Genomic DNA, 72,089 nt, shown 5'->3' with positions numbered 1-72,089 from the left:
TTGTCAGCTTTCAGTTGAGTCAAACTTGACCCTCTTTTCAAAACCATCCATCTTCAAGTTTAATAGAACACAGTTTATCATTTCAAATACCCACCAACAAAGCCACTAGGAGTGAAGACTATTGAACACCCTCCTTTTGTTACCTTATACCCCTGTCAACATAACAGAAAGTGGAAAGTTCTACAAAAAGTTGTCTGAAGTAAAAGTACACCTGATGGCAATTAGTCACGGTCACCACCATCAGTCCCTCTTGATGTAGTCACACCCCTGTGTAGTTTTCTGCTGCATTGTGACTGTTGGTTTTTAGCAGTGCTCTTACCCCAAAGGAAAAGTCACAACACACGACAGAATCCACTAACAAGAGTTTTATCAAGACAAAGAGAAAGGGATAGATGTGATCAGGCCTGTGATAGGACAAATGAGAGAGAGAGAGAGAGAGAGAGAGAGAGACAGAGACAGAGAGACAGAGAGACAGAGAGACAGACAGAGAGAGACAGAGAGAGACAGAGAGAGACCAGGGGAACATGGCGTCGCCTTATAAAGGCCAGGATGCACCTGTGCACACAGGCCCATGTACAGAGATCACGAGGTCATGTCTGCATGACTACATGACCGAGTAACCATGGGGCATGGGGCATGCAGGACATATGACCCAGAAATGACTAGGCGTAGATGACTAAGTGTCCCGCCAGGCATGTGCGACCATGGGGCATGGTTGGAATTCCTACCAGTGACAAATTTGAACTTTGTTACCAAAAGACTATGACACAAGAGAGAATATGTACTTTTAAGATTAAGTTGTAAAAATTGTTGCTGCTACTACATTGGTCCCCCCCCCTCCCAGGGAGCTAGTTGCTGTGATGTGTGAGCAACCTTTGGAGCAGTCTACGTGATAGAAAAACTGAAGCCTCCAGCCAACAGCAAGCTTGGAACTGTGGCCTGCCAGCATCCATATGAGTGGACTTACAAGTAGACAAGGAGGCTTGACTGGCACACTCAACACAATACGTCCAAGCTTCAGTCACCTATTCTGACAGCAAGGCTCTGTGACCTCGCAGACGAGGAAAGGCTGTGCGTGCTTGAAACTCCGAAGTCACACGCTGAAGAAATAAATAGTGATCTCCCCTCTTCAACAAATACACAAACCAGTGCTCTCGAAGCTGTGAGAGGGGCAGAGGGCAAACAAAATTATCAATGACTTTGCTCTGTTTCAGCCTTAAACTCATCTTGTCTTAATCCACAAAAAGGAACCACAAGTCCAAGCCCCACATCTCTGAGGTATATTTAAATAACATTGAATTCCTGCAGCCAAATTCTGTACATTTGACTTCACATTTGCTGCTCATGGAAAGACCATTGCTGTTAGGTCAATTAGTACTTTCTCAGAAATTGTTAGCTTATGCAATATGTCAAGTCAGAAAAGCATTTTTTAACTTACCAAGGGAATAGAATATGAAATATTCAATTTTTAAAGTTCCCAAGATAGAGGTCAATAGTGGTTAATCCACTGATATTTCAGCCAATCCTTCAAGCACAAAACTATGGAGAGAGCAGAAACTATGGCTATGAATATTTTAAGATGCCCTTTTCTTTTTCTTCCTTTCTTTTGCTTTGCCAAACGGGCCTTTCATTTATGACTTTTCTGGTATGATATTCCGGGGGAAGAGACCAGAGATGGTTTATTTTCGAATCACCCTCTGAGAGCTTGTCACAATGCAGGTGCACAGCAGACATGACAAACGATTCGATTTTACCCAAGCCCTCTCTTCTCAGGCAGACCCTAATGAGATTCCGTGAGAGAGAGTACCACCAGTGAAATAATGCTGCTAACATTTAAGAACGCAAGCGGAGTCATATCCAGGCACACTGGCACGTTGTAATATCCTCCTAATGAAATCTTGCTTGACTCAAAGACGAAATGTGCCCAGTGTGTTGCACCAGAACCAGAGCTGGTATGCAGCCCAGCCAGATTTAGATGCAAAACAACGTGTACATGTTTTCATTCGGCTAATCTGCTAGAACAAAGTAGATTTTTCTCTTTTTATGATTCCACACATATTTCCAATCTTTGTACATTTTAAACAAGTAAGACAAAGAAAAGCTTTGTGTGTGATGTTGGGTAATGGTGAGCAATCATTCCTGTGTTATATTCCCGTTGAAATGCTTTTCCATGAAGAATTCATCGTTACCCAAGAATCCTGGAATTTGTCTCATTAAAACACATGGAAACCTACTCCGTCTTCCAGGAGTTAGTATGTGGAATGCATTTCCATTCCAGGCAACCAGGAAGTACAGCTTTCTTTGCAAAGTTAAAATAAGAGCTGTGATAAATAATTACTGCCAGAAAGCTAAAAATAAACTTTACTCATAATTACTACAAAAATAATACAGGGAAATGTTGGGACTTTCCTTTTCAAGCACTTCCTGGCTATGCAAATGTCAAAGTGTGGTTCGACAACAGTTGGACAAACAACCGAGTTTTGTGTCAGCCAAGACAAAGCAACTGACCATCTCTGAAATGCTGTCTGTGAAGGGGGGGTGGAAGAGTGAGGGATAGGGGTGGACCCCAACACCTTTGTAAACAAGATCAATGTCAGCACCCTGTCCCCACCTTTCATTTTTATTTATTTATTCATTTATTTGTTTGTTTATTATTTTTGCTTTTTTATAAAGACTCACTTGTCAATTTTCCATGACACTGAACTAAAAGGAAGTATTCTCACGGACTGAGTACACACCCAGCCTGAACACAAAACAACTGTGTCCGCGAATCAACACCTTTCCAAAACTGAGTTTGACCGATGAAGCAAGCAGTCTAGAAGATCTTTGATGTTCAACAACATCTGTCACCAAGCGAGACGGTTCCAGCTGCTCTGAAGTTCCTATTGGCCAAATGGATCCCATGTCACTCATAAGTCCAGGCTGACTTTACCAAAACGAGACTTTTCTAGAGGAGCAAACCCCAAGTACATGTCTCCCAGCAGAATGGACTGCCTGCGTTTGAATCACCTTGCAGCCCATTCCAGCCTGCATCCCAGGGCGAACAACATAAGGTAATTTCAATGATGGTTTTAAAAGAGAGAGAGAACAATAAAATTTGCCTCCTAAGGTGGCTCAGGGGACTGAAAGAGATGAGGATGCAGAAGGGATGTACAGTAAGCACAGGCTCCATCTCCCTGGTCATTGCTCTCCTGCTTCTTCCCTTGTTAATATTATGAGTGTTTGGGAGCTATGAAATCATGCAGTTACGTGAAAAAATTACTGTTTATACATTTAAAATGGGATAATATCATAAGGCATGTTTATTAAGTCAATCCACAGGTCTGGGTCTTTGATATGTACAAGATATACAGAGCATGGGTTTGAAACACGGAATCCACTACCAGGACTCACCTGTCTCCTTCCCTGTATTCCACACAATCATTATTTCATATTTACTTTTTGTTTGTTTCCTTGTTTTCTTGTTTTGAGACAGGGTCTCTCTGTGTACCCCTGGCTGACCTGAAACATTCGCCGCGTAGACCAGGCTGGCCTCAAACTCACAGAGATCTGTCTGGCTCTGCCTCCTGGGTACAGAGACTAGAGGTGAACACCATCTCACCCGGCTCACGTCTGCTGTTAGAACATTTTTCAATGTCCTCATGAGCCCAGATTCTTCTACCCTCCGTAGGAATTCTCAACTTTCCTCGTGACCAAATTCTCAGCATAAATATGTTGAAAAGAATTTTGAGAAATCTAGCTCCACTCTAAAGAACAAAACCCATAGCTAACAGGGATGCTATAATACAGTCATGTCCTTATAAGAATTAAGATACAGAGACACCAATAAGGGAAGCCCAGAAAGCTTTAGGCTAAATAACTTTCACAAGAAAAAGAAAAAGGTGAATGGGGAGCAGGGGAGGGGAGCTCTAAAATGAAGTCTTGTTCATAAAAGCAAAATTTCTGCAGGGCAAGTCAGTGGATAGGTTTTTAATGGAGTGCAAAGCTAATTCAGTTACAAACTGAATCACACCCAAATCAAATCAAGATCCCTCCAGCTGACTGAAAGTGTCTGAGAGGAGGCCATCATTGTGGCTTTCGTAAAGACCTTCCTCTCACATGGTTCGGTCCACTCAAGAGAATAAACACATTGTTAATGGTCAACTCTTTGAGCTGGTATTTGCATTTATCTCTCTCAGACAAAAATCCTCCCCTCTTCCCAAGGTCAGAGAATAATTGAGACAGCATACTTTGAAGGAGGAAGGTTGTCAGTAATGGCTTAGCAAAATGAAGCAAATAGTTGATGTGTCTGTAGTCCTTACAGAGCAGAAGGACTTACATTGGTGAGGAGAACTCATGTGATCATGGCCAAAAAAGGAGGAAGGGCCTGTCTTCATAGAGGGCTGTTGTGTGTTGAGCAGGAGTGATTTATAACAGTTGTCATTTAATCCTTATAACAATCCAATGGTGACAGCATTGCTGTCCTTATCTTAGGATTAATAAAGGAACGTTTGTCTAAAAAATCTAAACAGACTTACACAGTCTTATAGTCACTAGAGATCAGCCATCAGTCCAGCCATCAGTATTGTGACCTCTACAATTAACCAACAAACAGGCAAAGGCATTCACATGTGTATGTACACACACACACACACACACACACACACACACTACATTTAAACAAGTTTGAAAAATTAGATGTTAGCAGCTCACAATCAATTCTGATACAGAAATGATATTATAAATGGCAGTCTTGCAGATCAGTTTGCAAGCGAATAATGAAAAGAGAATTTCACTGTAGTGTTTGATTACTGTTGCATAGCTATTGGTTATTTGGGTTTTTCTTTATTTTCATAGATTTAGGGGAGCATCGGGGAAAGAACAGGAAAAAAATCACAATTTGTGACTACAGATTCTTGGCAAGAACTCTGGCTGCAAGGAACAAAAGTCACTTAAATTAATTGAAGAAAAAAGGAGGAATAGAGAGATGCAAACCCCAACAGGAAGCTGGCAAGGGCTGATATTTCCCTCCATTTCAGGATTTACACACTGCCTTTTTCTTCTGTTCTCTAAGTTACTTCTTTCTTCTCTCTCTGAAGATAGTTTTCTCTGACTCTCCTCACTCAAGGTAGAAAATTCCTTGCTTTGCCTTGTGTCCCAGCTCAAACACATTCCAAAGGTCTATCTGGATGTGTTTGGGGATATGCTATACTCATGGATCAGTGCCTTATTCCGGCATCATCAGAGAAACTTCCTCCTGCAGCAGACAGGAATAGATGCAAAGATCCACAGCCAGACATTACGCACAGAGAGAGCCCTTGGAACACACAGCTCTAAATGAGATGTCTCCATCAAATCCCTCCACTCAGAGTTTAGGGAACCTCTGAGGAAGAGGAGGCAGAAAACTCGTAAGAGCCAGAAGGGATGGAGGACACCAGGAGAACAAGGCCCTCTGAATCAACTTAACAAAGCTCATAGGAACTCACAGAGACTGAAGCAGCAATCTCAGGGCAGACATGGGTCTGCACCAGGTCCCCTGCATATATATTATAGCTCTGGGCTTAGTATTATTATGGGACTCTTGAGTCTGTGAATGAGTGCGTCTCTGATTCTCGTGCCTGCTCTTGGGGCTCTCTATGTTCTGTTGGGTTGCCTTGTCTAGCCTTGATGTGATGTTTTTTTATTTATCTTATTGTATTTTATTTTGTCATGTTTGGTTGTTATCTCTCAGAAGCCTATTCTATTCTAAGGAGAGCCACAAAGGGATCCAGAGGGGAGAAGAGAGGAGGAGGAACTGGGTAGAATAGAGAAAGGGAAAACTGTGATCAGGACATATTGTGTAAGAGCCTACTTTCAATAAAAGGAAAAAACCAGGGCTGGGGGTTGTATATGAGCCCTTCACCATCAGTACTGTTTCAGGAAGTCATTTGTTCATTCTTCCTTTCAATTATTGCTCAGCAACCACTTCTGATAACCATGGAGAAAAGTACAAGACGTGGCCAGCCCTCCAGGAAACCTAAGCCCACCTGGAGAGGGAAAGCTGATCATCATGAAAATCAGGCACTCCTATGGCCACCAGAGTGGGCTGACAGCACCTTTAAATTTCAGAGAAGAGGGGGGAAATAGGAGTGATGCTATTGGTGAAGCTCTTCTGTATGGCTGAGAAAGCTGAGTTCTTTCCATGGAAGCTTCACTCAGCTGTGTAGAGAACCCAAGTTGCAGAGTCAAGATATGTACAAAAGAAATTCAGGGTTTGGGAGGGATGGATTCATTGGCCCATGTCACTCATTGAGCTGTAATTCGTGTTTTTGTATTAGAAACGGGAATCGGGGGCTGGAAAGATGGCTGTGCGGTTAAGATCACATTCTGCTCTTACAGAAGACTCAAGCCCAATTCCCAGCTCCCACGTGAGTAGCTTCCAACAATCTACCTCCAGCTCCAGGGGATCCTACAACTTCTTCTGGCCTCTTAAGGAAATTGCAATCACATGCACACCCCTCCCCCCACACACACACTCACGCACGTATGCATGCATGCACTCATGCACATATAAATACACCTGATTCAAATTTTTAAAAAAGTCTTTTAAAAAAACAAAGAAGAAGAAGTGGGAAGGGATATGGCAAAGAGGATACCGGAGTCAGGTATCTATCATTCATTAAGCGTAACCCTATCTGCAACAAGGATGATTCATTGACGTCCCAGACCAGCTGGCAGAGATTCACAGGGACTGGCTTGTCATTTCATCAGCATCCATCATGAGCATCATCCCCACACCATGGAGCAGCAGAAACCTGGGTCTTCCAGGTCTGACTTGGTCTCTCCCTGTTGTCAAGCTGTGGCCTGGATCTAAGTCTGAACAGCTCACACAGAAGGCTAAGGTGAGACTGCTCCAAGGTTAATAGCAAGGAGGCATAAAAGCAACTTCAAGATTCTCACCGGCAAGAAAATACACTGGAACTCTAACCAAAGACAGGCTCTGCTTTTCCTTCCGAATATGTCAAGCCCTGGTTTTCCCTCCATTTCCACATTGCCGGTTTGAGTCCTTCAGAGCTAGATTCCCACAGGACCAAGCTTTTGCTCCCTGCTTTTCAATTCCACTTCCAGCACATCCTTAGAGTATCTTCTGTCCAATTTCGTTACATCATTCTCTTCTCAGAAACCTGTTTTCATCTACATCAAATGCATAGGCTACTGTTCAAAGCTTCCTGTTACCCATTCCTGCCAAACTGGTCACCCTCCCACCTGTGGTGTGCTCATCCTGTCTCTCTGCCATACTCCTCTGCTTGGAGGCATGGCATCACCAAGTCCTTGAATCACTCAGTCCTTCAAGGTCAGTGAAGTTTCAGTCTCTTCCTGAACACTCACTGGGACCGACCAGCCACTTTGACCTCTCATTCTGATGAATGCCTCTAATCCTGGTTGCTGTAGTTTGTATCTTAAGTGTCCCTAAAGGCCCATGTGCTGAGGGTTTGGTCCCCAAGCAAGACACCACTGGGTCGGGATAGAACTTTGATACATAAAACCTAATGGGAGGTCTTCAGGTCATTGAAGACATCCTCTGAAGCACATAGTGGGGACTCAGGCTCTCTTTCACCTCTGGACCATGAGGTCAGCAAGTCTACTCTACCACATACTTTGATCTGATAGACAAGAGGCTCCCAGGACAAACACATTATGCACTAACACCTCCAAGCTGTGACCCTAAATCACCTCTTTCATTTTATAAGTTGGTCACTTTGGGGGGTATTTGTTACAGAAAGCTAAATAATACAATGGATCGAATGATACTGTAAATAATAATGCATTTCGATGTATTTTAATTGTGTCTCCCTGGTTAGCACCTGGCACCAAACCTGTCAAACAGGTTTGATACTTTTTTTTATAAATGAAAGAATGAATCATGGACCAGCCATGGCATCCGTGGTCTTTATCTCCCATATAACAGCTTACTCAAGCCAGTGTCAATATTTTATCCAAAAGTGTGTATTAAGTAGTTTCCAAGTGTGACACGTGGGTGACTTGTCATGACAACACTATGGGTAAACTCCCTCCTCCACGAAGAGGACAACACATGAGAAGAAGGATATTTCCAAAGTATAAATGGTAATTGAAATTTCTGAATCAGTTAAAGCTAAGGCAGTCGTTCTGTGAAGGCCAAATATTTACCACATAGCAAATGTATTTCAGGGCAGAGAGCTGGCAGGCAGAGCAAGAAACATTCCTGCATTAGTGATATCTTCCTACATAAACTCTTCCATCCCAGCTTGGGCAAGGCAGGGGTACAGGCCAGTCATAGAGGAAATGGGCTCAAATGTACGGACAACCAGGTGTCCATGTAGGTGGTCTGTTCTCCAAAATATAAACACACGCCTGTCAGAGATGGAGGTGGAAGGAGGGGTTTATATACTCAGTTGTTGACTGTAACTCCAAGGTTCTGAGTCGACGGTATCTAGTCATTGATTCCAGGTGTTGTGTGTGGGTTCCATTGGTGATTCATTTGTTCATTGGCTGTTTTATGAGATGCCCTCGGTTAGATTCCTCACTAGTTCAAGCATGCAAGTCACTGGGCAACCCTTCAGATTAAAAACAGGACAGATGTAAAGGACAGAACCTGACACCGGAAGAGAAGAGATCAAGACCCCAGTGGATGGGATGGTCACCCTGTGAGAGCCCACAGAAAACATACGATTCTGCAGGCAACTCACACTGTGGAAATGGTTTCCAACTAGATGTAGAATGCTAAACTCTATTTAAGTATAAGGCAGGCACTTTGCATTTTATTATTTTTCTGGCACTGATGTAGTAACTAAACATTTCAACAGTGCTTTCCATGTGAAAGGATGTACTCTGGGTGCTCTGAAGATTACTTGCTTCATCTTGACATCAGCACTATGAAGTAGATATGGCCATTGGCTTCATTCGATAGAGCAGGAAACTGAGGCATTGAGAAGGAAGTCACTTGTCCAGGGAAACAGAACTTAGCAGTGTTCAAAATAGCGTCCTGGACTCCAGAATCCATGAATCCATGAGCATCCATGGTGATGTGTGTGTGTGTGTATATGTGTGTGTGTGTGTGTGTGTGTGTGTGTGTGTGTGTGTATGATATATCTATCTATCTATCTATCTATCTATCTATCTATCTATCTATCATCTACCTATCTATCTATCATCTATCATACGTGTATGACGGACATACTTAAATGCATTGTAGTTGCTCATAGATAGATGATAGAATGATGGATAGATAGATAGATAGATAGATAGATAGATAGATAGATGCTCATGGAGATAGATAGATAGATATGATAGATATAATAGGTAGATATGATAGAGATAAAGATAGATGAGATATGATAGATGATAAATAGATAGATAGATGATAGATAGATAGATAGATAGATAGATAGATAGATAGATATGATAGATAGATGGTAGATGGAGAGAGAGAGAGAGAGAATATATCTACCTCCATCAAAAAATTAGTAAACCAAAGGTACATTGTGTCCAGGAGCCTTAATAATCAAAGAATTCTGGATTTGATACAGTATATCAAATTAGGGTGAGAATTCAATTTGATTTAGCAAATATTTATTTAGCTGCAGAGGATTAAGAGATGAATAAGATCTAGTCACTTTCCTTAAGGAAGCCAATGCATAGTGTGAAACGGAGACAAGTAAACAGCTCATTACAGTACACTGCGGTAAGTGCCGCAGTACTGCTTCCATTGTGTCAACAAAGCCTGTGGGCTGCAAAAGACAAAGGGATTAATTCTGCCTGCCAGGTTTAAAGAGACTTGCCAGAGGTGCTAGAGATGGAGCCAAGCCTTGACAGCAGATGGGCTTTACTCCGGAGAGGTGCGTTATGAATGGGCAGGAGGATTTTTGCAGGAGGGATGGTCACACACACGCAGCAGTACGCGTTGAGCAGTACATGTTGACAATAGACTTGTACAATAACAGCACCTGACTTCTGCATGAATGGGTGCTTTGCTCAAAATAGGCAAAGCAAGCAAGCCAATAATTTCTTCTCAGCTTCCTATCCCCTACCGGGTAGCATACACTCTGACAAGCTGGGTTACACCCATCTAGGAGACTACCTTTATCCAAGTTTAGTAGGTTGAAATCTCTCAAAATTCTCACAGTGTAGGATTCCTCTAGCACTGCCCAACCCCAAACTAATGTGTGCTTCTCCATTCTGACTGAGGCCAAGTTAAACTCAAGCCTAGTACCAGAGTAGAAAGAGCAGTTGGAAAGCCAGACCATAAGGCCTTGGGGAGGATCGGTGTGACAGCGTGAGAAACGTAGGCCAGGCTTCCACACAGAAAGACTCCACCTCAGGCATACACTTTGGAGCCTTCAACCCAGGAGTAGAGGAGAAACACAGGAAGAAGTCAGAGAGATAATTTTGCGGGCCTCATTTCTACCACTGCCTATGGTATCTCTGGAAGCATTCACAATATGTGCATTTAGGTTTTCACTTATTTGTTTTGAGACAAGATCTCACTATGTGTTCCTGGTTGGCCTGTGACTCCCTATTAAAGCAGACTGGCCTTGGACTCACAGATATCCACCTACTTCTGCCTCTTTTATTTATTTATTTATTTATTTATTTATTTATTTATTTATTTGAGAAACAGCTATAAGTGTAGTTCTCACCCCTCATCAGGGAAGCATCCCTTTGCAACTCTGAAAGAATCACAGGAAACCACAACCCATCAAAATACAGAGTTGTGGAGCCCAGTCCGAAATGATACATCCACAATACAACTCTTGTCCCTAAGACTCTGGAGTCATTTCAGAAGAGGGGAGGAAAGATGATCAAGAGCCAGAGGAGCAGGAAGTTTTCTGTCTCCTAATAAAATGGCTCACTAACATGGCTGCCTGAATGTGACCTGAACAAGCACGTGCTAATGTGGAAGGGGGAAAAGCTCAGGAGGCCACAGTTCTAGACAACCAACCACAGGCAGCTAAGGAATGCTGAGAGCAAGAGCAATAGCCTTCCCCTAACACAAACTGGCTCCCCAGTACCAAACGGTAGCCCTGAAAAATATATACACACATATAACAACGTAACAGGATACAGACTACTGAGTTGGTTGTATTTATATAATTTAGGAGTGTGTGTGTGTGTGTGTGTGTGTGTGTGTGTGTGTGTGTGTAAAACAATACGAAAGAGGCCATGAATTTGAAAGAGAGTAGGGGGACAGGGTATGGTGCATGGGAGGGCAGGAGGGAGGAAAGGAAAGGGAGAAATGATGTAATTATATAATTTCCAAAAAAAACCAAATCATAATACTAATGAAAACTAAAATCTTGGGAAGTTCTTGTAAGAGATGCTTCCAAGGGAACCAACCAGGTCCTCTCTGATATGACAGAAGAGAGTTAAGCTTTTACTTCCGAGGTCTGTGGCCTTCTTACCGCTCCTGTTACAGAGAGGACCTCAAATGATGGAGACGCTCATCTCCTAGAGCCATGTATATCAAGTGCCATGCATCAGATTGGGTGCATGGAAGTCACTCCCTCCTGAGAAAGCCTTGAATCCGACAGTCCTTACCCTCAGTCAATGGGACCTCACACCATTCATGTCGTTTGCTGGCTGCTCAGTGGAGGAAGCAGAGCCCACTTTAGGTAGCTGGGACAAAGTGAATTGAATGCAGGCATTAAGGGGCTTGCAAAAGTGCTGCAAAAGGTGAGCTAAGCCTCTTGAACTAGCTCCCTGAACAGAGACCGGACCAAGATACAGCCATGTGCCCAGGCAACTGTGGGAGACTGGCAACCCAAGCAGGAAAACCACATTCTTGCTGGCCCATGAAGACAAGTGGAAATCCAGAAGCCCAAGCTTGGTTTCTGAATCGTTCATGAGAAAACATGGAGAATGTGGTTTTTCTGGTCAATAACTGTGTGCCAAGCACAAACTCTATTCTTGCAACAGAAGAGAACAGAAGCCTATGAACAACAAAATGTCTATCCCTTTTGAGATCAGATTGGAGGGGGTCAGAAAGATAAATCAGCAGTTAAACATGCCTACTGCTCTTGCAGAAGGCTCAGGTTCTGTTCCCAGCACCCACACAACCATTCAAAACTGCTTGTAACTCTAGATCCAGGGGCTCCAATGTCCCCTTCCTGGCTTCTTGGGGCTCCTACATACGTGTGGTACACATAAAGTCCCCGTGCAGAGATGCATACATAGATATGAAATATAATTATTAAGATCAGATTGGAGGAAGCATTTTAAGGCAGGAAGCAGTGTCAACAAAGACCAGAAGAAGGAAAGAAGTGTCCTCCAGAAGTCTGTGCAGGCACCTTAAGCAAGCCCCGGGGAGGGATGGCTGGACACCAGCTGCCTGACACTCTGCTCCAGCTCAAGCCTGACCATCCAGACTGTCTGCCTTTAGAACAACTCAAACTTGGGAATCCTTCCTTGGATCTGGGAGCCCACAAATCCTGTTTAAAGTCCCATTAACTTGTCACTACTATCCACAGTGTCATTAAATGGGTCTGGAAAGTACCAGAAGTTCCTTCCTCAAAGGCCAGCTCTACCTGGAACTGATCTCCCCAAAGCCAAGTTGTACTAATCTACTTAGGTTAAGTTAACCTATGAAAAAGTTGCTAATAGTTACCTGTCACAGGGGTTTACCTGAGCTTTTCTTTTGAAATGTTTTCATCATCATCATCGTCATCATCATCACTATTGAAGATGTGCTCTTTGAGCCAAGTATTTTCTTAGAGTTGAGTATTTCATGGAAGGAAAAAGGATGAGAGAGGGTGAGGATTCCTTAACAGTGATGTTCTAGAATGTCTCCAAGCACAGCCCCTGACAGCTGAAGTCTTTATCTTGTTATTAGTACCCAGGATACAGGGAAGAGCTCTACTGTTCACTGATGAAAATGGAGTGGTGGACATGCAGTAGCAGACAGTGGGTGCTTTCATTGTACACTAATGCCCCTAGACAGCCACACACATTTCTCAAGGCTCTTATTGTCCTGGTTTCCTGTTATAAAATCACACTAGTGATGGCAGACCCACACAGTCCCATTAGGATACTGAAGGCAGTGTATTATAGTACCAGGCAGGAGAGGGGAGCCACACAATAAGTGGAACAACAAGGCATAAATTCTCAAAGAAATAACAAGCTCCAAGTCGTCATCACTGAGGAGCAGGGCCAAGCAAGAGGAGGACATAGTCTCAGTTATACTTCGCAAGCCAAGCAGTAGAGGCTGAGGAGAAACAGGGAACAAAGGAGTTGAAGACATCTCTGTCAATGAAGACATGGCTACCAAAGACGAGCTCAGTTTGGCCACTGAAAGAGCAGTTCTGAAGAAAGCTGTTTCAACACGGAATGGTAGCTCTATCCAACAGATATGTACCATTGGAGTCTTTGATGTTTCCTTGAGCATGCTTCTCCGCATATTACCAACCACAATATCTAATGATAGTCTTTCTTTGCCTAGGCAGGAGTGGGCAAGAAGAGAATGTGCTTCAAGAACAGAAGATTGAACTTCAGGGTCAGCCCTTAGGGGCTTATGGCCAGATTGTACGCTTCAATGAATCTAGAGAATAGCAGGCAGGCCGGAGAAAGATCAGCAGGCAGATAAATTCACCAGGACAAAGATGAGTGATTCCTAAGTCGGGCCTTGAATATGTACCAGCAGCAGAAGTATTCTGGAATATGTCCAACTCATTATAGAGTGTGTTTCTAAAGATGTAGATACGCATCCATAGATTCATAGCCCCTGCCCATGTTCAACCTTGTACCTGATAAGACAAGCCATCACTCCCAAAGAGAGATTGATTTGAAATTCTTTATAAAGGCATTTATTCCACGAAAAAGAAAATTTTCTCTTCCCCACATTCTCCTGCCTGGAACAAACTGTCAAATCTTTTGGAAGGAGAGGATTTGTTTCTATTATCTGATGGATACAAGCTTCTCAAAATTTATCAGCCAAAATATTTTCAACAGAGAAGATGGATTTGTTATATATACCCAACGAAAGTCAAGGGGGTGTAAACTGCAAGAGAATCCATAGCAAACAAATACCTTCGCCTTAAGTCTCATGAATACAATCATATTGCTGAAGAAATGTAAAAGAAGACGTGGGGCATTGCTAGACCGGAAGACAGTTCTGTGAAAACTGACAATTCTTTCCAAATTAAGATGCTAACCTTCTTGGTATGTTTAGCCATGTCACCATGACCTAGGCCCAAGCCTGGAAAGTGATTCTTTTTTTAAATATAGCTAGCCCTTGCAAGAAATTATAAAACTAGATTACTAATCAATTTTTAAAAGCTAACTAAAGATTATCATAAAAGTAGTAGAGTTAGAAATACAACCTTTCTGGGTTGTGGTGGCGGCAGTGTACACCTTTAATCCAGCACTGGGCGGATCTCTGTGAGTTCAAGGCCAGTCTGGTCTACAGAGCGAGATCCAGGACAGGTAACAAAACTACACAGAGAAACTCTGTCTCAAAAAAACCCAATATATATATGTGTATATATATATACATACATACATATGTGTGTGTGTGTATATATATATATATATATATATACACACACACACACACACACGCACATAACCTAGGCTGAGAGCAACTTTCAGGCCAGTTTGGGCTACATAGCAAGAGCCAGTCTGAGAACAAGGAACAGAGAGAAAGAGGAAATCTAGAAGCAAACAGGAAACAGACTGATAAATATGCCTGGGAAGAACAAGCTGGATTGTCATAAAATACTATGAAGAAAATGATAAAATGTGGACCAGGTAACAGAAACATTTATGTAATAGCCACAATATATAGACATCCTAAATAGTCAATAAGAAAGAGGGCTAAACTTAGCCAGAAGTTTGAAGGCAGCCACATGGGAAGTTATAAAGATGGAGTTTCAAGACTCTTCTCTCCCATTCATACCACGCCTCTTATTCACCATCCTCTTATTTAACTCCATCTTCTCCGCTCTGATTTATGTTACCATCTTCGCCTTCCCTCCTGGGCAGCCTCCCTCTGCATCTTGTCAGCCTGCCTCCTCAATCCCAGTTGAGTTTAAGGAAACACATACTCCCTCCATGATTATTCAAGTCCACCAGGAGGGTCTGTAAGGCTCCCGTGGCTTCCTACTCACACCAGACTTGTCTTTCACTGTGACGAACATCCCTAGATGATGTGAGCCTTCCTCACTTTTATTTAATGTGTGCATGCTCCTTCTTCACAAGACTTTGACCTTAGCAGTGTTCTCCAACCACGAAGCTTAGCTGCTCTGGATCATTCCTGTCTGTCCCCTCGCTTTCTGGCTCCAGATGCTGGGTGTCCTCTAACATTGCCTTAGAATCTGAACTCAGTGTCCTAACTTGCCTCAGGGAAATCACCAAGTAAGTCACTTTCCCTTAGTTTAAGGCCTTGCACTACGTGTCTCTCCTTAGCAGTGGTCACAAGTATAGTATCACACTGTTAATGATGTGTCTATTCAGCGTTTCTATCTGTAGATTGGTAAGCACAGGGTGGGAAAAACCTCTGCTTTCCATCACCACAAAGACCTGTTGTACCATGACAGTAGATGCTCCACAAGGAATGTTGAGCAGATGGAATTTGATTTTAAAAGCATTTAAATATATTTATGTCTGATATGTATGCCTACCTGCCATACAGAAAGTGTTACATAATAGGAAACTGTAGCAGTTTTTCACTGGGGATTTTCACTTCCAAATTTTCAGGTTTTTTGTTGGGACAGGGTCTCATATGTAAACCAGGCTAGTCTTGAACTCATTATCCTCCCAAATGCTCAGATTACAGGGAAGAGTACCACTCCCAGCTCTTTCTTTAAATTTCTTTCTTTTTTTAAGATTCATTTATTTATGTGTATGAGTGTTCTATGTACATGTAAGATTTTGTGCCAATGAGGGCATCAGATCCCACTATAGATGGTTGTGAGCCACCATGTGGTTGCTGAGAATTGAACTCAGGACCTCAGGAAGAGCAGCCAGTGCTCTTAACCTCTGAGCCATCTCTCCAGCCCCTTCTTTAAATTTCTCGCATCGGCAAGCAAATAAATAAGAATGTTAATAAGTAAGTATAGTCATTTCTATAACTATGTGGCAGCTAGAAAATTTAAAACTTTATCAGACTTGGAGGAATGATTCCATATTCTTGTTTTTTAATATCAGGCTATAGAAATTAAAAAAGCTTATGTTGCTTGAACAACTAAATTATCTGGATAGTTTCCTATGTTTTAGGTGACCTTGAGGTTTACCAATTTGTATTAATTTCTCAGTCTCGTCTGATTTTTATTCTCATGTTTTGTTGTTGTTTTATTACTGTTATTATTAGCCCTTTAACAAAAAAAAAAAAAAAGGTTGATAAAGTACATTTGGAAATATCACCCAGCCAAAGTGACCTTCCTCATCCAGTTGGACAAACTCGGCTTTCCACACACTGGAAGAGACTGCGGAAAACAGAATGAAGAGAAATCCCTCCAAACAGGTCGGGTAGGAGTGTGTGTGTGTGTGTGTGTGGGGGGGGGGACAGCCAAGCTAGTCCTGATTTCTGAGTGGTTGTGGAACTTCTCAAAGGTGACACTTCTCCAATGATTGTCATAGTGGAGCCAGGGGAAGTGTTGATTGGCATGCGTGTATCGTCTTTTTACTTTCGTATAATTACTCTAAGTGAATACAAGCTAGCGGTCCTAGGAGAAGTCCACTGACCCGGGGAGCGGAGCTATGGTTAATGAATGTTTAGGAAATGAGAACTTGAGGTGAAGTCTTAAGCTTTTGTCTTCAGTCTTTGCAGGATTTCATTCTCCTTGGAGCATTGAGAACTATCCAGCAAAATACACTTTAACAAGATTCAGTCCGTGTTCGCATTTTAAACCTTGGAGAGCCTACGTAAGCATAGTCAGACATTGACACTGGTATTTGGTGGCTATTATGAAATCGTTATGATTCTCACCTTCAAAATTAGTCAGTGGCACTCCATGAACATAATTATATTGTTCAGCTCCCCATAACCCATGATTCCTCGGTGTGTGATAACATGGGATCCAGCCTTCCTGAATCCAGCTGCTTCAAATAATTGCTTGCTGTCCTACTGTGAAAAACTTTTATTAAATGATGCATTAAACAACATAGTGCAACCCTGTTTTCATAGCTACCAAATCAGAAATGGCTTCCACCCAGAATTTAATTCTGGGGCTCTTCCCCCCACTTTCTAATACCACTGAAGAGCCTGGAAGAAGACAGGATTGAAGTGTTTTGATTAGAACCCCCGTGGTTCTATAGGCATACCACCAGGACTTTGCCACTAATTGAAGAAATAGATAACATCATCTTTCCTTCGGCAGCTCTTCCTTCCTTAATAGTCTTTCCCCCAGCAACTTTAAGAAATGTTTCCCACTGAAATACAACATCGCGTAATGGCCCCATCTGGAATGGCATCTTTGCACAGATACCAAGAAATGAGAACTGTTTTTTGTCTTTGTCTAGGGTAAATAATTGCAATCAGCTGCTACTGTGTGTGTATGTGTGTGTGTGTGTGTGTGTGTGTGTGTGTGCATGTGCTATATAACAGTATATATGTGTTGTATAATATCACACCATATGTGTGTGTTATATAATATAGTGCAATATAATTACTAGGATACAGTGATCAAAGTCTTTTATTCAAAGGCATTCAAAATCACCAGAACTTTGATAGCCAAGAAAAAAAAATGTAGCAAAACTTCCCTATTCAAACACAAAGCATTTTATTTCTTTTTCAAGTCTATATTTCGTTTCTTCTAATTTTGGTTTTTATTTGGGAGACAGGGTTTCATATAGCACAGGCTGGCCTTAGGATGACTTTGAACTTCTCATCCTCTTGTCTCTCCCTCTCAAGTTGGAAGATTATAAGTGCCCACCACACACACACAGTTTACCTGTTGCTGGGGATCACCCTCGGGGTTCTGTGAATGCTAGGCAAGCACTCTACCAACAGAGCTACATCTTTAGCCCAACTGTAGCTTTAAAAAAAAAAAAAAAAAAGCAGTGTTTGGGATAATAAAATTTCTTAAAACTTTGATGGCTTCTTCACTGAAAAAATAAGAGTTTTTGTTTTAAAATACATGAAAATTTTTACTGGGAAAAATGGCTGCTGAAAGCCTTTATCCTAGAGTTGGGGTGAATGAACAGGGGGAAAGCTGAAGACCTCAAGACCCATAGATAGGATGAGCCCAATTAGAGTTGCCAACTCTTCTTTCAGTAACAGTTCTCCAGGTCTACACTCAAGGAAGCATGGACACTTGAGCATGACTTAAACATTAAGGAAATTACAGTACACAAAAGCCAAGCAGGGGGCGGAGGGGGAGCTGAAAGGCAGTAGATAGAGAGATGGTGGGGGTGGGGGTGGGGTGGAGGGGTGGAGGGGTGGAGTGTACTTGTTGTGGAATATTATTTTAAGATGTGTTGCATTTGTTTATGCTGTGGAACAATTGTTACATGATGCAAAGCTGTGTTGTATTCTTTTATGTTGCATTTGTTTAACTCTGTGAAGCTGTGTTACTGTGCCTGTCTAAAATATCTGATTGGTCTGATAAAGAGCTGAACAGCCAATAGCAAGTCAGGAGAAAGGATAGGCAGGGCTGGCAAGCGAAGAGAATTAATAGAAGGAGAAATATGGGAAGAAGGAGAAGAAGAAGCAAGAGAACAAGGAGAGAAGGACTTCAGGGCCACCCACCCAGCTACACAGCCACACACAGAGTAAGAAGGAAAGAAAAGGTATACAGAAGTAGAGAAAGGTAAAATGCTGTGGATGATTGATTGATAAATAAAACGCTGATTGGCCAGTAGCCAGGCAGGAAGTATAGGCAGGATAAAGAGAGAGGAGAAGTCTGGGAAGTGAAAGGCTGAGGAGAGGAGACACCAGCCTGTCATTCAGGGAGCAGCATGTAAAGGCAGCAGGTAAAGCCACGGAACACATGATGACATATAGATTTACAGAAATGGGCTGAGTTTAAGTGTAAGAGCTAGACAGTGGTAGTCCTGAGCTAATGGCCGAGCAGTTTAATTAATATGAGCTTCTGAGTGATTATTTTATAAACAATTGTGGGATCCGTGGGGCTGGTCAGGACTGGAGAAAACTCCAGCTACAGTAAAAGGCCAGAGGCAAAAGATAGATGGGATAATTTAAGAAAAGCTGGCTAGAAACAAGCCAAGCCAAGGTCAGGCATTTATAAGAAAGAATAAGCCTCCATGTATCATTTATTTGGGAGCTGGGTGGCAGGCCCACAAAAGGACAGAGCCAAAGGGAAAAACAACCAACAACAGGGAATGTGTGTATGTGTGTGTGTGTGTGTGTGTGTGTGTGTGTGTGTGTGTGATCAATACATTGACAGTCAAGGCAGGAGCTTCCTAACCTTGTGCATGAAAGAACCATTCATTTCAAATAACCTACATGGGATAAAATATTAGGTGTATTAACTAAAATCCTCCACCCCAACTTTAGGGGATGTTTTCAATCTGGGTTTGTGTTTGCCTTGCTTTTTCTGTGCTATTGGGAGTCCAACCAGTGGGAGCAAGGCTGGACAGCCCTGTTTCGGGGTTGGTTTCACCTTTTCCTTTGTTTTATGACATGATTCCAAATACACATTTTTCATCCCAGTTTTGGCCGGGTCTCTTCCACACACTCCCCCACAAATGAAGGCAAGGTAGAAGGGGGCTAGTTCTAATTACGAATACAACATGCAATTGACTTGAAAGCTGTGGCTTATGAATTCTCCCTGTCATTAAACCTGAGGTCCTTTATAAACCCAGTCATTGCTATGACAGCCCATATGGGAAGTCTCCCCCATCTTTGCCAGCCTGCCTATCAGTCTTGAGGACTGCTGTCTGCTAGAATGGAAATCCTATCACACTGTCTGTCTGTAGAAATAGTAAGTGCCTTCCAAGATAAAACAATGAATGCTAACCAGGAGGAGCATTAAAAGTTAGCTGTCGGTATCCACAGAGCTCAGAGGACTATATCTATCATTTGAAGATAATGACATTTTGGACACAAAAATCACTACTTTGCAATAGAAATATGTGATATTCAATGTGCCTCTGTAAACATATGTTTTGAGCTTCAGATGCTGTTTATTTCATTAAGTCACTATGAGCCGGGGGTTGAAGTCATTACGCTGTGACATTGCAGTGCCTTTTTCTAAACCCTAATGTTCCCATGAGTGTTTACTGTGTTCTTTATGGTCCCTTCTCTCCCGTTTCCCCTTTTCGTGCCAATTATCCATGACAATAAGACTTGTCTGACGGTATCGTTTTTTGTCATCCAGGAATCCAGGTGCTCATTCAAAAATCTTACAATTAACTTTGGAGGAGGAGATCAAAGACTCAGCCCTTACATTTGGGATGGGATGAAACTCTATCAGAAATAAGGTAATAGCTGCTTTGGCAAGCCGAAAAGCTTCAACAAGTAGTAATTCCTGCATCTGTGTGCGGTTGGGATCCTCCCAAGGTGTTGTCTGGCAGCCAGAGTCTGAAACTCAAAATAAAACCTCCCTGTCAACAAAGGTGGGTCTCCAGGGATCCGTGAAGCGCAGACGTCCACTCACGGTGACAGACAGCTTCATGGGAGAGAGGTGAGTCCAAGGGAAAGTCATGTTTCAGGGTTTATCTTCCAGGAAAGACAAAGCTGCATTTTCTCAATAACATTTCTCAAGTGCTTCCTTGGAAAATAACAGCACACACACACACACACACACACACACACACACACACACACTCACACGCACACACACCATAAATTTTCATAACAATGACGAAAATAGCCAAGTTCAGATTTCACCCGTTACCACATAAACAACTGACAAAGAGCACTGTTTGCAAGCTTCTCCTAGGTCTGATTAAAGGCTCTCTACACTTTTCCTAAAATCTCCGTGTTATGACACACTCCTCTGGCAAACCCTGAACCCTGTCATTACTCTCCTTAGTTCAACAGCTCTCAGAAACTGTGGTCCCCAGGGAGGCTGTCATCTTCTACAAAGGCCACGTCGTGTCTCTAATTCTCGCTCCTCGCGGTTCATTTTATATGCTCTGCGTGTGCGTGTTCGACTTTCAGAACATGACTCATGCCTTTTAAGTTACTCGTCAAGCCTACAAATGGGGAGAAGGAGTGATGAGTTAGCTGATTGGAAATGAAAGAAAGTGTCCTTCATTCCCTGGACGCTCGGCTCTGTTTTGGAGAGTGCACTAAGTGACTTCCTGGCTCACCAAGACCAATGTGACATTTGAGAAGGGAGAGGGGATGTCCCCCAGCATTCTTTTTAGACAGCTCATCACTTTCAGTTCTGACAGCAATACCCCGCCCCACGTTCTTCCAGTAGAATAACAGAGCAGTACGGGATGTCATCAGAGAATGGCAAAGCCCGGCCAGAGTTTTGTGACTGGGGGTCCAACTTAGAGATTCAGGTAAGTAACTTATACAGTGATACTTCAAAGTCCAAAGTACAGGTCTGTTATCTGTGGAAACTGGGATGGGCTTCAGGATGTAAGTCATTTTATATATATGTGTGTGTGTATATATATATATATACATATATATGTATATATATGTGTGTGTGTGTGTATGTATATATATATATAAACTTGTGTTTGGAAGAAAGTGGAGTCTATTTCTCTCTCTCTCTCTCTCTCTCTCTCTCTCTCTCTCTCTCTCTCTTTCTGTGTGTGTGTGTGTCTGTCTGTCTGTCTTGATTTTTTTCCAAGACAGAGTTTCTCTGTGCAGCCCTGGCTGTCCTGGAACTCACTCTGTAGACCAGGCTAGCCTCGAACTCAGAAATCTGCCTGGCTCTGCCTCTCACGTCCTCGGATTAAAGTCCTGGGCCACACCCAACCTCACATCATTTTCGTAGCTTGAGAAGCCTCCTTCACTGAAAGAACACCTGGTCAAAGAGGAAGCCCCAGCCAGCACTTGGGGTTTGGGACGGGGAAGAAATCTGTTATCTGGCTTCAAGCAGGAGTTTGAGCAGGAGTTTGCGATGTGGAGTGCGTGAAGGCAGACAGAAATAAGAAATGGAGAAGAATGTCTTTGGAGCAAAGCTCTGAATCACCTCTGAAAAGGGTGATCAACAGCCACCCCAAACATGGACTATCCTATCTTAACTGCTTAGAGCTGGCCTGGTGGCTACAACATGGAGTCGGTCACACCAAATCTTCGCCTATTTGACACTTTGGGGATGAATAGTGTAGCATGTTGAAGACAGGGAAGATCAATTCCCTCTACACTGTAAGAGATAGAGACGTAGGACTGAAGAGAAGGCTCAGCAATTAGGAGCACTTATTGCTCTTGCAGAGCACTGGAGTTCTGTTCCCAGCACCTGCAACCATCTGTAACTCCAGGTCCAGGGAATCTGGTGCCTTCGTCCAGCCTCAGCGGACGCCTGAGCACGTGCTATGCACAGAAACTGATGCAAGCATACACATAAAAATAAAAAAAATAAAAAACACAGAAAAGAAAAGAAATGAAATGAAGTAGAAACCCAACACTAGAAATGGTAAGAAATTGCATAGCCTTGGGAAACTTTTAGAAGTCTTAAGCACTTTCGGTGTGAAGTTGGGAGCTGAGATCTCTGAACCCAAATCTATGTGGCAGAATTCCAGCTATGCAACAGTATGAGAGAGAATATTTGAGAAAACATCCAGTCCACATAAGTACTCCTGACTCTTTTCGTTCCTCTGTTTCCCTGACTAAAAAAAAAGAAGGTAGTTTTAAGCAAATCTGCTGAGATCTTGTGAAAACCCTGGAGTCTCGCAGAGAATTTCTGCGCTGTCATTGACAGCTCTGACTACTCTGGGGTGGAGCCTTCTGACATCATCATAATCACAATGCTCTTTGTTCTTTTATTATTGCGACTCATGTTTTTACACTTTTCAAATGAGTTTCATATCCATTATGTCATTTCAGAATGAGAATAGTCCTGTGAGGTATATTATTATAAATCAGCCTCTCTCAACAGAACCATGACTGATGCCCCAGGGTCCTCAGCAGGAGAGACAATCTAGTAGCTTTATGGTCTTGCCAGAAATGTTCTCCAGTGTTTACAATGTGACCAGTGATTGCAGGTGACTGAAAGAACAAATTCAGAAAAATAAAATTGGTGACCTCCTAGACAGACATATGCCAACAGCTCTGCTTGGAACGGGAGTGGGAATGAGCAACACTCTCCTGTAGGGTTCCTTTTCTTATTTTAAATCTATTGGGATGCACAGGTTTAGACTCCTTAGGGACTGACACATGCCTCTCCAATCAATCTGTAGGATTATAATGCAACAAGATGGCATGAAAGAGACAGTCTCTCCTTTGGGCTTAGAGCTCTTTCTCTGTAAAACAGAAAGATAGCAAGTCTTCCAGAAGGAAGATACATAATGTTCTCTTGTTTCTTTTTCCCTAGGCAATCAAATTAATGTGCTAAATTGCTGGACATTTCATACCAAATAAGTCATTTCATCTTCCTCAAGGACTTCTGTGACCACTGAATGAAGTAAAAGTGTGTGTGTGTGTGTGTGTGTGTGTGTGTGTAGCAAAGTTTTATTAAAAGCCATCAACTATTTTGTGTTTAAGATCTACAATAGAAATATTGATTGGCATGTCTTTTTAAATGGCTACCTACCTCTGCCATAGAGTGCTTCAAATGCCTAGGCATAGGGAGGTAAGAGTAACAGGCATGTGCTGGTTTTATTTCAGTGCTGGGACTTGAACCCAGGACCTCATGCATGCTAAGCACAACTTTGCCACTAAGCTATACCTCAAGCCAGAATATAACTTCTGAATAAGGCAAACAAGTGTCCATTCCAGGAAGTGGGATTAGCCAGGCTTGAAAGGAGGGGCCAATGTAGGAAACACAGCCAGCCTTCCTTGTAACTCACAAGGTATATTGCAGGCAGAAGATCCCCTTTTCCTAAAGGTAACATCACCCTCTCTGAATAAAAATAGGACAAATATACGAGCAGATGACAACACCGAGTTTTCAATGCTCATTTATGGTTGGGTTTTCATACTGTTTCCCATCACTACTCCACTAACAATTTCCTCAAAATTTGATTTTACTTTTGTCCTATGTATATGGGCCCAGGTTCTCATGGAGGCTGGAGAGCATCTGAACCCTTGGAACTGGAGTTGTAAGATGGCTGGTATGGGTGCTGGGACTTGAGCATGAGTCTCCTGCATCAGCAGCAAGAACTTTCAATCACTGAGCCATCTCTTCAGCCCCTAAAACTGTTTTTAGTCAAGGTCACCTGGGGCCATCTCAGTGCTGAATCCAATTTCTAATTCTGTTTCCACGTCCCTCCACCCACGAGCAACATTTGTTGAGTTTGCCAATGTGGTTACGGTTCTCTTCTCCTCTGTGTGTTTTCTTTCCCAGGGCACCGCAAAGTGCCCCCCCCCCCTGAAACCTCCTCTGTATCCTTCCCTGGCTCCTCGTCCTCTTCTTCACTTCTTAGTGTTGGGTTGCCCCAGAGACAGTCCTTGAATCTTTTCTCCGCTCACCACCACCATTTCTGTAAGGTTTCCACTCTCTTACCCTTCAATGCCATCTATATCAGACAACTCTGAAAGCTTACCTCCACAAGAATGTTCTTCAAACCTCGGACTCAGTTTCTCTACTCTGTTTGTCTAGTAGACACCTTGTCCTTTGCATGCTCAATATTGAATTCTCTGAAAAACTTTATTCTGTTCTTTCTGTAGCCTTTTCCATCACAGATGCTAGAAACAGACTCTTCAAGTATCTCACACCAAAACATTAACATCGGTCTCGGTCTCTTCAATCACATCCCATGTCTGATATATTTACACATTTATCGCTGCCTGGGGGCCAGCCTCCAGCCCCACAGGGCTCAATGGGAATCCACAGAGTGTGCGCTTACTAGACTTTTTTTATCTGAGGGGGTTAAAGGAAAAAGACACTCACTCTCTTTCTTAATGGTTTCTTTCTTAATTCTTCATTTTTCTCTTGTTCTTCTGTATTCTTCCTGTGTTGTTTCTACTGTATACTTTTTTTTTCTACAGCTTATATACACCAACAAAGTTTTTCAGGTAACATAGGAATTACAATGTGGTTACATTCTATTTTTCAAGTGAATGATTATAATGAATACAGGTAAAAACATACTTTTCATCTCCCTTACATGATTAAACATTTTATGTATTACAGGTAAAAAACAAATTATCCCAAGAACCCACACACATTCATATATTTATTAGGAAGCAACTTGTTATAGATTAACTGTGTAGGTAAGCAAGATATTTTTCTCAGTCAGGTCTTTTACTGGCAGGCTACAGTTTTGCATTTACAAAGAAAGGGCCAATTACTTTATTAATTATCTTAGAAGGTAATCTTATAATGAATCTTAAAGGAATTACAAACCTAAACTTCCATATGTGAAAAAGAATCAGTCTGCTCTACTTTAAATCTTTAGGGTACATACCCACTCATCAATAGTTTCTTATATCAGGAGATTGAGGGCAAAAATGAGCACAAGGAATTAATCATCACCTTTGGTCACCAACCAAACCTAGCAAGGAAAAGTATGTCAGCTAGCAACAATTGGGCTGCTTTGTATTTTTGACCCTAACCTAATGAATCTATAGCTCAGCGATGTGTCCTTGTGAACTTTAGGTTGTTTTCTGGGGCTTTTCATCTCAAAGCTATTATCAAAACATCTGATCTAACCTGCAGTTATTTTAAAACTTTGTTTCAGCTAATGATGCACACCAAAACCTGTGAACACACCTTCTAACGTTAAGATTAGAAGAATTTAAACTAGCTGGGCTACTGGGACTCAATTGTTTTTCTTAATCATTAACCTAAGCCACAGTACATACGGCTCCTCGATAGAAATGCGTGTGTTCCTGCTGTGTGACTCTTCCTTGTATTTATTTTTATTCATCAAAACTCTGTATAAACTAACATTGTTATCAATCAGACAACACAGCTTAGGAAGGAATCATCTCCACAATAATCTGCAGGTAAAAATGTTCAGTAGAACAGGATATTTCCATGAGATAAACACACTACATTGCAGGCAGTGGGGATCTCCCCACACCCATTCACACCATTCCAGATACTAGAGAAAGATGGCAGCTGCAAACATGTAAAGGCACAGCAGAAGCAAAAGACATTCTGGAGTCTGTGGTCTCCTGGCTTTGCCTATCTGGGATTCGCCCATGAGGGATTTTCCTCCTGGTGGGCTGACACCCAGAAGTCGATTGCCACCTGCTGCTCCTCTGACATGGCCACCAGCACACATCCAGACTACAGCCAGTTTGTGGTAGCATCACAAGTCCCCACCATCCTTTGCCATAATGAAATTGCTTCCTCACTGGTCTCCCTTTCACTTTCCTCCCTGCTCCCCTACTGCCTGTTTTTAACAGTGCAACCAAAATTATGAATCAAAGTATCAGACATATCATGTCTCCCTTCTGCTTAAAGTCCCGTAATGCCTCCTCACCTCACCTAAAAGCAAAGTCTGTTTTTTAACGATGGCCAACAAGTCACTACATGATTTGACTCCTGGATATTTCTCTGACCTCACCTCTTATTGTCATCCTTCACTGGCCTACTGCTGTACTGCCCACATTCTAGGCATGATCCTGCAATAAGAACTTGGCCCTGACTAATCTCTTTTGTGACATCCTCCAAGCATTTGAATGGTGTATCGCTTGCAAGTCTCTAAGAAATGCCTTGGTATCTTGTTAAAGAGTCTAGCTTGAATCTGAATCCTGCAAGGGCCCTCCAACATTCCTAACCCTCCATACACAATTTTATTGATTTACACATACTTCATCCTATTGGACATGTTCTGGTAAGAACCCTAATATACCAATTTATTTTTTGTAATAGTTACTACTTACTCTTGCCTCACACGAACAAGAGGCTTTATCTGTTTCATTCATAGAGCTGTCATAAGCCCCTCTGATACTGCCTCACACATGGTAGATGCTGAATGAATAAATATTGTGAAGACAACACCATCGATGAATGAAAGACAGGTCAACTTGTATAGAATTGTTAGAGATGTAACAGCTTTTTGAAACCTCTAAGCTGCTTCCTCAGCACAATGTCAAACTATTATTTTACATTCCTCTTGAGCCTACAAGTTTAACTTTTGAAGCCTTTGATTATAAGTGCAGAAGAAGAACCAAGAAATTATAAGTACAGAAGAACCAAGAAAAGAAGAACCAAGAAAGAATCAAAAAGAACTAGAGAGATGGTTCAGAGGTTAAGAGCACTGGCTGCTCTTCCAGAGGTCCTGAGTTCAATTCCCAGCAACCACATGGTGGCTCACAACCATCTATAATGAGATCTGGTGCTCTCATATGTCATACAGACAAGACACTGTGTGCATAATAAATAAAAAAATTTTTAAACAAGGAAGAATCAAGAACCCATACTTGAAGATGTCAGTGAAAGCTCAGAGAAGAGTTGAGTGGGGGTTAGTGAAAAGACAGAGCCATGCCCAGAGAGTTGGACCTTCTCCCAGTGTCCCATCTCCTCTCAGAGAATATGGTCAACATTTATAAAGATACAGGCAGAGCCTACCCATGGCATTTGCTATATTGGGACATCCACTTGAAGGACAGCACGGCAGCATAATCTAAATCACTCCTAATCACAGAAACCTCATTTTCAGTTGTATATCTTATGGCAACACTTGCTCACCCACAAAGTGACACTTGTACAAGTTTATTTGTTTGCAGAAGAGGAAGTAATCCAGAAATCCATCAAACGGGAATTGATAAAAAAAAAAAAAATAGTAGATCATCCACTGTAAAAGAATACTATGTAGCTGTGTAAGAGATAGAGAAATCTCAGTACTGATGTAGAAAGAGTTCCAGAGCTCCCGGGTATACTGATAGGAGAGGGGAAAAAATGAGATTTTGATTAGAATAGATTTTAGGCTGCCTTTATGTTAAGTGGAAGCTTATAGAATATATGTTTGCACCTGCTTTTATATATTAAAAGGATATGCAAGAATCTAATGCAAATGTTCATCTAAGGTAAACAGCAGGGACCAAAACTGTTCCACAAGCAAAACTCCCTGCATACGTACATATGGCCCTTTCAATTAGGCTTCGTGATATTAATACATGGTTAAAAGTATACAGAATATATTAAAGAGTAAAAAATGTAACAATAGCCGGGCAGTGGTGGCGCACGCCTTTAATCCCAGCACTTGGGAGGCAGAGCCAAGTGGATCAATGTGAGTTCGAGGTTAGCCTGGTCTACAGAGTGAGATCCAGGAGAGATACCAAAACTACACAGAGAAACCCTATCTCAAAAAATCTATATCTATATATACAAATTCCATAAGGAAAATTGATACTATCCCCCTCTCCAAAAAGAAAAAGGGACAGAGACAGAGAGAAGGCCCTAGAGGAGTTGTGTAATGGCCATTTCTTCATCTGAAAATTGAAAGGGTATAAGCTATGACCACTGTGCTTCACCCACAGAATGAATAACATTAGGTTGGGAACCCAACAGCTAGATTCGAACTCTGTCTTCCTCACTCTATAGTTGTTAACTGCACCCTCACTTCCTCCTGCTTTCTGAATGGTGGAGGTGATGGAGGAGAACAGTCAGTATGTCCATATGACAGCAAGTGAAAAGTCTTAGGGAGGCATTGGAGGGGCTTAGACTGAGCCCCTTCCCTTCGTGTGGATATGACTATGACAAACATGGACTCACTTATTTAAATAATTAAAAAGAGGACATGTAGGAATACAGAATTAAGATACCATCTTTCCACCCATTATCTACGACCGCACTGAAAACCTGGGAGGAAACCAGTCCCAGCGGAGACTTGTTCCAGACCATGGGCCGACAACTGTAGTATAAAACCACACCACCGAGACAAAGGTGTCCAAGGCAGGACCGTAAAGTCCGGCCAAGCCAATTCCCTGGAGCCCACTTAAGGTTCACAGGGGAAAAGGAACCACGTGTCAACAGCTTCCACGGCACAACCCCAGCAAGGCAGTTCAGCAAGATTTCAGTCCAGATCTGTTTATTTCCTCTCTAACTAAAGCCCTCAAGATAGCCACTGCCTGCTTGTTTGTGCTCTCCCCAAACTTGTATGGGCTACATCACCTTGAAAATAGATACAGACAATGAATACCTACACCCCACTCTCCCCCTTGTTCCCTTCCCCACCCTTCCTTCCTCCCGTTCGGCCTGCCTCGTTTCCTTCCCAATAATTGTCTTAGAGTGCATCGCAAGCACTATTTATTTACAGGATTAAGAAAACAACAGTAGTGCTCAGTACGAGCAGCCAGACACCAAAAGCAGACACTAGATGATCGCACTTCCATGAAGTTACAGATACAAGTCTGATGGACGGTCAAGGAGGCAGGCAACGGAAAGGAACGGGGATTGGGAACAGGTACAAGGGGCCTCTGAAGCACTGCTAACACTCCTTCTTGGTCAGGCACTGATACCTTTAATGGGTTTTCTGTACATTCATCCTACACTATTTAAAAGGCAGACTCGGAAGTGCTTTTGGGGAAACAGATTTCTTATTAGCAAGCAGGGAGTTCAAATGCACAACAACGTTGTTAGTTCCATCCCAAGATCAAGTATGTAGCCTAAAGCAAAACAATCACAGGAACAAACAGACTACTGCATCCTCACATGTTAAAAAGACAGCATCGATGCTTCGATCTGACTATCAAATTACCCAAGTATCCTGAGTGCAAAATCTGACCTGTTCACATTGGTAATGGTAGCCACCCCCTACTAAAAGATCCAACGGATGCAACCTTCGAGGGTGATCAGCATTTGAATTTTGGCAGTGCTGAACGCTTTGAGAGCAGAGGGGAAATTGCGTGCTCACAGAGCTTCTGAGGCATCGCTCAGAACAAAAGCCCATCTGTCAACAAATTGTAATATGGAGCCTGTCTCTCTGCAGAGATTCTGAGCAGTGAGTTATAGGGATTGCCGCTGGGGGTACAGAGGAGACCACTGCAGGTGACAAGCCCCGAGACAAAAGGGAAACTCACCAAGCAGGTAATCTCATGTACTCCCTTTTTTCTTAGGGGAGATGAACGAAGGCCAAAATGTCTGAATTTCGCATTTGAATTCCCTGAGAAGAAATCATCAGGAGTGTGGGCTAAGCCTCCTCATTCCCACTTAGAAATACTGGGTTATAGTTAATACATTCAAATGTGTCTTTTGGTTTTTTTGAGACAATATCTCGTGTAGCCCAGGCTGGCCTTGAACTTAGCTATGTATTTGAGAATGATCCAGACACTCCAGCCTCTACCTCCCAAGTACTGAGATTATAGGCATACACCCTCATACCTACCCAAAAGGTATCCTTCACTCATGCAATTATTGCTAAAAGGACATTTCACAAAGTTTTTAAACAGCAAAGAAAGGAATGTCAAGAAGTCTTTGCTGAACTCTAAAATTACCAACTGTCTGTTACTGTTCTATTGCTATGAAGAGATACCATGACCAAGGCAACTTATAGAAAAAAAGATGTTATCGGAGCATATAACTTCAGAGGGTGAGTCAATGACCATATGGCAGAGAACATGGTAGCAGGCAGGAAGGAATGGCCCTGGAGCAGTACCTGAGTTACATCTGTATCCCTAAATATGAGGCAGAGAGAGAGAAAGCTAGCTGGGAATGGTGTGGGCTTTTGAAACCTGAAAGTCCACCCCCACTTTACACTTCCTCCAGCAAGGTCACACCTCCTAATCCTTCCCAAACAGTTCCACCAACTGGGGCCTAAGTATTCAAATATGTGAACCTATGGGGACATTCTTATTAAAACCACCACACTGCTACTTAGCATTGTTGGTCCATGAATTGTTAATTTTGTTTAGTTCAAGATGTTATCAAAAGGAGAAGTACAAGGTTGGTTTTAATAGTCAACGCTTGCCAAAGGATTTGTGGGTAACAGGTCATTCCTCAGATAATTTTTCCCCTCATTTGGGAAAATGACCTGAGACACTCACTAGCAAGCACAGGTGACCCACAACTATAGGTCCTTTCAAAGATGGTTTTCTTAAACGTGAACTTTGAGGTGGGTAGAATACCCTCAAGGACAAGTGGTGCTCCCCAAAGTAAACGGTAGAGGTTTCCTCAACATTCACCTTTAAGTTAATATCACCATTCACCTGAAAGAAATAGGAAGTGGCTTTCCTACTCCAGGGAGTACATCCACAGTGCTCCTCACAGGAAAATGGTCACTGTTTTGATACAATTGCTCTCTATGTCCATTCCTGAAGATGTAAGACATGATGATGTCTTCCTCACCTGTCCTCATTAGCTGGTCCCTTTCCCTAAAGTAGATACACAGGAGGGTGGCTCAAGCCCTAAGCCAACATAAATGATAGCGTTTAATAAGATAAATGTATTTATGTTTATGGTTTCTTGATTTACATAAGTGAATCTTAACGTTCATGCTGTTCTCCTTTCTCTAGTGGATGATTGACAGGGAAGCCTTCCAGTAGTGTAAGGACAGGGAAGCATCCTGAAGTGTCTCAGGAGTGCCCAGGAGGAGACAAGAAGTCCCACTGGTCTGCCATACCACAAATTAGGTGGTGACATTATGAGTGTAGTGATAGTCCCTGAAAGTAACTAGGAAGAAAGGAGAAAAAGCCTGTGAGAATCCCATCCATGTATGTGTCCCTATGTTTTAAAATAGTCTCTCTGGCCCTTATTGATTCCAAGTGTTGATAAAGCAGTTTTGCTGACACAGAGACATACTGGAGACAATCTGTTTCAGTACAAGGTGCTCCAATTTTTAGAAAATTAATCCCTAAATTGATTCAATATCAACATTTTGATTTCAAAATATAGGTCATAATTTATTATTTTGGAGTCAGTAAAGACAAGGAACAAACAGAACAATCCACTTCCAATTTCATACAGCACTTTCAAATTAAATATTCTGCATATATTCTTACAGAACCAACACATTTGGGGTTCTTTTCGGTTTGAGACAGGGCTTCTCTACAGAGTCCTGGCTGCTCTGCAACTCACTTTGTAGATAGACCAGGCTGCTCTTGAACTCATAGAGATCTGCCTGCCTTTACCTCCCAGAGTGCTGAGATTTTTTAACAAATAAAAATGCAAAGGTGCACTGGGCATGGTGGGGTACGCCTTTAATCTCAGCACTTGGGAGGCAGGAGCAGGAGAATCTCTGTGAGTTCGAGAACAGCCTGATCTACAAAGTTAGTTCTGGGACAGCCAGAGCTGTTACACGGAGAAACCCTGTCTCAAAAAACTAAAAAGAGCAAAGTGCAAGCTGAGGACATAGTTTGGTAATAAAGTATTTGTCTCTCTCACACACACAGGGTCCTCAGTTTGATACTCAACATCAGAAGAAAAGAAAAAAAAGAGAGAGAGATGAGACACCCAATTAAATCTCAAATTGAATTTTGGACAAGCAATGAATAACTTTTAATATGTTTGCCTGTGGAATATCTTCTATATAATTACATTTTCAAGTATTCATTGTCAATAAGGAATTTAAATTTAACTAGATCTCCTGTATCATCTGGTAACCTCACTCCTGGTTCTCTGTCTAGCTGAAAATGCTCTCTTCTTGTCCTCATTTCTCATTTGCTTTTACTACCATGTGCTGCAAGACTGGACTCATCCTTAAACCATGGCCCAGAGCTCCAGAGCAGACCAGAGCTCCAGAGCAGACCAGGGCTCCACCACCCCTTCAGCATTGTCGGCCACTTCTACCCCACCCATGATGATTGTGCCCATCACAGACCTATGACTACCAGAGAATCCACATACTTAAATCCTACTATACCAGAGAAGATAGGGCAGTTCCCAAATGAAAGAGAATAGACATCTCCGCTGTCTCTAAATGGGTCACCAGGAAATAGCTGTCCAGTCCTCCCCTGATACAAAAGCAATCAGCTCCCAGAGACTGGAATGTTTCAACTTAAGCACTCTGCATGCTCTAATAACGACACAAAGGATAATGCCGCTGGTGCTTTCCGTAGTAAAAACACTATATTTTTAGTATTTAAACTGCACTGTAAAGTATTTGTTATTCAAATATTTATTTATTTTAGCTCTGCCAAATTGTGGTTTAATCTTCAAGCTTCCGAGGTAGCCACAGCAGGCAGATTTCCATCTAACACATCATGTTGCTGCTCAATTAATTATTCATCAACAGGATCCTGTGAGCCAGGGTGCAGGCAATGGATCCATTTATTTTGACACTTTAACTAGCAGTCTGTTAGTTAGCAGTCTTGGAGGTGTTGTTAATCAACTGAGTTCAACTAGTTGTTAATGAGAGGAAACACACACAGTTCATAGGATGTAGAGTTGGCTTCTATCTTTAACTCCTACAGAGCAGTGATTGAGGGAGGAAAGTGGCGTAATGGGGAGACAGAAATGATACAGCAAAGCCAGAAGAACTGAGCAGTGATGGGCATCAGGCACTCTGTGTATTCTGATTCCTCTCACCAGACTCAATACATTTCCATTGGCTATCATTTGTGTAAGCAGCCCTAGTTAGACAGTCATAATGTGTTCATCATTCTGTAATAGCCTTTTGCACTTAACAGGATATCCTGAAGATTTTCCATGTTAGCACTTGAATTTTCGCCTCACTGGTTTTACAACCTTATTCCATGTCATTGTAAAAACATACCGTTTATTTAGTCCCTATTAAGTTTTTGCCTTCTTTGTTACAATTACAAACAACTCTGCACTTAATATTCTCATGTATTCGTACGCATAATCAAAAGTTTTCAAAGTGTAGTCGATGGATAAGAGTATTCGTTTGTTTAGAAACATTCAGAGTCCAACCCCAAATGACCAAATACTGTGATCAGACAACACAAAGGCACCCCAAAAGTCTTTGATCCTATTAAATTTTGGGTGATTTCATTGAAAGTCACTTGTTGCCTCCCTGTGCTCACGTGACATGGAAAAACAACTTCCTGTTTATTTCAGGGTGATTATGTGAAGTGACGATACTGTAAAACATCCTTGGCATTAAAATACATTAACAATGAAAAATTACCAAAAGGAATGGACTGTGGGTCCTAAGTGTTTGAACTGCAGGAGACTGGAACGGTAGGTTCTACTTATGTTTGGAGGTGTGTGTGGTCTCTAATCTGAAATCTGTTTCAGTTTTTTTCCACACTAGAGGACATGGAAAATGCCATCTCAATAAAGCTTAAGCTTTCAGAAGTTCTTAAAGTCAGAAAAAAAATCTAAAATTAAATTAAATAAAAAAAAAATGGAGGGCTAGAGAGATAGCTCAGCAGTTAAGAGCACTTGCTGATCTTGCAGAGGACCCAGGCTCAATTTCCAGAACCCATATGGTGACTGACAATCATCTGTAACTCTAGTTCCAGGGGATCCGACATCCTTTTCTGGCCACCACAGCTACCAGGCATGTATACATGGTGCACATAAATACATGCAGACAAAATACTCATACACATAAAATTTTAAAAATTAAAAATAAACATAAGGAGATTTGGGGAGGTATTTCAGTTGGTCAAGTGCCTAGTGTGCAAGCATAAGGATGGAAATCGAAATCCCCAGAACTCACAAAAAAAGCCAGGTGTAGAAGGGTGCTCTTGTAACCCCAGAACCTTCAGGTGGGTAATTGAAGAGAGGCCAACCCCTGTAACTCATTAGTCACCCAGTCTAGCTGAATGCATGTGTATTAGTAAGGGCTCTCTAGAGTCATAGAACTTATAGAATGAGTCTCTCTCTCTTTCTCTCATCTATCTATCCTTATCCATATCTATATCTATCTATATATATTGAAATATATATTGTAATGATTATATATATTATTGGAATGACAGGCTGCAGTCTAACAATGGCTAGGTGTGAACAGAAAGTCCAAGAATCTAGTAGCTGCTCAGTCTCATGAGGCTGAGTATCTCAGCTGGTCTTCTGAGGAAGTAGACTCCAATGGCAGTGAAGGGATGGATGTGCTGCAAGGCAAGAACAAGCAGGTAAAGAAAGAATGAACCGAACCCTTCCTTCTTCCATGATCTTACATAGGCTTCCAGCAAAAGGTGTGGCCCAGGTTAAAGGTGTGTCTTCCTGCTTCAAGACCTGGATCAAAAGCCTGTGTCTTCTAGGCTCAAGATCTAGATCACAAGTGTGCCCTCCATTTCTGGATTGTATTCTTTCCAGATATAGTCAAGATGACAACCAAGGAGAGCCATCACAGCATGCACTTCAGATTCAAGTAACCCTAACTCAAATAATAAAGATGGGGAACTAGAGAGATAGCTTAGTGACTAAGAGCTCATGTTGTTCTTGCAGAGGGCCCAGAACCCATGCTTCCAGAGTATCTCATGCCTTCTTTAGGCACCTGCATACATATGGTGCATGTACATACAACCAGGTGCACAAGCATATGCACATGAGTGTGCACACAAATACATAAAATTTTTTATTTATTTATTTATTTATTTTGGTTTTTCGAGACAGGGTTTCTCAAATACATAAAATTTTTAAAAAATATTGCTGAATGGACTTGGCATTATACAGAATCCTAATGACTTACTGCTATGCACATAGATCAGTGAATCTCTCAACCCTCATCAGATGGCAGTTAGCACAGAGATCTACAATGTTCAATGTGCTGAGAATAAGGGACCAGAGTTCTTAGCCCTACGTGGGATATCTATATCACACCCCTTCCGCAAAGGCTTGGGAATGCATGCAGAAGAGGGCTCAGAAAGATTGTAAGTGGATGACTTCAAGGAAACAGTAGTGTTTTCCCAACATAACAAGGCAGATGCATACACAAACACACGCACATTTTGAGTGGTTTACCTGGAGGGTCACTCTGACCTTTGTCAATGAGATCTGAGCCATTCTTAGGCTATGGTTGTTATAGTTGTCCATTTACTATTAAAGATAAATGAAGGAGTTTCCAGACCACCTTGGGGTGAGACAGCAGCCCTGCCTCTTAGTGATCATCAGGATTTCTTACTCTTGCTGGGAAGGGTGGAGGCTACTCCCCCCTGCATGGCAGACCTTGGCATAAATGTCTGGCAACAATGTAATTAGAATTAGTAAGGCTTCTGCTGAGTTTTCTGGAGGAAATGTTCCTTCTGGAAACTGAGACCTTCCAAACCTAGAAACCTCAAGGTATAGTAAAAATGATGCAAAGATTCTTGAAAGGATGATGTAGCCTGATGTAAGCAGGGTCACGTCTGTTTCTGTTCCTTGGTTCCCATATTCACAATGCTGCCTATGCAGAAGCTGTCCATGAAATTGATACTGACTGGGGTTGGACACTGTGTCATGGAGGATGAGGTCCATCTCTAAGCTGTGTCCTCACTGGTAATTAAAAAAATTGTTTCATCACTTTATCAGACTTCATCATGTGGGTGTTGGCAGTCTGTGATAAGGCCAGTGGGGACTATGATCATGAGCCTTCCTGCTACACCTCCTTGACTTTACCCAGGTTCCTCAGTCCAGTGGAATGCTAAATAGACTCCTGGGCCAGTGAGCCAGGCACGCTGTAGCCCTTTGATAGTCATGCTGACAGATGCCTCTAGGCAAAAATGACAGTCTTGGTGCCTAATGTACATGTTGACTCAGTCAATACCCATCACTGACTCTTCCAAGATGGAAGGTGTCCAATGTAATCATCTGCCACCAACTGGATGGTTGATCTCCGTTGAGGATGGAGCCAAGCCAGTGGCTCAGTGTGGATGGCTGTTCCTAGACGTCTGGATATTTATCAGTAGCAAATTAGCTTCAGTAAGAAGAGTTCCATGGTATTGGGTCATGCGTAATTTCCACTCTGTCACGATGACATGTAGCGTGTGACTGGTGTCAGGTGACCAAGCCCTTCTGCCTAGTTGGTGGTTAGTTGTTTCTTTTGTGCCAGAGGCTTGCTGTATTAACACAAAGCTTGTCACACATCGTACTCCTCTTATACATCTTCCACATACTTCTTCCCTAGACTTCTTAATTCCTAATCCTACACTCTTTCTCCTTCCCAGTCATCATCAGCCGAACATGCCACTTATCACTGAAAGCGGGCTTCCTGGCTCTTTTACTGTATACTACTTCTTTTTCTACATAAACCATATGGCCATGTATCCTCTCCAATATCTTCACTGTTTTTTTTTTTTTCAGGGTTACCCCTGAGTGGGGCTGTACTGAAGCAGTCCATTTTCAACTTAGATCTACAGAAAAGTCAACTCATCTGCAAACGAATGTGGCCTTTAACTCCTTTATCCGCTGGTCCGAGAAGTCTCCTACCCACATGCAGTCATAGGTGTGACCTAAGGGACAGGTGCTGGCTGCAAAAATGGCAGGGAAATGGCCAATGTCACCTGCTCGCGCTGTTCCCTGTGTCCTTGATGTTGCGCCGGCGCCCAACCTCAGATGTTGCTTTCATCCTGCTATGAATATGATTTTATGCTGTGCTGACTCTCGCCATAAGAAGCAAGATGGTGAGGGGTGGGTTAAAGGGCAAACAGAAGATGTTCAAGATGTCCTGGCACCCTACCCAGCAGCATGGGGGCAGAGCCCTGGAGGGACAGCAGAACTGGTGTCCCCAGAAGACCATTTCACAATTATTCTCCCCCAATTAACCAGTTAGTACAGCAGTAGGTAAAAGTCCGCTTCCCGGGAGTAGAACACGTAACTGGGCAGCCAGAAGTCAGCAACGCACTTAAGGAAAATTCTGTTTTTCCCATTGGAAAGCCAGGAGGGAACCAAAGCATTTCTGCTCTAATAAGCAAGTTGAGCTAGATCCTCCAGGGCCAGGCGAAGTTAAGAGCAATCAGCGAGGAGGAGGGCTGATTTTAAAACCATGAATGTCCCATGGCTGTCCGGGTCCCATGCTGTCCAGCAAAACTTCCTGTTAAGGCCAGAATGTTCTACAGCTTCCACTGGCTACATGTGGCTCCAAAGTGTTCTGAGATGTGGCCGATGAGGCAGAGAAACTGAGTGATCTGACTTATCCGATCTCAGTGAATTTACATCTAAATGGCTGCAGGTGGCTTGTCGCACCTAAGTGACACAGAGACTAGGGGATGTGTAGGTCTTGATCCCAGGGATGAATACCTATGGAGGCAGCCCCCCCCCCAAGTCAATGACAGCATCTGACACTTTCAGGTGAAAACACCCAGTGGGTGGGTGTGGGTCAGGCTTTAGAGCCACGGAAGTTCAGGCCAGCACTCACTGGGTATTTAATCCCCAGCAAACTGAGATTGAATTTAGAGCAACAGTTAGTTTATAGACTCATTGTAGGTGTTAACAACGGAGCATCCTGTCCACTGCGGTCACCATGCCCATCCATTAACACTGCCTCTGGTCTCCGGCACAAAACTCACCTTCCGAACTTCACCTCTCACCTCCTGCATTTCCAGAGCTAATCCCCAGAAGAGCACCCCTCCCCGCAAGCCTAGATCTTCGGTGGGAGCTGGCTGTCCCACTGTGAAAGATAAAGGAGGCTAACAGCACCGCCTGGGCTGGCTATTCACATTTATTGGCCTCTGAGAGCTGAAGGCATGGATGACTGAGCGTCAACGTGGGGGCTACTCTAATTACTGTTTAGGGCGTGAAAAATGGAGTTTGTTCTATAACCTCATAAATACGGCATTTCCTTCCACACCATCTCTAACTACCCCACTGGCAAAATTACCTAATAAAAATCAGCAGCCTCGTCACGTCGTCGGTGGAAGTGAGAGTCTCACCTGCTTTTTGCTGCCAGTTCCCAGGAGTAAGAGGCTGAGGGGAGGCTGAAGTTATCAGCGGAGAGCCCTTGTCTAGGATGACGTAATCCCCACAAGGCAAGCCGCCAGGAGCCGGGGTTGGCAGCTCACCAGGGTTTGCTGGGGGCTGACTTCTCTGTTTGTTCGGCTTTTTAGCAAGTTGCTTTTGTTTTGGTTTGGGATGTTGGGAGTGATGTTCTGAGCTATGCAAGTATTCCCAGGTCCGCTTTCGAGCCTCTTAAGACGGTGGAGAAGAGAGAGAGAGCTGCCTTTGTTTGTGATTAGTAGTGACCTTGTTATTTGTGTGGCAGGAGGTGTGGGCAAGTTCAGAGGTTCGAGTTTTCATCTAGCTCCATGATGGGTCCTTCTGATGAATTTATGTCTTAATTTTTCATCCACGTCTCGGCACCACACATCATATCAATAAAGGAGTCCATAAAGAAAATTCATGAACCTGGCCTAGGGATTTGAAGCAGAGAAGCCTTGCTGAGTTCCACGGACGGATTGCTGCCTCAGAGCCTCTCACCTTGTTCTTTCTTATTTCCTATGCAAAACCTGGTAATGAAGGAGCAAAGTAGGTCACTCCCAGCCGCACCAGACGGCCGACCGCAGAGGTGCTGCGAAGGAAATTCCACAGCCTGTCGTGTCCACTCTAAGGGGACACTGTTACAGCTTTTCTTTTGCTGATAATCCTGGGAATCAAAGTCCTGTGAGCGGACTGATTCTTCCATCCTTGTCAAAGCAACGGTAAGAAGGTGGCGCTCCCAAGCATCTCGTGTGGAAAATGAAAAGTTCTGGGAAACTCCTGGCCCCAGTCTGATGTTATTCTTGAATCACTTTCTGCTCTTTCTTGGGATTTTGTTCTCTTAGGAGAATTAATAAAATAGCACCAGTTAGCTCCTTCTGATCTCCTTAAAGTCACTTTCGGCGCTTTAAAGGAAAAACAAAACACAAGAGTTCAATGGCCTTTCTTCATATTTAAATCACTTTACCAGTTTGCAAGTTTTGAAAAAAAAAAAAAAACAGAAAAAAACAAGTTCTGACAATTTACCGTCTTAAAGTGAATCCCAGTTGGTTCCCTGGAGAGAGGGAAAAGTAGCAATGATCACAGTCAGGATTTCTTCAAAGACAAATATAACGAATGAAGGCTTGGAACAAGCGGAAAAAAGGAAAGATGGCATCCTAACCAGGCTGCCTTTGGTCAACAATTGTAAATTCCCTTCCCATTGTCTCTTCTCTCACCCCCATTCCGGAAGGCCACCTGAAGGGCAAATCATCCTAAACTGATGTGTTCCCCACCCCCACCCCCACAAAAAAGTGAACGAGTGTTTCCTGGGAGCTCATTGTCTGTGCACCTTTGTTTAGGATTTGTCCCCCCGGCAGGCTGGACTAAGAGTTTCATCCCCCACAGAAAGAGGATGCCCCCGCCGCCACCACTATCCCGCCACCCCCTTCTCTCTATATTCCTGGTAGCAGCCGTGACGTCAGACAGGGTATGTATAGCACTGGCACATTGGGTGTCCCCATTCTCAACACCACACCAAGATCCTGGCTTTTCTTCTATTGTCACACCAGGCTGAAAATATCTTCCGAGCTTAAAGTGGAGCAGCTGGGCAGGTTCCCAGGAACAGCCAAGCACCCCTCAGTGTTGCTGTCCTGTGACTACCGAAGTCCTGCACCCCACCCCACCCCCAACCCCACACCCCACACGTTTCACGGGACTTCCTCTCTAGAGTCCAGGATGACGCTTCCCCCAGAACTCTAGAGGGATGCCATAACGGAACAGCCCCTGGCTAAGGCAGGCATGGGTCCCAAGCACAGCTCCTCCCAGAAGGGGCGATCTCTACAAAGCAGATCTCTTAACGTCTTTGAACTCTCACCTCTCCTACACTTCATTGAGATACCAACACCTAGTTCAGAGAACTGATACAAAGCTCAAATGAGATGACATACAAAAAGCTTTGTGCCAGGCATGGCAGCATGCTGGCTCACGCCTGCAATCCCAGCACCTGGAGGAGGATGGACACTGGAAGCTGAAGAGCTCAAGGCCAGCCTCAGCTATACAGGGAGTTCAAAACCGGCCTCAGCTCCTTGAGACCCTGTCTCAACAACAAGCAATAACAATAACACTAACAATAATAAAAGCTCCTAACCTCAGGGGTGACAGAGGCTTCGACAAACACTGGTGCTTTATCTTGTTTCTGTTCTCTTGAATAAAACTTTCAATGAATTTCTCCACGAACTAATTGCATACCCTCGATCTCTGTTCTATGTTTCTCATACATAAAGAAGGACAAGACAGGAGGAGCAGAGGAATCAGTGAGACGAGTGCCCATCCAGCTGTGCACAGGAGGCACTCAAGTGTCCTGAGCCCCACTGTCCTCAACTACAAAATAAAGACGGAGGTGGGATTTTGAAAATTAGATGAAAAATGAGCTGGTATATGACTGAGGACAAGAAAGGAACTGGGAACAAGGAGTCAGCCCTCAAAGCAGCCTGGGAGATCTGATCAGTCCATAATATGCCTAGAAGAGCAAGAAGGTGCAGGGTGATGGTGGCGCACACCTTTAACCCTGGCACTCGGGAGGCAGAGGCAAGTGGATCTCTGTGAGTTCGAGGACAGTCTGATCTACAGTGATTTTTCAGGATGCCCAGTGCTATACAGAGAAACCCTATCTTGAAAAAACAAATAACAACAACAACAAGCAAGAAGGCTGTCCTTGAGAGACCAGCGTGTTGCCTTCTGACTCCTTGGAATGCCCAGTGACTCAGGATGGAAGAAGATACACAATTCAGCCAGCGGAAACGCTGCTAGGCAGATGGTCGGTAGCACCACCAGCAATATACAAGCACTCAGAGGAGGCTGGAGATGACGCTTCCCCTGAAGTTCTGGCATGCTTGCTCAGTAGAGCCACAGTGAAGAGGAGGAGTAGGGAGTCAGGAGAGGCTCACGCAGGTCACACCACACAAACACCTTCCTGTGGGCTTGCATCCACAACTAGTCCCTGTGAAGAAGTCATACCACCAGGATTCTTCAAAATGCATCTAAGCGTAGATTGTGAATACCTTAAGGGACATCAGTTTCAAACCATACCTTTTCAACAGACATAGAGACCACATTGAGTGACAGAAAGGTGTCTACCCCCTGCCTGGTTCCCTTTCACCCGAGAAAGTGATCCTCCTTACAGAGCTGAAGCTGCTGAAGTCAGCCAACCTTGGGACACAGATCATCACCAGGACCTTGAAGGAGGTATCAATCAGAATGGATAAAATGTCTTTTCTAGTAAGTGTTTTCTTCATCTAGACTCTGGAAGACACCTGGCCGGCAGTCAGAAGCAGGGTGGTCCTGGAGAACCGCCAGAGACCCACCCGTTCAGTGCCCAGCACAGAATCTAAGCAACAAAATTCTTCACATTTCTGAAAAAGGTGTTGGCTTTCAAACCAAATTCAACTTAATTTCCCCTTGAGATAGTTGAAGGCTGCCTGTTCATGAGGAGGTAGTGTTATGTTACGTTTGAGGCCTTTGGCTGGGGACCCAAAAGCTTTTTCTCCAGCCCAGGTATCATAGGTGTAATGTCTGGAGGTAGAGGAATGAAGGCAGCTCATTTATCCTGAGAAACCCTTCTTCATTCCCTAACAAACACTTGACTTCAAATCCAGCCATGATCACATGAAACGAAGCCAAGTATCTTTTGCTTGCAGATAAAAAAAAAAAAAAAAAAAAAAAAAAAAAAAAAAAAAAAAAAAAAAAAAAAAAGGAAAAGAAGCAAGATTAGTCCTAAAATCTATTTCTTCGCTATTAGAGCCCTCTGATTTTTACCTCGGGTGGAATGGCTATGCACTGGCGTACAGCTCCACAAGAGTGGAAAGTGAAAGGAACATAAAGTAGTATAGGAGCTTTTCCCCCAGGTGCCATGACACAGGAAACAAAAGGTTTTCTACAATTTTCTCAGAGTCTAACTCTGACCAAGCTCATTCATCTAGAACTCAGGGCCCACACTGCGCACCCCACATTTCAACTCTGTTCCAGTCACCACCCACCCTACCCCCGAGTTCTCACAGTCAGACCTCCAACTGGGCGGGACTCAGGGGTGATTCACACTGTCCAGTCTTTCTTTACTATGAATGGTGAAAGAACAGGTGATACAGGAAAGTGTCACCATTGAGACCCTCTTTCCTTCCTTCCTGAGAGTGCACAGAGCCTCTATACACAGGTAAAGAAACTGGGCATGGTTCTACTAAGTTGGGTTTTTCTTTACTTCTTCATCTGGAGGTACAGTCAGAATGAATATTTTCTCATTCTGCTGTTTGTTTGTTTGTTTGTTTGTTTCAAGTCATGGGTCTCACTATGTAGCCTTAGCTGTTCTGAACTCACTCTGTACACCAGGCTGGCCTTGAACTCACAGAGATCCACATGCCTCTGCCTCCTGAGTGCCGGGATTAAAGGTGTGCACCACTATGTTCTACTCAGTCTGCATTTCTTTTTTAAATGTATTTTTAAATTTTTATTATGTGTATGCACCCGAGGGTCTGCATGCACACAGAGAAGGCCAGAAGAGGCCGTTGAATTCCCCTGGAACTGGAGTTACAGGTCATCATAAGCTGTCACATGGGTGCTGGGAACTGAACCTGGGTCCTCTGCAAGAGCAGCAAGCAGAACATAGCAAGTGCTTTCAGTTGCTGAGCCGTCTCCAGGGCTCCTCATTCCGAATTTTTGTCACTAAGTGTCTAGCACTATCCCTAAGCACTATTGAAGTGAACTTGACAAGTGTAGCAAAATCCAGAGCTAAGCTTTGTGCCACGAGAGGCCAACGTGCAGCCTGTGAAGGGTGGGGAGAGCCAAACCACTGATGCTAGATGAACCCATCTGATTTAGTGGCCATACCAGTCTGATCTTTTAAACGGTTCCTAGCAGAATGAACCAGCTCTTGGGAAGTCGGTCTGACTGCAGTTTGCTACTAATTGTAGTTTCAAATGAGCTACTCTGGGCACGGCAGATAGCGAGACATAAATTCAATTATCTGCTTTCAGTGTGTCCTTGAATTAAGGTGAACTTCGGTCTTCTTACCACCTGGGCTTCTGGAGAGTGAATCATTTCTCTGCCATTAATATAGATAACTCTACTTACCGAATTTAGGTAAGTGCCCAAATTATTGGAAAAGAAAAGAATGGTTCTAGGTGGCATTTGAAACTCTGAAAAAGTCAGAGAGGCTAATTGTATACTTTACTTTCAATGTGTTTTTCCTTGGCTGTCCGTCTTCTGAGATGCTTAATCTTCCTCTGGCCACTTACTCTTCTGGCTATCGTCACAGATTTTGGTCCATGGACCACCTCTAGCTCATTAGACCCCAGTCTGCTGAGTCAGGATTTAGGTGTAGTATGGGAGGAAGACGTCAGAATTTAGCATTTAAAATATGATCCCAACGGCTGGCTAGGTCAGTTGGTTGTATGCAGTGTTGATGGTGAATGCTCCCTGCACTGTGGATGTAGCTAAGGAACAGAGACTCAGCATGAACAATCCCAGCTCTATCCCCAACATTAGAAGAAGAAGAGGTGAAGGGGGAGGGAGAGGAAGAAGAAGGAAGAGGAAGAAGGAGGAGGAGAAAGAGGAAGAAAAGGAAGAAGAAGAAGAAGAAGAAGAAGAAGAAGAAGAAGAAGAAGAAGAAGAAGAAGAAGAAAAAGGAAGAAGGAGGAGGAGAAGGAAGAGAAGGAGGAAGAAGTAAAGGACCTCAGGATTCAAATTACACCCAAGTTTGAAAACCTCTGCCTTGACTGTGAAGGGGGATATCTAAATCAATCTTCAGCATTGGTTTGAGTGACATGGAGACCATGGAGTTGGAGGAGCAAGGATGATTCCCACGTCATCCTCCAGCCACCAAGCCTCACTGACTGTCCTTGCTCTTTTGGCTACCACAGTCCCACACTGGCCAGGCTGGGTCCAGAGATGGTTTCTAGATCATGAAATACATTTCAGGATTCTTCATAATTAACCTCTCTCTCCTCTCACACGCATCCCACTGCGGTTCCGTCAGTGGCTGTTCCTCACTTCAGCCAGACCATGCATCCCCGGGGTAAGCATCACCTCTACTCAGTCACATTTCTCAGTCTAGGGGAGGCTGGGACTCCCATGTAGTCCTTTTCTAGCCCAGTCTCTAAAACTGCGTTTTGTTTAGAACTAGGGACCAATCTATCAAAATTCACATTTAATTTGTGTAAGTCCCATCTTACCAGCTAAATTTTTAAGTCTCCTGCCAAAGAGACTATCAGACATTTCAAATTCTCCCTCAGTTGTTAGCACTGAACACCATAGTCGCATGGCAAGACTGTAATAAGTTCTACTAAAATCACTGACCGACGGGGCAGCTTCCCACCAGCCCAAAGGATTTTGCAGTCACTCAGCAATCCTGAGCATGTCTACAGAGCCGGCACCAGCAACTGAGAGTCATTAGTGCCACATAAGAGTAAAATCCACAGCAGGGGCTGGAGATGGGGCTTGGAGGTTAAGAGCAGCCATTGCTCTTCCAGAGAAAGGGAGTACAGTTCCCAGCAGACACATCAGGTGGCTGGCAAACACTTGTAACTCCAGTTCCAGGGGAACTGATGCCTTCTTCTAACCTTTATAGGACCCTACACTAATGTTCCTTTCCACACAAATGGGCACACACATATAAATATAACTTAAAAATAATTGCTTAAGAAAGGAATTCCATCAAAAGAATGCACGAATTGTTTATTAAACCCTGGCACTGGGTAAGTTGCTAAGAATATGGTTGTTCTAGTTTGATTTCTGTCACTGTGATAAAACGTCAAGAGAATAAGCAACTTGTAGGGGACGGGGTTTATTTCCACTTACACCACCAGGTGACAGTTCATCACTGAGGGAAGCCATGGCAGGAACTCAAGGCAGGAAACTCGGTGCGGGAATTCAAGCAGAGTGTGGAGGAACATTGTTTACTGGCTTGTTCTCCATGCCTCACTCAGCCCACTATCTTATATCATCCAAGACCACCTGCCCAGGGGTGGCACTACCTCCAATGTTCTGGTCCCTCCCGTATCAATCATCAGTCAAGAAAATGCCCCCACAGACTTGCTTATAGGCGAATCTGATGGAGGCATTTTCTCTCCTGAAGTGCTCCCCAGACGACTCCAGCTGTGTCAAGCTGCCAAACACTGCCCCTTGCAAGGGTGATGAGTAAATCATTCTCTAAGATCTCATGAAATCCTCACGGCCCTCACAGAAGCAGACAGACCTTCTTGGCAATCATAAAAATGAATAGAAGATTGTAGATTACACAAACAGGACCTGACCTTGGTTGTAGGATCTGAAGGTAGGGAAGACAGTAGATTTGAGACAGTCTGGCCTCAGGCTTAAGGCTGTGTAGACCTCCTCCCCCTAACCCCACTTCCCTGCTACAGAAACGGCAGTCACAGGCCTGCCCCAACTATGAAAGGGCTTGAGTCCACATGGGTGAATTATGAAAACGAGGTGACTGGCCTGGCTTATTCCAAATGGACGAAATCCCTAGAATTGTCCTTGGACTGTCTGGTAATAAAATGAGTTTGATAAGAGTCCTACTAGCCTCACACTGTGAAGATTAGGAATGTAATACTTACAACTCCTGGAAAGGAGGTAGAATGTTCTACCCAGTATGCAGACATATAACCCTAAATGCTTGGCTAACCAATTCCAGAGCAAATGTGACAAAACTCTGTGTGTGTGTGTGTGTGTGTGTGTGTGTGTGTGTGTGTGTGTGTGTTGTAACAGAAAACATTTGTTGCTCTTCCAGTGGGCTCTTAATAAAACTTGGTTGTACAGTTCGACTGCTCTCTTGTGACTTTTTGTGAATTACAACAAAGGGACATTTTAGGGGGTTCCCATTTAGGGAAAATGGGCAGCCTATCAGAGGGCACAGGGTATTGTCTGAATAGTTTTGTCTGAAATAGGCAAATTTGACAAGATAGTTACCCTGAAAACTCAGTGAGTAGAGAAAGCCATACCATATGGAGATGGAGATGTGTTTTTATTCTTTTTCTTTTCTGTAACTCGCACAGAGTGTGCTCATATGTGCCTCTCAAGAGTACGTAGGAAGGTATAGAAGAGATGATGTGGAGACACCAAAGGTGCCGGCCACTCAGTATAGCTCTACTCAGTCAGATGGGCTTTCTTATACAAACTTGGATGTTGAAGACATTTCACTTCAACCTTTAAAGCATGAGATTCCAAATCATGCATTGTCACACCCAGAAGACTGATCATACTTAACAAAATACGTTTGGTGAGATCTGCAAACATCTTTGCAGTAGATGCATTTTCTTCTAATAGTCATTTAACAACTAAGCCATAAAGGCCAAAGATACCTGTTTTGTTTTTGTTTTTGTTTTGTGTTTTGTTTTGTTTTGTTTTTTTGAAATATCATTCTTCTGGTCTGTCTGTGTGTCTCTCTGCAAATATAACAGGAAGAAGACAGTTCACTAAGAATCCGTACTTACACTTGCTTTCTATGGCATGCATCCTTCTAGTCTTTGCCCATCTGAACTCCTCTCTTAGCTACCACAACCCTGTGAGGAAGGGATGAACTTGACTAACCTCAAACCAAGAAAAGCAAGGTACAGAGAAGCCCAGGAGCTTGCCTAGGGTCACAGTTCTAATCACTGATTAGAGTAGGACTTGAATCCAGGCACAGAGATTCGGGTCAAGCTTCATAATTGTCCATCTCATAGGCTGAGGAAGAAAGACTTTTATACGGACTGTAATTGTCTTTGAGTAGTTAGGGAAAACACAATGCGTCCCTAGGCTTGCCATAGGCCAAGTTTCAAAACTCGTGTTTAGCTCGATGGTTAATAATGGGAGAGTCACGGGTTACCTCATGGCTAACTCCTTGTCATCAATAAATCAGAAACAGCTAATTTGTACAACCTCAGTTAGAAGGTGCAATGAAAGCAAGGGGGAGAAAATGTTTGAGAAAACTATCTTCAGAGAAAAAAGCAGTAAGTTAAAATTGACTCCCTGAAGTAAGTAGACGCTCCTCTTTGCAATTTACCTGAGCCCTGGGAGGTGACTTAGAATTCCCAGCCTTTGCCGGGATGCGAGCTCCAAAGCGCTTCTTTTAGCAGCTCTTGCAGGATAAATGATGACTTCAAAGCTCAGCGATGTCTCCATTCAGAAAACGGGTCGCTGACAAGAGCTCTAGGGTCTAAAGAAACTATAACAAGCAAAGAAATATGGCACCAAGGAAAATGAGTCCTTAGCCGGGGTCCCGCCTCCCTCTCATCCATTTCACGCTGTGTTACGGAGAACTTCATTCTGCCCTGTCACAGAGAGACGGCACCTGCAAGAACAGACTCAATTCCACATACTGGGTCTGGTCCACACAGAATGTCACTGGGACAAGGAGCCCCATACTTTTGTGAGGCCTGGTACCTCTAACAATGTGCCCTAATGGGCTCAGGCCCTTTGTGGTAGTTGGCCAAGAAGTTGGGTCAAGGAAGTCTGGGCCCAAACCCCTGTCAGCCAACAGGTACTTCCTGTTGAATCAGTCAATTGGCTTACTTCTGCCCAAAGTGGGGTTTCTGCGAAATAAAGGGTGAGTATAATTTTATATTGCAGTGCTGGAATGAAGGAGAAGAGCAAGCATTTACAAACTGAGGAAGAGAGACCTTTTCAGAGAGCATGAACCCCGCCAACATCAGTAATATAGACGCTGGGGTGGGCACAGAGAACCCTAAGATGGCAAGAGATGCGTGTCACTACATACACGGAAGGGGCATCCGTGTACAACCCCACTCTCTAGCCACAGGGTGGAGGAATTTATTAGAGAGCACCATTCCTCTGTAGGATGGAACCTGTCATTCATGAGCATGACAAAGAGAAGCTGGAGGCAGCCGGCCTTCAGTGGCTTTCTGGGCTGTGTCTCAGGATGGAGCCCAGTACTGCAGCTTGCTGGGACTGGCACGCAGGTGAGCCCCAGACCACTGGCTGCTGTTCTGATGTGTTATCTGGCTTTTGCCCTCCCTTCTCTCCAACCCAGCAAGAGTCAGAGCTTATCCTCCTGCTCTAACCCCAAAGGAAGCAAACATGAGTGTCGGGCTGAGGAAGGGAGGGAGCTACGGTTCAGGACTTCTTGTGAGTCCTACCTGCTGGGGTCACTCAGTAAGTGTTAGTTCCAGAGCCAGCTTCGTGTCAGGCTTTCTGGGTAACACTGGCATTGGCTCTATGAGGGACGCGCATTGTTCCTACTTTTGAGAGGAGAGAGATAAGATAATAAGTTACGAAGTGGGTGTGACTTACTCAGGGGCCAGCCCTAGGCGATGGAAGGTCTAGTCCTTCAGGCAGGTCTAGTCCCCACGGCAGTGTCAGTGGCTACAACAGCAGAAGGTTGTCCAACGCTGTCTCCCTACGACACAACCACTGGGTAAATGGAAATTCCATCTTCCTCTGGGACAGAATAAGGAACAGGACAAGATCAGTGCCCCAACCCTTCTTCGTGTCTATATTGAGGCACAAAAACATAGGAAACAGACCCAACCCCAGGAACAGAGTATGGTGATATTTTTATTTGTGCTCTAACAAATAAAGCTTGCCTGGAGATCAGAGTATAAGGATTATGTCCTTATTATGTCATCAGCCTGCGACGGTGTCCTAGCCTAAAAAACGGGCGTGCCCTCCCACGGGCTCTCTTTCTTTATCCCCTCTGTACTTCCCCTCCACACAGTCTCTCTCTCTCTCTCTCTCTCTCTCTCTCTCTCTCTCTCTCTCTCTCTCTCTCTCTCTCTCTCTTCCTCCTAATAAAGCTCTAAAAAGGTAACCATGGCTTGTGATTCTTCCACCACTTCAGCATCCAGCGCTCTGGCCACTGCGGGCAGCGTCCAGCCATAAGCGCCCGGCCACAAGCGCCCGGCTACAAGCGCCCTATTAACCCCTTCACATAGTGTGGAGCTAGCCACGAGAGGCCAGGCAGTGGTGGCACACACCTTTAATCCCAGCACTTGGGATCTCATGCCTTTAATCCTAGGACTTAAGAGAAGGAAACAGATAAGGCTGGGCAGAGAGAGTCATAAGGCCGGGTGGAGACAGGAACTCGGCCACTTTCAGTCTGAGGATTCGGTAGAGGTAGGAAATGGCCGTGGCTTACTCCTTTGTCTCCCTGGTCTTTCAGCATTTACTCCTATATCTGACTCCGGGTTCTTATTATTAAGACCAATTAGAATCAGTGTTACAATGGAGTATGGGAAGAAGGGTAGAAAGAGTTAGCTGGGAGCCCAAAGTGGGGGAACAGTTGGATGCATGAGTACATCTAGAGAAATTGGAAGTGAAAACTAGAGTAAGTTCTTTCATCTTTGCTAATAGATATGGTATCAGAATACAGATAACTAGCAGGGCTGGGGAGATGGCTCAGTGGGTAAAGGAACTTGCCACCAGGCCGGATGACCCAAGTTTAATCTCTGAGACACACATAGTAGAAGGAGGAGGAACTCATGCAAGATGTCCTCTGATCTCCAACTGAACTCTCTGTAGCATGGACATACACATATTCATACTCTTTTTTTGTATATATATATATGTATGTATATGGATAGACAGATGTGTTCATGTCTGTTTTTGCTCTTTCGAGGGACCTACCACCCAGTTTCCAAATAAATCACACATGGAGGCTTATTCTTAATTATAATTGTCAGCTGTCCTTAACTTAAATTATCCTATCTATCTTTTGCCTCTGGGCTTTTACCTTTCTTTCTTACTCAGTTGCTGGTTGTGTGGCTGGCCCCTGGAGTCCTCCTCCTTCTCTTGCTCCGTGATCTCTCTTCTCAGATATCTCCTTCTATCTATTCTCTCTGCCTGCCAGCCCATCTATCCTTTCTCCTGCCTTGCTATTGGCCAGTTCTTTATTAGTTCTAAAACACCTTAGACAGACACAGTAACACAGCTTCACAGAGTTAAACAAATGCAACATAAACAAAAGTAACAAACCTTAAAATAATATTTTACAACACAGATGATAGATAGATAGATAGATAGATAGATAGATAGATAGTAGAAGTGATGCTAGGAAAAAAAAACAAATCAAAGAAAGAGGATAAATCATAATATCATATCTTTTCTACAATGCAAAAATAAAATATTGGCTATGAGCATTGCTGAGGATGTGGCCAGATTTCTATCTGTCTATGACAAGAGCCATGGCCTCACCCATTTTTTGGCCTTCAGTTCTAGGTTGATTCAGCAACTATCCTAACAAATGTCTTCTACTAATTAATCAGTACCCTGGCTCCTGCCTATTATGAACGACTGGGAAAATGCCATATTATCCTCAACTTCCTTCTTAGAAAACTGTTGTATTTCAATACTCATATGAACTAATACATACAAATGTTTTGCTCATGAATTTATTTTTTTTTAATTTAATTTATGTGTGTGTGTGTGTGTGTGTGTGTGTGTGTGTGTGATATGTGTGCGAGTGCAGATGTATATGCCACAGTAGCCTTGGGGAGGTCAGAGGACAGCTTGTAGGAGTTGGTTCCCTTTCTCTCACCTTGGGTTCTGGGGCTCACTTGGGTCCTCAGGCACACACTGCTGAGGCATCTCATTGTTCCCCACCCACCCACCACTGAGTTTTTAAAAGTGTTCAGACTGACATCTTAAAAAGAAGACAGTAGATAAGTATACCACGAACCTTCACAGTGCCCTGCATGCGTTTTGCCAACATTAAGTTGTGGCCAGACTGGATATCAACCAACCACCAGGGCTTGGAAAAGATAATGCATGCTTCACTTCGAGGAGGAGCTCAAATCATAGCTTGCACAGAGCAGACAAGCGAGAGGATTTATCCCACCCCCTTTCCCTGTCTCTAGAGTTTAGGAAATGACACAGGCTCCATCACAAAAATCTAAGGTTGCGTTTTCAGAACGATCTCTCTTAGTGAATGAGGCTGCCAGCCTAGTTTCTAACCGTTAAACATGAACAGTGTAGAGGAGACGAGCACCACCATGCCATCCTGCTTCAAAATTTATCTTTCCATCGTTATTGAGAACTCTGGAGTCTCTCTGAGTGTTCTGTGATTAAATTTTAATAGACACCAGAAATGAAAATGGCAGCCACTGTGTGGAAGAGGGAGCCGTGGGGAGCCAGTCTATCTGTCGCTCACCCATAAGATGTCGAAGGACGGCGGCTTATAACCTTTGCAATGGCGTGCTTTTTATTTAATACACTCAGTGATTTCATTAGTCTGCTAATATAAATCTTTAAAAGAAAAAAACCATAAAAATGTGAGCTTAGTCAGCAGGGGTCCATGTACTGCTGTTATTTTCCCCACTGCTGGAGAAATGACTTCTACCACCACCCCCCCCCCCCAGCACGTGTCCTCATTAGCATGTACGAAATGATAGATAGCAACAAGCATTGGGAGATTTACACTGTGCCGCGTCTAACTTCATTAATAAGAAAGGGAGTCCATTTTTTAGGGAGGAGTCAACACTCACCAGTCCTGACATATCTGTTCAATTAATATCATAAATCTGTCATATGCATGTGACTTTAAGAGTGTCCACCTCAGTTTCTCTACCTACTATAGCTATTAACTAAACATGTCTGTACCTACAGAGTGTTAAGATGCTGTGACCTTCATTTACATATTTATTTATGGACAGGATCTGTGTATCCCAGGCTGGCCTTGAACTTGTTCTGTAGCCAAGGAAGACCTTGAAATGTGGATTCTCCTGCCTCTACTTCCTGAGTGTGTAATACATTTACAGGTATGCAATATTACACACCTGTAGTACCATGTCCTGTCTATGCGGTGCTGGGGATCAGACCCAGGGCTCTATGCATGCTGGACAAGCACTCTACTGTCTGAGCTACATCCCCAGCTAACCCTGCCAGGATCTGGAAGTAGCAGATGTGATTTAATTATAACCTTAAAGTCTGTACCCACTGCCCAACTTAGGGCCATTCAACCAATGTTAAGTAGGTGTCAGAGGATGGGGAAAGGGTGTGCAAGGTTCAGAAGATGCAAGGTTGCACAAAACAGAGCCCAGGGTTCCAGGAGCATTCAGTTAAATAGATATGGTGAGGATATGAAGGAAGATGAAATAAGGAGAGACTCCAGAAATGTATAAATAGCCGAAAGTGCCTCAGATCGTAGCAGGGGCGAGCAGAAGCACAAAAGGAAGACAGTCTGAAGTTACAAATGGAATTAATACCTGAACAAATATCTAAGGACAAATAGCCACCCCTCCTGAAGATTCTAGAACCTAGCAAGAGTAAGTGATCAATAAATTTGGTAAAAGAGTTCATGGAATATGTTTGTCAGGCATGGGAGGAAATGACAGCATTTTAGGAGGAGGCGTGAGGGCAAAGGTCAAATGGTCTCCGTGTTTTTTTGAGAATTGTGAAGGAGAATGTGATTTGAATGAGGAAGTGGTGAAAGGTGAGCTGGGAAAGAATTTTTAAAATAACAACAACAAGAACACACAAAACCACTTGGTCTCTGGTTGATAAAACTGAGAAGAAGAAAGTAGCCTTCCAAGAACTATTCACAAAACACTGGAAATGCATCAGCCCACGGGGCAGGCTCATACATAAGCAAGTACAATAGGAGAAATACCTTGAAAATCACTCAGTATTGTTCTCTGACTTGTTTACATGGCAACACCAAAACAGGGCCAGGTATCTCTGCATTGTGATATGTTTCTTTCCCTTTGGGATAGTGAAAGTTCTGGATGTGGGTGGTGGAGGTTGCACAATGATAGGAATGCACTAGATGTCATTGAATTGTATGCTTGACATGATTAAAATGATACAGTTCAATTATGCATATTTTACAACAACCAGAGACGTATTTCTTCAACATTCTAGAGATAGAAACTAGAAGATGAAGAGCCAACCTAATCTATGTAACAAATTGCACACCAGCCTAGGCTGCATAGGGGGACTTTGCCTCAAAACAGACAAGGGACTGGAATGTAGCTCAGCCCCAAAGTGCTTGCCTAGCATGTGCAAGGCCCTGGGTTTGACCCTCAGAGCTACAAAATATTCTAAAGTATCTCCTCAGTACCTGAAATGCATAGTTTACCTCAGGGAATTTTGATAATTATTACCAAGCTCACTGAGTTTAATTTTTCTTTTTGGTTTGTGTGTGTGTGTGTGTGTGTGTGTGTGTGTGTGTGTGTGTGTGTGTGTATGCTTATAGGTGTATATATGTAGTATATTCGTTCATGTATGTACAGATACACAGGCTGATATGCCTACAAAGAGGATGTGTGTGGTGTATGCATTCATGTATGTAGCTACACAGGCTGATATGTCTACAAAGAGGCCAGAGGAGATCATCAGCCATTCTGGTTTATCATGGTCCTCCTTATTTCCTCGAGACTGGATTTCTCACTGAACCTGGAGCTAGGCCAGGAGCCAGCAAATCCCAGTGATCCTCCTGTCTCCACCTCCCATTGTGCTAGGGTTATAAGTGTGCATGGCCACACTCAATTAGAGGAGTGCTGAGGATGTCAATGTGGATCCTCATGTTTACACAGCAATCATTCTTACCCACTGAGCTCTGTTTTTTTTATCAAGACATAAATACATGCAGGCCTTAGACATGCATACATTTGTTTTGTATGTAGGCACTAGTGCACAGATCCCAACCTCCATCAAGATACTTGCCCAGCACTCCAGTGGGTCCCTTCTACGCCTTCCCAGGAACTGACTCCCCTCAAAGCTAACTGCGTTTCTGATTCCCACCATTTTAGATGGGGATGATGTGCGCTTATCCTCATGTTTTCTCAATTTTATGCAGTGGTCTCTGACCCTTATTGACAAACTCTCTTAGGTTTTATTGTTGTTCTTATTGCGTAACGAACTCCCACAAACTTGGTGGCTTAAAGCAAGACCGACTTATGACCTCCAGTTCCCACAGATCAGCATGGCAGGCACTGGTTAACTGGGCTCTCTGCAAAGGATCATTCCAGACTGATGTCAAGGTGTAGGCTGGGCTGTTAGCTCATCTGAGGCGGCGTCCTCCCTCACGCTCCCTGTGTGTTGGCAGGATTCATTCCCTTGCAGCTGTGCTGCCAAGGTCTCTAGGTGCCTGCCAGCTGTCCTTCAGTCCTTCTCAAGGACACCTTCTGTCCTTATCACTCACAGCCCCCTGCCCCAACACAGCAGCTGAACTCTTCAAGGTCAGGTGAAGGGGGCTGACGATTCCTGTACCTCCAATCTTGCCTAATTAAACTCAGGCTCATGCAGAGTGGTTCCCCTCTTTTGATTAGCTCAAAACTCAACTGAGTTTGGACTTTAATCTCGTCTATAAAATCTCTTTACCACATAACACAACGTTTCATGGCATTCAGTCCCACCTAAACTCAAGAGGAAAGAATTATGCCTGGCCCATGGGATGAGGGACAGGATTCTCAAATCATCTAGAATTCTACCTTCTTCAATTGCTTCTGATGCACGTCAGCTGACCACTGTAGCTGGAGTTTTCTCTCAGGCCTGCCAAGCCCTGGCAGCCCACTTATAAAATAAACACACAGGCGCTTATATTATTTAAACTGTTTGGCCTAATGGCTCAGGCTTCTTGCTAGCTGTTCTTATATCTTAAATTAACCCATTTCTATCAATCTGTAAGTTGCCACATGGCTGGCTCGTGGCTTACCAGTATCTTAACATCTGCTTCTCATCGTGGCGGCTGGCAGCATCTTTCTGTCTCAGCCTTCCTCCTCCCAGAATTCTCCTCTCTCTTTCTTCCACCTATACTTCCTGCCTGGCTACTGGCCAATCAGCGCTTTATTTTATTAAACAATAGAATAACACATTCACAGCATAGAGAACATCCCACAGCACTTCCTCTTTTCTTTTTTTTTTCAAAAAGGAAGGTTTTAACTTCACATAGTAAAATTACATATAATAAAACAATTATCAAGCAATAATTACAGTTATAATATCTAGTCTATTTATATTTGGCAAAATAAAAGAAGATATCCTATCTATCTTATATTTGTGAGTCTAAGGTTTCATATCTAACTTATCTCTTATCATAACTAAGGAAATTATAACTATCTGGTCTTCAACTACATCAAAGACCTCAGAAGGGTATAATATTACCTGAGAAATGGGAGAGGGACACAAGCAATTTTGGGGAGTCTTGTGATAGTAGATTGAGACAGCTGGAAGCCTGGACAGTCATCTAAAGTTCCTTTGTAAAGTTGGGGCATCTGTCTTCAGGCCACAGGCCTAGAGTCTCTCAGTCACTTCTCTCTGTGTCCTGTAGAATGTCTGGCAGTTTCCTCTGCAAAGCAGGAACCTGAAGGACCATTTCACCAAGCAAAGTTCAGTGGTCACCTTCCTATGGGTCCTGCTTGTCCAGTTGATCAAGCAGTCCAGGCAAGGACAGTTTCTTGCCCAAATGGCTATTTTTGCCAAGGTGAAGATAAACTCTATATAGAGTGTCTTCGATGCTCATCCTCCTCTCTGAAGTAAATCCGGTGCTGCCAGAAGCAGATGTGTCTCACTGTCCAGAAAGTCTAAATTTTTAAAACATTTTTTTTTTTTTTTTTTTTTGGTTTTTCGAGACAGGGTTTCTCTGTGTAGCTTTGCACCTTTCCTGGAACTCACTTGGTAGCCCAGGCTGGCCTCGAACTCACAGAGATCCGCCTGGCTCTGCCTCCCGAGTGCTGGGATTAAAGGCGTGAGCCACCACCACCTGGCAAAAAAAGTTTTATTAATAAATGTAGCAAACACTGTATGCCCAGCAGTGCCCTCGCCAGAAGGCTGATCTACTCACACTTTATAACATCTTATCATAATATTTTATTTCTTCCCATTTTAATGGATGAAGAAAATAGAATTGCCAGAGGAGGCTACATCCTGGTACCACAGGTAATAAGATCACAGGTTAAGCCACAGGGGCTGACCCCAGTGTGAGCATCACATTCCAGTGCTACTGTTGTCTTTTGGGTCCTTCAAGGCTTGTGTAGTGGTTTCCACAGCTGATACGAGGCATCCCTTGGGGACGCTCTGTTTGTAGTATCCACTACACTTCAGCAACAATATTTTGGATTCATTTGGACATTCCTGGCCTAGCTAATAGATGGACATTGTTTATGAATGAATTATTCTAAGGCATTATGTCCACAGGGGCTTTTCTGCCAGTGACCTGCCCAGACTCCACCCACTCACCTGTTGGTGCTGATGGGAGCCAGAATTTCTTTTCTAGAAGCAGATGCTGAGTGTCTTCCTCACTTTTTTTTCCCCAGAAAAAGATGCCACTGTTGGATGAAAAACCACCTATTTGAAAGAGAATTTCTTTTTGTTAAAAGATGTAGCAACATCAATTAAAAACACAATCCAGAGTAAAAGTGGATAAACAGGTAGACATAACACATTGCAAACTCAGGTCCTTGAGTTCATGACACCCACTGTCGCCATCGTAAATGTGAAGAAAGATGGGTACAGGTGAGGCTGCATTTGGCTCCTCACTGGTCACCAGAGATGGTTTGAAGGTACTACGGAAAACATCCCCAAATCCTGAGAAGATGCTGCTTTCAAATCTTCATGTTCCCCCTTCTCTACATTTCCCAGGCTTCCTCCCTTTCCAATAAGTTTCTCCCACCCTTCCCCCTCCAGCACCAGATCAGATCTCTCACCCCAGAGAGCCACACAGTAAGAGTGGGAAACAGGGCAAACCACAGCTTTTGTGTCTTTGTGTTATAAAAGCCTAACCCTTGGGGGAAGAGATTCTCTATTCACACCCTAAAGAAACAGGATGAAGAAGTTCCCCCAAACTTCCCAAGTACTCTGGGTTTAGAGAAGAGGGGAAGAGGGGGAGGCCTGGAGCCAGTCCCAGGAGCAGAGGGGGGCAGCGCCCCACATTAAGCAGCCCACTAGGAAGGCTGCCAGCCTGGAGAGGGATGGCCACATTGTGTGCATTGACAGAAATATAAGCAGCTCCACAAAGGTCCCCGGGCTCCCAGCATGACATGGGAACAGCAGAAGACCATTAAAACTAGGACAGAAATGACAAGCTCTCAGCCTATCCCATCTCCAGCAAAAACAGAGACCCCAGTGTCTCTTGGCCCCCGGCACTTGGCTCTGTGGAAGATGCCAGAACTGGGGGCATACCCCAGGGGAGAAATCAGACTATCCCAAGACAAACTAAAATTCCATTGTTTTATGTGTTGACTTGTTTTTCCATGGACCCAGCCCAGTAGGCAAATTATAGTAAGATCTCAAGTTCAGTAAAAAGAAAGCAAGAGGGTGAATCGCTGCTCACAGACCCGAGTTCAGTGTGTAGAATTCAAGGCTGCTGCAGGAGGGACAGGTGAGCCCTCTGGAAGAGTTTAGGGTCTTCCAGATGGAGAACAGAGACAGTGGATCTGAGAACAACCAAAACAGAGAGAGGTCAAATGCAATTCTGTACTACAAACAGATAGGACTATCTGTTGTAGACCTCCGTGAAGCTCTATGCAAAGGGGGTATTTGTGTAATACCCCAACAGTACGAAAATAAAGGTGTATGTGGGACAGCAGTAGCAAGGACTGTGTTGAGCATGAGTGGACTAATTCAGAGTAATGATAGGAGGGACATTCATTTGACAACCGCATTGGGGGATATTGAATGACTAGATAAAAGCAGGTCACACTTAGAGGGTTCTGAGATCCTGACTCACAAGTTTGAGTTGGATACCGTAATAGGGCACCCACAGCGAGTCTCCCGATAGGCTGTGAAGTGACTTTTATTGCTAAGATTATCTGTAGTTGGCCTGGTGTGTTATGACTGGCAGGGAGATTGGGAATAAGAAGAATGAATGGGAGGCCATTTCAGTGATTTGGGCAAAGATGGGAGGAAGGTTTAGCTGTGAATGAAAAAGAAAATAAGTACAAATAGTGGGTCCGAATGCTTTGGAGAGTGGAGTTGGCGTGGCCAGTCATGGCGCCGAGTTTCTCACTCTGTTCCGGGACTCTCACAATCAGTGGATCTCTTTGGACCCAGGATGGCTTGCTCACTCTCACTCCTGCCTCTTGTCAGACATCAGGTGATATATTTCAGTTTGCTGTTTTAAACTATCATTCACCTTAGTCTTGGCTGGGGTGGGAAAGACTCGTGGAAGTAAAAACAAATGTTTCCATCCTTACAATGTTTTCACTCTTATAATGCTGTTCACTACTGCTGGTTAACGTCTTCTGACACTTGACATGTGGTTGCATGGAGCACACAGGGACATAATGGGGGGGACACAATGGGGACAAAGGCTTCTAACTGTAGAAACAAACGGTGGGAGCCTGCATCTATGAGTCCTGGGGAAGTAAGAAGGAACCGATAACACAACCAACAAGGTTTGTGCCAAAACTGCCTCTGGAATACAAAATACATTTAAAAGGCAGGCAAGCGGGTGGGAAGATGCTTGAGTGGGGAAAGGTGGCTGCTGCCAAGCCTGACAACCTGAGTTGGATCCCTAGGACCCATGTGGTGGGTGAAAGGAGAGGACCTGGTCCTGTAATTTGTCCCCTGACCTCCACAGTGGCAGGTGCACACGGGCACACATACACACACACACACACACACACACACACACACACACACAGGATTGTAAAAAGGCAACAGTTTATTTGTTATAATAATGATAACAACAATAGAGCAATAATAATAATAAAGCATTCAGGGAGTTGCTTCAGTGGCATGTAAAGGTTTTCAATTGAACGTTTGAGGTTCAAACCTTGACTTTTAATGCTTACTAATGATGTGGTCTTTGGCAAAGTACTAAACAGATTAGGACTCCTGTGAACATTAGGAGCAAGAAAATCTTTTGGCAGATGAAGGACCCTGGGGGCTGGATGACTAGTTTCTGACCTCCACTTATCACCTTGACTGACCACCCAGGTTCAGTAGCGGTCATCAGTACTGTCTATAGCGATTCTGCTATTTGACCCCCCTGCATTTTCATTTCCTTTTTGTACAATGAAAGAAACAAGAGTGACGGCCTCATGGGGGCTCTTTTAAGGATTTAATTGGTATAGAGCACATAGTGTTTAGTACGGTGGCTGGTGCATTTTAAACAGGCCGCCATGGTTTATTGTGACCACAGTGTTATTAATAACCTAAATCTCTCACGTTTCAGGGCAGAGGTTGGCAAACCGTGACCCGCAGACTAACTCCACCCCACAGACAGCTTTTGTAGAACCTGAGAGTAAAGCATCCCTCTAATATTTTGAAATGGTTGGAGCACAATCTCAAGAAGACTCACGCATGACACATGACCATTTTGCAAAAGTGCGAATTTTATTGTCCATGATAAAGGTCTGTTAGTTGTGCTCGATTACCTACATGTCCGCGCACATACATATACATGCATTGTGTGAGGCTGTTTCTGAGTTATGGAACTCAGAGGCAGTAACAAGCAGGTCCATAAAGCCTCGAATATTTCCTCTGCAGCCCTTTGAGGAGGGGGTCTTGTGGCCCCTAGTATAAAGGGCTTTCAGCTGCACTGACACGCGCTCCACCATCATTTCCACAGATGAGAAGAACATCAACATGATTTCTAAAATTCTTGAACACCAGTGCGTTCCAAGCGGTTGAAAGAGAAGAATTCTCAGTCTTCCCAAGTATTTGGGAATAGCTTTCAAAATACTGTCACCTTTCCTTGTGGGTGATGACAATGAGCCTGACATTGATTCTCCTTCTAATCCATAAAGATGGTGGCGGCAGAGTGCTGTGCTGGGGCCAAACCAAACACGCGCCTGCAAAGGCTGTCTAGCGTGAGACTGCACCAAAACAGAGTCAGAGAGGGAAATGTATTTTCTATGGACAGGTGCCAAGCAGTTTTTGGCTGTCATATCGTGTCAAGATACATAAATGCCAAGTGAAAAGTTCAGTCAATCACTGAGATTCTTTATCTATTTGATGACAAAACCTTAGATATTTGGAAACATCTGGCTGACTGACTACTTCTTGCTTTTCATCTGGATTTGGTATTCAGTCTGTTTTGGTTAATGAGAACAGCCAGATATTAACTACTAATACAAAAGAGACAAAAAAAATAATTTCCTTTAGCCTCTCCTAGAAAAATGTTCTGGTTCGATTTCTTTCTTTTTAGTGTGTGTTATTTTCTCCTCTTTCCACCCCTACTTTCTACTTTCCTCTCCTCCTTCTCCTTGACTTGCTTTTGGGCCTTTGGTATTTCTTCCACCATAATCTTGCCTGTCCAAACTTTCCAAGAGTATCGTCATCTTCTCGATCCCATCAGGAAGAAAACGGTTCACTCTGTAATATTTGAAACTCTCAATTAAAATCCAGCATTCATACCTCCAGTGGTGTAAACCACTGCTTACGTTCTAGGAGGCTGTTTCATGTACAGTTCCCTGTGGCAGAATTCCACAGAAAGGTCACAGAGAGACAGCTTTTGGTTGATCTATTCATGATTTTCCTATTGCTTGAAACTGAGTTTTAACAGGCTGTTCGGTGTTAGAATTGCATGCAAAGTCCCTATGACAGAACACAGATGTCTCTGAACCACTTCTTTGCAATTACAGCCTTTCTGTGACTTGGGCTCTTTCTGGAGCTATGGTTATGGTCCACGCTGGTCCACAGGCTTCTGTCGTAGCAGCATAGGCCTTGCCAAGGCAAGCACAGGCCTCCGTCCCTGTTCCCCTAAAATTTTGATCGATGCTTTGCCTTTATGAAGTCTTGCTGGGCACTCAGTGTTTAGTGCATGGAGCTCTTGTCAAAATCTCGTTTGCAAATTCCCAGGGAGTGACTTTTCTTTTCCAAACAATGCTGTGAGGTTAGCTGGAGCCCCAGATCCAATACACAGGAACAGCAGCTGCAAAACTGTGAATTTTATTGTCTTTAGTTCTAAGTCACTGACTGCATTTTTTTTTTTAAAGGAAGAGCTTCTAAAAGGAAGGGAGATTCTCTGGTTTTTAAATACTTGCTGGGTGGTAGCTGGAGAAGAGTGGGCTGTGTATCACAGATCTCTTCCTCATTTACTTAAAGATTACTATAAAATATCATTTTCTGGAAAGGCATTATGTTTAATGTGGAAAAATACTTTGGATTCTAGATTGATCAGTTTACATTCAATAACCTGCCAGGACTTAAAAACAGTAAATACAAAAGTCTCGGAAAAGTGTAAGCAGCAATGAGGGAATAGCAACCAATATGGTCATGTGACAGGTAAATCAAGAGCATATCATTTATCACTACAAATAACACTTCAAAAAGGTTTGGGGGTTGTCACATCTCCTTAATATTGTAGGAAATAATGGTTTATGTTTTTGGTGGCGGTGTTATGGTGTAGATATGAAGTATCCCTCCCAAAGGCTCATGTGTTGAGGGCTGAGTCCCCCAGCTGGTAGATTTCGTGGTTAGACGGTAATGAGATTGAGGAGGCTCTAACTTAATCATTGGGTGAATCCCTAAGTGGCTGTGTGGTTTGAGGGCATTGTTGAGAGATGATGGGAGGTAGGAAGAAGGGCCTCATGGGAGGAAGTAAGTCACTGTGGCATGCCTTTGAAGGTGTCTTGCCGCTGGCCCTTCCTATTAGTCTCTGCTCTCTGGCTGCCATCTCGTGAGCAGTATTCTTCTCCTGTGCCTCTCATCCACGCTTCTTCACCCTTTCAGTGGACCAGCAATGGAGCCAGCTCACCAGAAGGCAGGGCATGGACAGCTCTGAAGCCACACCAAAGAAAGTTTTCCTTCTTTAAATCCCTTATTCCAGGTATTTCTCCCAGCAATGAAAAATCTAAATGAATCGGAGACCAAATTTAGGACCCCAAACATGGGAGGTAAGCACTCTAAATACTAAGCTGTACTCTAAGACCCGGAAATTATTTTTAATTAGATGAAGAATAATTCTAAACAAGCACCTTACAGCCTTTACACACATGTGCTCAGGTCTATGACATTTCTATGTCTGTCATCTGTGTTGAGGGGAAAAAAATGAGAATAATGAAACGGAGCCAAGATCATCAAAACGGAGTCAAGACCATCAAAATGGAGCTAAGATCATCAAAGTTCTTATACCAAAGTGTCTGTTCCGCTCAACGCTGGCTTCAGGCTCTCACAAGAGGGAAGTAGACTGACGATATCACACTTGCTTCCTTTCTGTAGAACACATCCTGCCTTCCTCGACTGCCTCACCATAAGGTCTCAGAAGCAGTTCTGTTCCTTTCTGAAACTTCTGCCATAATAGAAATGCCTACAAGTTCATTCCCACCCCCCTCAGAAACACAAGAAACCCTACACATCTCTTCAGAAGCCTCCATTAAGCTTCCTATTCCCCTCAGATGAATCCAAATGTTTCCTAGGAAGATCTACAAAGCCCAGATACCCAGTCCACCTCTCCTGAGGGCCTCAGTCTCTGTCCTGTGCCACCCACGTCTTTCTCCCTCCATTCATACCTGCCTTTGCTCAGCAGTTCCACAGACCTAAGCTCACCCTGCCACAGGGCTTTTGCACATTCTCTACCTAAAGAAAGCCTTCTACCAAGTCCACACAGTTTAGTCAGGTGACTTAGGCCCAACCTTTCCCTCACCCCCCAAAGCAGGCAACAGAGCGGCTCTGCTGGAGATCATCACCCTAATCCCTGAAGAGGCCTTGAACCTGGGATTGTTTCAAGATGCAAGAATTAGCCTGTATTTGGGGGCGGTGACTTGAAACCGCCAAGCTATTGATTTTGAAGGAAGTTTAATGAGCCAAAGAATGCAAGGGAATAGTTCCCACTGTAAGAGCTTTCACAAAGAAAACAACCCTGCCCACATTTTGATTTTAGCTCAAGGAGACCCATGATGGACTTTTGACCTAGCAGTAGGAGAAATACACTTGTGTTGTTTTGAGATCCTGATAATGCAGTAATTTGTTACAGCAGCAATAAGAGACTCGGTAACAACCTCTGCTTCTAGCTACTTCCAATCCCCTTGGCTGCCTTTATTTTTCTTCACAGCGTTTACCGCTATTAGACATTGCTTGGCTTTCCTGTGCTAGTTACTTATCTGCCGCCTCTAAAATGATGTAGGCTTCGTGGGAGCAGAGACACTGCTGGGTCCTGGATTTCTCAAAAATGGAGAATGCAGGCTTTCAGCAGGTCTGAGTCAATAAATGACTGAATAAATCAAGAACGATGCTTCCTAAAACCAGATCTTGCTATAGCATAATTTAGATGTTACTAGTTTGTGTGTATGTGTGCATATATGTCTATGTATGTGTGTGTGTGTATGTATGTGTACGTGTTTATGTCTGTGTATGGGTGTGGTGTATGTATGATAGTGGAGTACATGAGATAAGTGAGTATTAACAGCAGCATTAGCCATACAGTGGTAATCATGGTGGAATTTGACCTTGTGTGTGATGGAGCAGTGACCCTGATTGATAAGAGCCAAAATTCATCAAATATTTTATGAAGGCTACTGACATGTCCCACATGAAAGTGTTCTCCATCTATGAGCTCAGAATCATTCTGAACGAGCTGTCTCTGTCACTCAGCCAAAGCCTTCAAAGGAAAGGTCCCACCCACAATGCAATTACCAAAATTCAAGGTCCATTCACCAATTACATACTTCTGACAAATTTCCAAATTTATGTGACTAAAGAAGTTAACCTAGTGTGATCAAAGCTATAAAGAAACAAATAAATACCCAGAAATATTTAAATTCATGGTGCGAAAGCAGAAGACAATCTCTATATGATAGAATGGAGGAAAATCTAAGACACTAATTGGTACCAAAAATAGACCTTAAAGGATTTGCAGACCCAATTAGCAAATTGGGTCTTGGTTGGCAGTTCTGTTTCTAGTATAATGATATATTTATTTAACCACCTTCAGAGATCTTTGCACTTAAAAAAACAGTAATTTCCTTTAAAATATTAATGACCCTTCAAAGGAATAAAAGGATAATCTCTAACTTTCTTCAGCTGCCTGTGGACCATCTCACTCTTCTGCTAACTACAGACAAAGCCTAGTGCCAGCCAGCTAAATCTGTTGGCATCCTTTGCCCATGGTTCCATGTGCTGGTGGTATGCTCTGTGGTAGGGCTTCTGTGTAAAAGTTCTGGACCATGCTTTAAGAGAAACAACATCTGAAAGAACAGTGCAGTGAGATACCAGCCAAACACAGGTGTTGCCTGGCTTTGGGGTAGTGGAAACGGGAAGGGTAGTATGCGACCAAGACTTCTTGGAAGAAATGGAAGAAATCTAAGGCAGTTGTTGTGGGATATTTGAACACTGTGTGAAAATGTATTGCTGTGATTGGTGTAATAAAAAGCTGAATGGCCAATAGCTAGGCAGGAGGTATAGGTGGGACTTCAGGGCAGAGAGAGAGAGGAAGTAGGAAGTGAATCTAGGCAAGCGGGAGATGCCTGAGGAGATGAAGAGGAAACAGGAGGTGCAAGAAGGATGAGAGGAGCCGGGCGTTGGTGGCGCACGCCTTTAATCCCAGCACTCGGGAGGCAGAGCCAGGTGGATCTCTGTGAGTTCGAGGCCGGCCTGGGCTACCAAGTGAGTTCCAGGAAAGGCACAAAGCTACACAGAGAAACCCTGTCTCGAAAAACCAAAAAAAAAAAAAAAAAAAAAAGAAGGATGAGAGGTGAAAAGCCACGAGACAAAACGTAGATTAATATAAATGGGTTAATTTAAGTTATAAGAGCTAGTGGGGCAAGCCTAAGCTATAGGCCGAACTTTCATAATTAATAATAAAAGTCTTCATGTCATTTTTTTGTGAGCTGGCGGCCCAAAGAAAAATTCATCTACAGTCAATGTGATGAGGGTCCAGGGAGTCGCTGGGAGGAGACAGGGAAGGCTGGGAAGCAAGATGGAGGAGACCAAAAACTACCTTCCAACTCATACCCTTTCCTGCATTTACAACATGGAGGACTGTATTGTATTATTGTATGAGCTATGCATGTTGATACATATAAGGACTGTTTGCCTCTGTGTGGTTGGTGTTTTGGTCTCTCAATTGGTCATATTTTGTTTCTTCTTTTCCTCAATGATAGAAACTTACATTGTTTCAACTTTTGTTTTTGCTTCTGCTATTACAACAATGCTGCTATCACCACCCATGAGTGGTAAATAGTTCTGTTACTCTTCCTTTACGTACATGTGTGATGAGAAACATAGGACAGCGTTCTAAGAAACGGACAGAGTGTATCTGGAATATCCCGGGGTTCCTGAGTGAGTGCTCATAAGTGAATGGGGAGCCAGAGGGTCCAAAGGAAGTTCACAGTTTCTTCTTTTCTCGTGTGGTGGAAACTTGGGCTCTAAATATAGGTAGCCCAGCCCAGCCCAGCCCACCCTCACGGGACTTCATGAAAGCAAGAGGAAAGCCTTGCTGTATTTATCTACTGAGTGGATACCAAAGAGCAGTCCTGCTATCACATGGAGATTGGTGAGAAATGCAAATTCTTCAGCCTCATCCCCCTACTTCTGAACTCGAAATTCCATAATTGGGGCACTGAAGATGTTTTGTTTTGTTTTGTTTTGTTTTGTTTTGTTTTGTTTTGTTTTTGTTGTTTTTTTTTAACTTGTCCCTGTCAGGTGGTTCTGGTGTAAACTAGAGTCACATATTGAAGGCTGAAAAATGATAGTTCTTATTCCTTGGTCAAGCCGCTTGTGACAAACTGCTTACCGCATCTGACTAAACAGACTCCTGGTGATAATCCTCATGATAAAACGTGTTGGTCATATTTTATGAATGGAGCTGATCCCCAGTTAATACTTCAGCTATCGGGAACTGAAGAAGCCGGGTCTGTTAACCTGATCAGGAAACACAGGCTGTGGCAAAGCAGATGCTGAAGGCAGGTTTATGATTGCCATCAAATTGATATGTGAGCTTCGTTGGCGAAGTTTGGAAGTCATGTCACCGAAGTTTATAAATATTTCACGATCGATTGTGCGACGCAGCTGCAGTTTCCCAACGGTAGAGCTCAGAGGGAGAGTCTCAGACTCTTGTTTTCGGAATTCCGTTGCCTAACTGAACCTATGATGTGTGTATGTGTTTGTTACCACGCTAGTGAGAGTGGCCTTCTTGGATACAATACTGACATGTAACCCTAATGGACTCATTTCAACTTGTTTGCTTTCCTCTTCTTGGTTCATTGAACTCTGTTCAGGTTCTTCGATTGTGTGTGTGTGTGTGTGTGTGTGTGTGTGTGTGTGTGTGTGTGTATGCCAAGTTGCTCATGGGATGTTAAGACAACCTCAGGTGTCAGTCCTGCCAATTTTGATAGAATCATGGTCTCTTCTTGGTGGTGGTGTGCTGTTCACCACTGTGAACACCAGGGTGGCTGGCCTTTGACCTTCTGGGGCATTCCCCTGTCTCCACTGCCCATCTTGCTATATGAGCACTGGAATTAGAGACCTATACTACCATGGCCAGATTTTTTTTTCCTTTTTTTTTTTAATTAAGGAATTTTCTATTAATTTTACATACCAACCACAGATCCCTCTCTCCTCCCATCCTCAAGCCTTCTCCCCCCAACCCATCTCCCATTCCCACCTCCCATGGGGAGTCAGCAGAGCCTGGTACCAAGCCCCTCCCCTGCACCAAGGCTGTGTAAGGTGTCCTGTCATAGTTACTGGGCTCCAGAAAGCCCGCTCATGCACCAGGGACGGATCCTGATCCCATTGCCAGGGGGCCCCTTAAGCAGGTCAAGCTATACAACTGCATGACCAGATTGTTATGGGTTCTGGAGACTGAATTCAACTCCTCACATTTGCTGGGTAAGGACTTTATCCACTGAGGCATCTACCTAGTCCCAGAATTTTTTTAATGGCCTAAAAATGTTAATTGTTTTCTACAGAGTTGAGTGGTAAGCTAATACTCCCACTCGAGTCTCATTAATAAAATGTGATCATCCATTTTTCTCTTTAAAGTGCTGCATGACATATATTTGCTTGTCCTAATTAAAGCGAGCTAAAAATAAACTTTGTTTTAAGAATTTGGGGGCATGCTTAGAGCTTTCTTGGAGATCAGCAGAACTGGGTCTGGGAACTACTTTTCTAAGAATACTACAAATTGATAGGGACAGCTTGGGACTCTTCTTATCTGTAATGTTCGGTGAGGGTGAGAATCAACATTTTTTTTTTCCTGGTCTCTGCTGTGAGTGTTTTGCATTGCAACCCTGGTCCCACCCATATTTCTTCTGAAAAACCTTGGAGGGAATCCCCAGCTGACCTGGTTTGCTCTCTGCTGCTGGATGAAACACTGGAAAGGAACTCAGAGGAGGGAAGGGTGTATGTGACTTACTGGTCACAGTCTATTACCGACGGAAGCAAGGCAGGAACTCAAGGCAGGAACTGCAGCAGGGACTATCGAGGAATTCTACTTACTGGGTTGCTTCCAGGCTGCTGCTCAGTTACCTTTCGTATATATCCCAGGCCTGCTTGCACAGGGATGGCACCACCCGTAGTAGGCCTGGTCCTCCTCCATTGATCAACAACTAAAAAAAAAAAGCCCCACAGACATGCCCACAGGCCATCTAATGGGGACAGTACTTCAGCTGACATTCCCTTTTCCCAGGTATGTCAGGTTGACAGCAAAACCAATCAGGACATATACTAATGAAGGAATGTTTATAAACTCATTTCATTTTTTATATAGCCATGCCTTAAAATTTTATGCTCAACCACTGTAGAGTCTCATTACACTTGCAGAATCCATTCATCATTTAACAACCAGTTTCCCTCTTGTTTTAGCTATTTTTCTACTTTATTTCCTGTGTCTACCCACTCCTTGCTGGAGCAGTCATCCCAATACATTTAATGTGTATGTTTTTGTTTATGCTTTTACAAAATGCATATTGCTGTTCTGATTGCATATATTTTTATGTTTGTGATATGGGGCTGTATACCTAATTTCCTTTCATGTACTTTACACTTAACACTATATCTTTTGATATAAACTTACTATTATGTACACTATCAATCTGTTTTTGACAGCCCTTTTGTTTCTTTGGGTTTGTTTGTTTGTTTGTTTGTTTTTGTTGAGAAAAAGATCTCACTATGTAGCCTTTGATGTCCTGGAACGTGATAGGTAGAGCAGGATAGCCTTGAACTCACAGAGCTCCTCTTGCCTCTGCCTCCCCAGTGCTGTATTAAAGAATGTACTACCACACCTAGCAAGTTTTGCTAACTCTTGTGTGATTCCTAGTGACCTTTTTTCTATTACAAATAAAGGATGAGGGGCTGCGGCTATAGTGTGGTTATATAGCACTTGCTTAGCACATACCAGGCCCGGGGTTTGACCCCCAACACTACAGACAAGCAATAACAACAAACCCCCACAATAATGACAAAAACAGAAAAAAAGGATCAGACAAAAAAGTTAGGTCTTTGTTTGTACAAAGTTTTTGTTTGTTTGTTTGGCTTATGTTTTTTTGAGAGAGATTTCTCTGCATACCCATGCTGTCCTAAAACTTGCTTTGTAGACCAGGCTAACCTTGAACTCAGAGATCTGCCTATTTCTGCCTCCCAAGTGCTATGATTAAAGGCATGGGCCACCAGTGCCCAGAAACCTACAGTTTTATTTTCGTTGGAGGATGGATACAACAAATAAGTACACAGAGTACACTAAGGTCTCATCACTCATTCGAGGGGGTGACAGGCATTTATTGAATGGTTTTCATGTGTTTCAGATGTTAAGCACTGAGAAGAAAATAGCGAAGATGATAGAAGAAGGAAGCCTGCATTGATTATTTAAGTCTTGTAGAACATACAAGACTTAAGATTTACAGATTTAAGGTCAGCGAATTCCTGGATGGTTTAATGCAATGAGGTGATATGTTGCAATCTGTGTCTTTATTCTGGACACAACATGAAGAGTGAGTCTGAAGGGAGCAAGAGCAGATTCCAAGACACTAGCTGAGAGGCTGTTGCAGTAGAGCAATGAAAAACAGGGGTGGTGGCAGTCAAACAGAAGAGAGAATGGGGTGACGGATTTTAGAAATCGAACATAGAGGCCTTGCTAAGATTCATTGTGAGAGGGAATAATAATAATAATAGTAATAATAATAATAGTAATAATGAGAAGAATCTCTAACACAGAAAAAAGGAGACGTGAGTTATACTTGAGTCATGTTGCCTAAGCAGGAAGGGTCAGGTAGGAACTAAGCCTCAGGATCCGATTCTCAGAGAAGTACTGAGGAACGGAAGGTGCAACCAGGAATCATCATACACGGATGGACTTTAAAATCACTCTGTTCAGAAGGCTTCTGCAGTGTCAGGAGGAAAGGGACTTAACTCCTTGAAAAGCAATTTGTCTGAAAGTCAGTGTTGAAGAAATGAGGCCTCCAAACAAGACCTCCAAACAAGACCGCTATATAATTTAGAAAGGAATCATATTGTACATTGTTCCAGGGCAAATTTGGGTGGACAGAAAGCTGTCTGGTGGATGGAAATTACTCATTTTTGTCGGGCATAAGACCATGACAGGCTTTGACAGAGAGTCGACAAACAGAGCGGGTTTTTCATTGTGTTTAATGAAAGGCTGAAAGTCCCCTCTTTGTTCAAAGTAAGAAGGCATTTAGAAGAGAAAACAGATTCTCCATGACAATACAATTCAGAAATATCAAAGGATTTATCTTTTATAATCAAATAAATAAAGCCAGTTAGAATTCAGTGAGTCAGTGGAGACCTCCCCCGGAGTTCAAGTCCTGAGCTGAAGTTCCTGCTTAGGCTTGGGGAGAAAGGACATGCAAAGAGAGTGGTCCATCCTAATAGGTAAGGGATGAGTGGAAAGCATCTAAATGCACTACATCTATTCTCAAAACCTCGGCTAAAGTGTGCAAATGTTTAGTTTACTTATGATAGTGTTGACGTGGTAAGATTAATGTCTCAGCCCTTTCTGAAATGATGTCCTACATGTGTTACAATTGCTGACTGCATCCTGTTTTAATTTTCAGATCTGTATGTCCGGAAGGTGGTGCCTCACAACGCCAACACTGACTTGGGGTAACACCACTGTAGGCCGAGTAGCTCGGAAGAGATAATCCCTCCCAGTAGCATTAGTCTTTCAAACCCAAGCTTATATAATGGTGTACTGGGGCTTGAGAGACAGCCCAGGGGCTTGCTTAGAGCACTGGTCTGGTTGCTCTTAGAGAAGACCTGGGTTCGATTGCCAGTACTCCCATGGCACGTCACAGCCAGAGAGACAGAAAAAGGAGCTTCCAAGTGAGCAGACATCTCAGCTAACCTTTATTTGGAAAAACAAAAGTCGAAATCAAAATCGTGAAACCAAAAATCAAAACTTCTGGTGGGACTGAGCCTTGCTCTCAGAGTAGATCTCAGCTTCTATTTAGTTTTCTAACAACCCTTTGTTAGTAATTCCAAGTTACTGAGCTCTACCTAGTGATCCTGAGTCCAGGAGAGTGAGGAATCAAACCCGGCTGGATGTATAGCCCCTAGCACTGCCACGGGACTCACTGTGTCTGCCAGCTTCGCTTTCCTGTTGTTAGGTCCATTCTGCCAAGCGTGAAAATATCTGGATGTGTAGGGGTGGGGGTGGGGGACTGGGGGAGTCAGCAAAAATGAGTGAGAGAGAGAAGGCAGAGTGGGGGGGGTATACAGGCAGAGAGAATAAGAGATGTAGAGAGGCACGGGTACAGAGACAGGTTCGCCAGTGACTATGTGGCCATGGTCGGTCCGCACGTTAAAGCAGAGGAGCTCAAATGCTGTTCCTGTCGAGAAGGAATGGGTGCTGAGCCATTTCCCACGTTCTCCCGGTTTTCTCACCAAAAAGACTCAGAAGTTCCGAGAGACAGTCTTCTGACATCTTCACATCAACGAAAGTCTTGCAGTGATGCTAGCCCAAGCTGACAATGCTGTCGTGTAACTGGTATATTTGTGTGTAACTAGTGGCATCCATTGCTGGGCACAAGGCTTTGGAAAGCTATTGATCGACTGTGATCAATGGTCATAAAATGTGCTTATATTTGATGACTCAGTTATCCCCCTAAGGAGTTACTGCAGGGGAATAGCTCAAATTTAAAAATTCAAGCATGTAAAAATGTTTATTCAACATTATCTGTGCTAACAAGTTGGAAATGGTCAAGATGCCAACCACGAGGGAATAAATAAGTAAATTATAGCACAACAATTGAATGAAATATTGAGTACTCGTTAAAGGGCAATTATGAAGAGTATATAGCAAGCATGCTAAGTGGAAACTGCTATCTACAAAAGTATAGACGCCCTTTGATAACACAAAATGTGTAAGGGTCAAACCCAGCAGGCTCCAGGGATGGACCCACCAAAGTGGAGACGCCAAAGGAAATGAGAAATGAGAAATGGGTACATAGAAATGTGCGATCCAGTTGTCTGAGATCTCTGATGGAGATATCACAGCACCCAGAAGCTTACCATGGTGATATATAGAATCAAATAGGAAGGTGGGGTTATTTCATATAGTTGAACAAGCCGGCGGGGTATTAC

The sequence above is a fragment of the Peromyscus eremicus genome, chromosome 19 (genome assembly GCF_949786415.1).
Source record: "Peromyscus eremicus chromosome 19, PerEre_H2_v1, whole genome shotgun sequence".
In the NCBI taxonomy this organism is placed as follows: domain Eukaryota; kingdom Metazoa; phylum Chordata; class Mammalia; order Rodentia; family Cricetidae; genus Peromyscus; species Peromyscus eremicus.
This window is presented reverse-complemented; position numbering follows the sequence as displayed.